Source organism: Anopheles marshallii, chromosome X, assembly GCF_943734725.1.
Source record: "Anopheles marshallii chromosome X, idAnoMarsDA_429_01, whole genome shotgun sequence".
Taxonomy (NCBI): domain Eukaryota; kingdom Metazoa; phylum Arthropoda; class Insecta; order Diptera; family Culicidae; genus Anopheles; species Anopheles marshallii.
Window position 1 is genome coordinate 1,363,226 of NC_071325.1, and position 71,326 is coordinate 1,434,551.

A 71,326-nucleotide genomic window follows, 5' to 3' on the forward strand; every position below is an offset into this window, starting at 1 on the left:
TTCAAGCGCTGAGCGCATTGTTATAAACCCACCACGTATTGTCAAATTGCGATTGTTTACCAAAGTCCTAGCAGGCTGCAAACGTTAGTACGAATAATAATGTGCGAATAGCTAGTCAAGGTTGCGTGGAATGTGCATAAACTACCGCGCGTGTTGCTAATTCTGCACGAAAAAACGGCAAATATAATGGCCTAAAACTGCCCGGTTCCAGGGTACAGTAAAGTTTGGCAGCAGTTCGTTAGTTAGTAGTTCGGTGCTTTGTGCCAGTAGTTGCGAAGGGTGTGAGGGAACGAGACGGAAAGAAAATTGACTGCCGTGTGGCTCAGAACACCAGAAGGACACAAATCGGGAGTACAAAAAAACCCCAAGGTACAAACGTTGTTCTGTCGCCTGAATGTCGGAAGGTCGAGGGTTGTTTTTCATCTGCCATGGTTGGACACACCAGTGGCAAACGGTTATCACTTGAGTGTAAATTTTCCCGTACGCGCGCCTATATGCGTGTTTGCGTGTGAGTGTGCGTGTGTAAAATTCTAATGGAGGTGCAGGCACTGCAACATTACTCCTAAAAAAACACACACACAAGGTGCAACAGAGTTGAAAACATCGAAGGGACTCACCTTCTTACGGTCCGCAGTGAATTTCTATTAGTCAGATATTGCACTTGTTTTCCATTCCATGGTACGTCACCAGTTTGTATTTACCCGATGCATCATCATCAATCAAACGGCACATCAACCGGCACTCGACAAACGCCATTAGGATGTATTGGGTGAACTTTCCAGTAATACCTATTTCCCCCCCGGATACGGTTCACGAAACGACCCTAACCTAACCTAACACGGAAAGATATGTGATATGCGAGTGGAAGGGCAGCAACAACGGAAGTGGGGTCGAAATTCCCACTTCCTTTCAATGGAACTAACACCAAACTAGGCTGTAGCGGTAGAACGTTCTACCTTACTTCCGGAAAAAAACAGCAAAAAGGGAATGCGAAAAATCGCTTACTTTGCCACGGTATCTTTGGTGTATGTCTTATCGTAATTACACGCGACAGCCCAAACATCAATATTTCGTGCACGATGTTTCATGCCACCCGGTTGCTGGTTGCTTCAGCCTAGGGGATGTAAATTGAAGATTGGTGGTGGTTCTTTTCCACGCATCCAGTGGCAGGCAGGCAACGTTATACCGCTTCGCAAATTAAATTACTCTTGCAAGGTTGTACATTATGATTCAATACAGGCCCGGGCAATAATGTGTATAAGCTAATCAATATTTTCTTCTTATCCCCGATTAAATGCATTGCATACTCCTTCGATAAACCCTCCCAACTCCCAATCAACCTTCTAATTATGGTTTAATTTTATTCGTTTTAGGATACAACATTATGCCACATTCGGACACGCAACAGAACTGATCAAAACACTCGGCTAAGGCACTTGCGCCACTCGCCAGAAGACGTTAAGACGCATCTTACGGAAACGATCTCAAAGGTAAACGGATGTACGTAGGCGCAAATCACGGCCACCGAACCGCCCATTTATAGCGCGCAGTGTTTAAAGACTTGTTATATTTCTTAACTTTTTTTTGTTGAATTTACACCTCTGGTTCAACCTTCGCAACAGATTGAACGTGGGTGTGTACGGCCGGTATGGTTGCTTAGATTACGATTGTGTCACGATGAAGTTCGGTCCAAAGGTGCGCCATGCTATGCTCGTGGTGGATTTGCATAAAACAGCAAACGAGATCAGTGAAAAGGAAAGGGAACTGTGCATTAAGCCATTTCGTTTTGTGTCTATACGTGATACAGTTTCGTTGAACAGTCTTTTATAGATAGTTTGAGATTGGATTGTCGATTTTACAGCCGCATTGCTACTTGTTATGTGCCGAGTAATTGATTGAGAAACGATTGTGGTTGTTTTCCTTAATCTTAATCTTATTTCCCTTAGTTTATTTTCATTCAGTAAAAGCGTTCATAAATCACAGTAATAATCTCTCCAGGAAACTCCAAGTAAAGGTGTAGAAAATAGCAATTTTAACTATTTCAAAAACTTAGTTTTGAATTTTAACCATGAAAAGTAACGTGCTTTAATATCGTTTTGTTTTCTTTTAGGTGCTAACTGTTACCCTCATAGTACGGATGTGTGCAACGGAATCACGGTACTATTAGCTAGAAGCTAAAGAAAATCGAAGACTAAAGTTGAATTCCTTGATCTTATATCCGTTTGCAACGCATCAGGGCCTAGAGACACGCCACTGTGTCTAGTGGGCCCCCGTTGTTCTAGCCAATGTGGTTTCGGTTCGACCGCACGTTGTGATCCTGCTGCAGCGTAACCGGTTCCGCGCAATTCGGTGTTAAATAGCTCCGACAGGACTGTCCAAATCGACCGCACCGACACCAGGCCAGTGCGGTCTGGTGTGCTTTGGCCACCAAGCTGGATCTATTGTGTTGGCTAACTTGCTTGGTGGGCGCGCTGGCGCTCGTGCCGATCGAAGCGATCGCATTGCAACACCAGCACGATGCGTCCGACGAAACCGGCCACGGTGGGCAACCGGTCGAACAGGGGAATGGCAAGACGGCAATTACCAATAACGGCCACACCGGTGGTGGGCACCATCATCACCGGCAACAATCTGAAACCGTCGGTGAAGCGAACGGGGAAAAGGAACAAACGGATGTGCCGTATGCATCGCAAAGCATCGGACGGAATTACGAACGGCCCAATGGTGGCGGTAATGGGCATAGTGCATCCGGTCGCAACGTTAGCGGCAATGGTAACACATCGGGCAGCGGAGGCAGTAACGGCGAATCAACTTCGTACCGTGCACCGAAAAAAGCATCACAGGAAGGGAATGGTGTGCATCACGACAATGAACACACGATCCGGATGCTGATCGACTGGAACTTTCCGAAGTGCTTTAGCTTCGAGCCGAAGGAGCATCTGTACTACCATATCGGGCATGCTCTGTTTCTGGTGGCCTTCCTTGCACCGAATATCCCGTGCGGGTTCCTGTGGTTGCGCTGTGCAGCCATCGCCGGCTGTATACTGATGGTGCTGTGGGGCTGGTTCGTCGCCTGCAGCTTGGACGCAGTCGTATGGTTCAGCCTGTTCCTGCTGGTGAATGCCGTTTACGTGGTGGTGCTACTCTGCAAGTTGCGTCCGGTTAAGTTCGAGAAGGAGATTGAATCGGTAAGTGCAATGGGGTCGTGACGCGTACTGCTGGAATGTGGGATATGGAATACGAGTGAAAGCGAATAGATAAGAATATCGTAATCGATGATATTCGATCGCCTTAGCAGATTGTGTACATTTGGAAATGGAACCTCCTGTGTACGGGAGAGGAAAACAATCGGAATTGGACGGAATGATTCCAATTTCTGTAGTGAAGTCGAAAAGAATCCTTGTGGACTAGTAATCATTCTGATCCAGAATCACTTGTATCGACACATTATCGGGTTTTTTTAGTGACACTCGAATTTTTAAAAGAAATCTTGTTGTTTGATTGCATACATGAACTTCACGAACTCATCCTAAATCCACATTCTCTGCCAACGAGCCTTCCATAGCTGATATGGGGAAAACTCATGAGTACAAATCGATTTTTTTTCAAAAGCTACCCTTATTACTACCCCCAATTCTCTTGCCTGTTTTCGAAGAGCATTCGTAGGTCTCCCAAGCTATCGTGTAAAATGAAGCGCAAATTAACAAAGCCAGTAAAAAGGCAGTATAGGTGTCGTGTGAGGGCTTGTCTATTCTCTATTTATTAAAACGATTACAGTTTAATTACGTCCACGTGTTCAGGATAGTATAATCGCCCATCATTAAGGGCGCTAATAGTGAAAATCTTAAACCCTATATTAACTACACCCTAAACAACTAACAGAACACAGAAAATTAGCAGATGATCTTACATAGCAGGAACCGACAGATGGTAGTAACTGTCACTGTCTATTTGTACGTAATTTTGAGCGATAGAATCACACTTGCCCGTATTGCTTTTCCGTCACGATGATTTATTAGCGTTAGATTTAGCTTCTTTTCTTATCGCTCGCTTTGAACACTTTCCAAAACAAAACGTTGAACATCGCTGTTTCGGTTGCTTCGCTTTCCCTATGGCACTGTTGCTGAGCGATCACAGTATCGGCTGGAAGTAGTTTTAGGCTGACCGTTACATGAAAAAATACTGTTTTTTCTCGTCACTTATTCTTTCTTTTTATCTCTCTCGTGCGCTCTTTACGAGCATCTGAGTTCTTGAAGGGCCCTGCATTTTGCGGTCCCGGGAACTTCGACTATTCACTTGACTATAACCTATAATGCTAGTAATGTGATAAGCTGCATAGAAAACAAAATTGATTGTCCTCTCCGACGTTTTCCTATTCTGAGATTAAACTTTCGCAGAGTGGAGATCAGCAGGAGGAGAGGGTCATATGCCCTGTTTTAGTATGGGAATGCCGTCCAGATGCGGTGCAGACTTACATTCCCCATCTGCGCTAGTGTTGTTTCTACCATAAACTAAACCGTCAAATAAATAGCCTTACATACTATAGTAGGGTTGGTTGAATGTTGATTGAAGGTAAGGAGACCGACTCATTTTAAACGGTCACGCGCGTTGCGAGGTAAAGCAGATGCACACAGGTGCACGTCAGTGAGACCATGTTGAGGATGGCGGTGGCCATGTGTATCTTGCGAAACTTTTTGTGCGTCGCCTTGTAGTGTAGCGAACGCTCCAGGCGACCGTTACCGGTGCCATCGAACTGGCCCACTTCCTGACCGATGCTGGCTCGTGCCTCGATGCGATGCTTTTCGTGCATCAGGCGCAACATTGGCGGTGCTAGGTAGAGGCGCACAAACAGCTCGAGCGAGGCCGTTACTGCCAACGCGGCTATCTGCAGCAGATCAACCGGATCCCAGTGCGCTAGGTTACGGTCGGCCAACTCTGGCCGAGTACTGCGACGAAGTTCTACGAAGCTTACCAAGCTGATAGTGCTTAGCCCGGTACCGAGCGTAAAATACTTCGGGAACAGTACTTCCTGGATCAGTCCGAATGTGTGGCGTGGTAAAGAAAAGTACAAGGCGAGTCCTGTAGTAACAAAGCAATGAAAAGGAAATTGTATTAAACCGTACGTGCGAGAATGTGATGCACGAGAGAAACCTACCGGAAACGAACGTCATCCATATTTGTGCACCGAAGTGGATGGTGAAGGAACTAAGGTAGGCAATCTGTGTCAGCGGACTGCCACGACTGTGACCCGCTTCCGGCTGGCCATGTTCACATTGCTGTTGCGCGTCACCATTTCCACTGATCAGGTTGGGCCAAAGGGCCACCAGCACCAGGGACACCACGATTGCCGATATTGCGTGACTCGGTTGCGTCGTGTTCGTCAAAATTCTATCGTGAAGATGGTAAGGAAATGTTCCGTTTAACTTACGGCTCAACATGCGCCCGCGCGGTGATTGAAGGTGATTGGTGGAGACACTTACTTGTACAGCTGGCATCGTTGAAGGCGATGAGTTTGATCACGTAGACTGTGAAAGATGGCACGGGTTGCACGCGTTGCTGCACCGAGCACATCCTGATGGATCTGCTCACTCACCGGTTTCTCGTGGTGACTCGTTATAGGAGTCGGTTCACGTTTCGGCTTACGGCCATCCAGCAACTCCACATTCGGCCGACCGGTCGACGACTTTTGGAGCAACGGGCTCGTGTCCATCAGACGCTGGAGGTAGCACATTGTTTAAATACTTTGCGATTGACTAGATTGTACGAAAGCTCAGGATTCTTGCCCGAGCCGATTATATCACGCACAGCGAAGACACCGAAAACCGTACTTTCTAACGCACCGTATGTCACTAATAAACACGCTGTCGCTAAGGGTAGAGGCAACTGGCGCTGTTGACTTTTGGGGAGCAGTTGCTACTGCTGCTGCTAGCTCGCTGCAAGGCACACCGTACAATGGCTTGGCTGTGTTCGCACACCGATCGTATATATAAGACTTTATTTTCGTGTGCACCTCCGCGCACATCCCGCCTGCACACTAGTCCAACTCCACCGGTCCGAACCGATGCAGGGAACATGACGCGAGTGTTGGTTTCGCACGCGCACGCCGTGAGTTTGCGAATACACACGCACCCAAAAACCGCTCGGTGCAAAGCGTCGTGAGACCGTGGCCCTGTTGTGTGCGTGTATGACGTCTGGCTAAATGGATCGGATAATACTTACGTTTCCACACCAACACAAGCGTTTGCAGCGTGCGCTTGATGCAGAGATGCAACGAAGGGTGAAGGTGGATTAAGCCTTATCATGTGTATGTTTCGCGCGGCAAACTCCCCGCTGGGGACCTGATTGGACTCATTGCGGTTGGGAAAGCGGCGAGCGTGAAGAAGAAACGCGAAAAGTAATGCAAAATTTTAAATCCTCACCCTATTGCGAAGCGAGGGTAGTCAGCGTTGTATGCGTCGTAAATAATACCATAACCAAGCTGTCAAAAACACCCATCGAACCCGCATCGTGGGAAGGCACAAGTCACGAGATTAGCGCGTCGCGTTTCGTCATGCGTTGTACGACATCTCGTGCTGCGGTGGAGGATGATGCATGCGCATCGAGGGGAGCAGTAAAACGGACGATAGCGTTGCTTTTTACATGACCCGATGTATACATATACGTCCATAAATGGTAACGACTTTTGGAGGGTACGCGTGGTTGCTACAGAAAGTCCCCGCCGGCGACGTCGCTGGTCGAGGTTCAGAATTGATAAATCATCGAATGACCGGGCGGGAGATACTCTGGCGCTACTCGGTGTTTGGTTACGGTCAAAGTCGTCTACACTGTCTGGCAGACGCGTTCACGCCATGACTCGGCGGAAGGTGTGCCAGAACGCTTCGTAACGGGGGTATTGTAATAATCGATTTTTAATCCAGCGCACTCACCGGGAAGATCGGGCGCCTTTCACGGGGTTTAATAATATCGTCGACACGCGTGCGAAGATCTTTAATGCTCGAGAGAGGAGGCATTCCCAGCTTGAGAAACAGATAGGAGGCATTGCAGAAAGATCACCATAGCAGTGTTGTGCTCAATGAGTCTTTTGAGAAGAGTCATTCATATGCACATTTGGCAAGGAGTCATGGAGGATGGACTCTCAAAAGATTAATGAACCCTCTGAGCAATGGCGGATTAAGTTCTTTGCAGGCTCTAAGCGAGGGAGCACGGAGTCCGTAGCAGACAAGCTTCTTGGAGATCATTATTCTTCGATAATATAAGAACCTTCTAAGTTTTATGAATCTTTGGAATAGAGATCCAGATTCATTCGTTCAGATTCTTGAATATCATTCAGATTAACCCTACACTACACCAAAGGATGCATCTTTTGCGAGCTTCTAAGAGGTTCAACTTTAAGTAGAACTTACTATATCGGAAACCGGCTAAAAGCGTTGTGCATACTTCTTCTGGTAAAGTAGTGCTGAGGCTGAGGGATGAGGGATTTTCCAAAAGAAAATTCTCATCATTCTATTCTGGTTTTGAGGAGAAATTCCGAACACCCGTACTGGGAAATTCCAAAACCCACCGAACGTTCCAAAAATCCCATCCACATTTACCCGAAAACGGGAAGTATTGGTTCCTCTTCCCAAAGCTGGTGGGGAAACCCGTGGAAAGGTGCGAAACCCAACCATCATGGATGGGGCGGCAGTGCGTGTGGGTAGTCGCTGAGTCGCTGGGGATCAGTTGGTGCGCGCGCGAAACATAACATTTCGCGTATGCTTGGAGCCGTCCATGCTAAATATACAACGCGACCGGCAAGGTGTCTACGTGACTAACCGCAAGTATGCACTTTGCGCATTGCGAATTGAACCACCTCGCGCATGCTGCTGTTTGTGTGTATGCGTTTGACCGCACCGGGACTGGGGTGGTTGGCGAAACTCCACGTGGGGAACGGCTGGGTGTTTCGAGTGCGCGTGGCAAGCAGGAAACATTCGCGTGCTCGCTTGGACACACCATCAAAACTATGCTGTAGTGACATTGGCGTGCAATTATTTTGCATATGCGGTTGTTCCAGTTGTATGGGGGGTTACCCATACGCGGCCACATCCCACGCACATTATTGTGATGTGCGTGTACGGTGTGGGGTTCCCCCCTGTATCAAAGCGCCTTCGGTTTAATTCGGGTTATCCAATGAGCCATAATTCCAGGAATCCTTTGCAAACTGTCTGCTGTCATCTTTATTTCTTCCTTTCTTCGCAACGCTTCGTACGCGCTTCCCTAACGATAAGATCAAACAATTAAAAAAACACCGTACAGCTCTGCTAGAGACTCTTTTGCCCGTTATCACCAGACGCCATTGGTGTGTGACACCTGTCAGTTGAGGGATTGATTTACATGCGATGCGATCGTATCGTTGTGGTTCATCATCTTTTCTCTCGCACCCATACCGATGCACGCGTCGCGTTCTAAAGCTTTTGGAGCAAAAAAAAGGTCCAGTTAGCAACGGATACAAAACAACAAGCCTGAACCATATTTCTCCATCACGCAGCCAACCTTCACTAGTTAGATGGATCGCTTCCTCAGGTTTATTTTCCATAGAATTCCCATCAACCAGACACCTCCGACATAGAATCGAGGTCGTCATACTGGCGATCCCGCCTCCCTGCTCCCGTTTTCATGGGCAGAAAGTGTTTGGTGGGGCTTTTATGTGGGTATGTGTTTGCACACCTTGCAAGAGATGCGAATTTGGTGCCGTAGGTCGGGTGAGCAAATTTTATTTGCTAGGTCATTGGTTTGCTGCAGTGTTATGATACGTGTTATTGCTTTGACTCCTTTTTATTAGTATCCCTTTGCCACCCTTCTACAAGTCCAACACTTTTTCCCCAACCATTTGCACGTGATAGTCCGTGACGTGCTGATGCGTTTTTTTTGTGTCGCGTTGTTGCCACCGTGCTCTAACCGTACTAGCGATATGGTGCGAATAATCGCATTGAGATGTGCTAGGATCAGCATATGCCCTGGATAGAGTGTGGCCAACTGCTGCTCTTTTGTATGACAAACGTTTTCAAGACCTGTTACGGCTTTGTTCAGCTAACAGGTTGATTGGCGTTTAGATTGTGTATTCTTCAACCGAGCATTTATGGTCGTTAAAACGCACCATATAAACCATATATCAGGTGTATTGCACATAACGCAATAGAAATAGTCCATAAAGTACCTAGGCTTGCGTCTCAATTCTTCCAATACTTCTTATTGTTACTTTAAAAAGAACCTTCAAAACCTGCAATAGTTTACAGCTCTATCAAAGAATATATATAATATTAACATGTTAATGTTATATGTCATTTTAGATTTGTTGGAATATTAATTCTAGTTGTTTGAGAATTGTGGAATCAGGAGGATTCTGAAGAGTTCAGAAGAGAAGGGTCAACGATGCACTTCAACCACTGCTAATGCTACAATTCCACATCTTTTCCGCAGGTGTACGTTGCCTTGTTTAAGCCGTTGCGCGTGTCGCGCCACCAGTTCAAGAAGGTGCTGAACTGCATGAAGATAGTGCGGCCGCTCAAGTACCAGGAAATCTACGTGCAGGAGAAAATAACCAAAGTCGACAGTTTGTCCCTTGTGCTGTCGGGAAAGTAAGTGCGCGATACTCCGGTGCTGTCTGGTTCTGCGTGATAAGCACGCAGCGCATGCGTAGCACACGGGTTGACGTTTTCGAGATACCACGACCTGTAACCATAGTGAGTGGGGTACCGGGAACAGCGGGAATCGAACCTGCCCGTACGTACGTCACCCGAAAACATCACCCGTCGTCCGTGCTTTTGCCGGCCAGTCGCTTCGGAACGCGTCCCCGTTATGTTCAAATTTTAATATCTCATTCTCGTTCTCATTCTCGTGCAGATTAGTAGTTTCACAGAATCAAAAAGCGCTTCATATAGTATTTCCTCATCAGTTTCTCGATTCACCCGAATGGTTCGGTGTCTCTACCGATGACTATTTTCAGGTATACATAAAAACCAAGCTAAACAAAAAAAAATCCGCAAACCCCAAATCACCTTTACTTGCCTACCATTGTCCCGAAGCGCATCCCGTACGAATCCTTTTACTAATCGTCGGTATTCTTTTTAACAGGTGTCGATCATGGCGATGGAGGAGTCGCGCGTACTCATCTGGCACCGGGATAAGCTGAAGCTATCCATCATGGCCGAACCGTTCCTACAGGCAGTGTTTGATCACATTCTCGGACGAGACGTGGTGAAAAAGCTGATGCAGGTTACGCAGGTACGCGTTATTAGACGTCCGTAAATTTATTCTTCTTTTGAATGCTACTAATCTATCCCTTTCGTTATCTCTCCGTAGGTCAGCGAAACGATGGCGCAAAGCAATGGTTGCATTGCATCAGGTTATGGCGATGATTCGGAAGATAAACCAATGCTGGTGATGAAGAGCAAACCTTCCGATAATGGTGGGCATGGCCTAACGGCCTTGATCAATCGTCAGCTGCAAGGTGAGTCGGTCACGGTCCGCCCTTCTTTTTGTTCGTTACCATTCCTCCCCCCTCACCAGATCCCCTTCACCGGTTTCAACCGGTATAAGATATCACACACCAGTCTCGCCACAAATCCATCCCGTACATCCAACATTGCTTAACTGCGTAGATTGAAGGTACATTGCACTATCGTTGGTAATACACAAATCCCACACGTTTTAATACATCTCACCATAAGTTTTCCAGTCAATGCACTTTATGATTCATATAATATATATATATGTGTGTGGTTATCGTTCGCTGTTGAGTTAAGATTTTGTGTTATCGCTTGCCTTTGAATAATGAATGGTGTCCTGCACGATTATGTCTAACTATGTGTTTACCTGTCTATTTGTGTGATTCGAACGCAGACAAAGCACATCAGCTTGATCACGTTTGGTTATGCTTCGATATTACGTTTACGCAAACTACATCCTTTTATGAATTCTACTTCTTCTCTTTTCATCCCATCTGTGCGCGCGCGCGTCGTAGTTGTAAAAAGCCTGTAAACAAAACTCACCTGAACAACAAGTACAGTTCGATTTGCCGGTAAAAGGGCGTCGTTAGGAAATCGGCCTCCAGTGTAGTAGTTCGCTCCGAACCCTTCCCGTCATGGTGATGAATCGTCTTGTCCTGTTTCGTAGCCACGCTAAAGACTTGTTAGGATGGAAACTTAATTCGTAACACTGTTTAAAAACTGCCAACCCTTTATGTTTGCATCTATCGCCGTGCTATTATGCTGACAATTAGGAAGACACGCGCCGTTAAATGGTCACGAATTAAGTTAAATGCCTAATACAGGGGTTACCACATTTCACATTCCTTTCATTCCGTTTTTCGTTTCCTCCCCCTCCACCGGGTTGCTACCCATCCAAAATCTGTCTCATGTTGGATTACTGAAGCTTATCGGTTTTGTTTCCGTTTTGTACTGTTAGTTTCATTTCTTACTTTTTTTTTAATTGTAGATGAAAATGTCCCCCTTCTGCCGGTCGCATCACTAAACTCTGGCAGTGCACTACTCCAAAAGGTGTACCACGAGTAGGAGCCGGTCTTGTGCATGCCCACATATTTCTGCCCCACTCTTCGTCTCTTCAATCACCCTTCCACGCTTACGTCTCCCTTCTACCCGCGCAAGAAAAAGGGACCCTTTTTTAATATGTTTCGGACACACACGGAGACGGAGAGGGGGCAGTACCAGCGCCCGGCTAGAGGAAGGAACAAAAAAAGCAGTACTCCTTCCCGCCCCACTAATCTATCCTAACCCATAGTTAAGGGGAAAGTCATCGAGGCATCGATTGAAGCCTTCGCAAAACCATGTTTGATAGTCATATATGATGCGCTCCGCACCAACTCATGCAAGCATGATCCATGGTAGGGGTGCGTCCATTGTCCAAATATTACGATTAGGTTCACGGAACAGCAGTGAAGCACTGACAAAGATGCGACCCACGGAGTAGTCGCACCGCAACAACGCCTACCATCCCCAAATCGCCCCTTATAAACTTTGCCAATCGTCCCGTACCTTGCTTTACAGCGACACGATCCGTACTCGTTTGCTGGAAGCGCGGGAAATTGCATGCCATTTTACGTCTAGTACACTGTTATATGTTATTATACTACGTAATGTTTAGTGTCTTTTTCCCCGTTTTTTTTTTACTTTTAACCACCAGTTAACCATTAAACGCGTATATTGTAGGGAGATTGTGACGAGAGTGACCCACTCACAACACGTACGACTGTAAACGACTAACTTAGCGCAGCTTAAGCGAGCGGCGAGTAACAACGAGTCCGGGGCAAAAGGATTATTTTTAGACCATAGCATTTACAACTGTATAGGGAATCAATGTTTGGATTCCTCATTTCCAGTGTTTCAATCATCGCAAATCACTTTACGTTTTACTCTTTTTTTAAGATTCCATTTCTACCTAAAAAGGGTGTTATGTGACGTTTTCTAATAGAAATAGTGTGCATTTAGTTACTGCTTTCGTTGCTTATTGATGCAGTAGCATATATACTATACATATTCTCATTTTGTTTTGATGCCTTTTATCCTAATGCAATCTAGCGCAAATACAATTGCCTGACCTGTTTTGCATTTCATTTTCTCTCCCAACGTTTCTAACGAACGATTTTATCACACTGTTCTAACTATTCTCTACACACTTTTTTGCACACATTTCTCCCTCCTCACTGTTCTTTCTACCTTCCTTGCCCCATCGCCCGTACGTCTATTGCTGCAATCGATTTGCTCTTATCACCTACTATTATTTTCTACAATTACTATTACTACCCATTTGTTACTACGAATACCACTTCCGCCACAAAAGCTCTCCCACGGATCTCGAAGTATTATTACTGTGGTAAGTTTTCACACTGTATCGATTGTTTTTGGTTTTGATTTTCGGTATTTTTTTGTTGTTGGTCCGTGCATTTTAATTTTGCTCTGCCGCCTTCTTGTTTAGTGCCGCGCGGCTTTGATAGATAACGATGGTTTATTCTTTTAGATACAGTATTGTGCTATAAATAGTTTGCAAACTGTGCAGTTTATGTACTTTCCTGTTTGAAAGCATATGCGAAACATAAAACCTGGGACGGCTTTCCCCCAGGCAGCGCATCTTTAACCGGCTGTCATTAGTATGCTGGTGCTCGGTAAACAGTTTTTTTGTTGCTGTTGCAAATAATAGTACAACAAACCTTTCGTTGCGTAGATTGGTACATTAAAGCTGTTTATATCTCGAATATATGCGTATGTTGTTGAAGATCAACCCTTTATGATGGAATTGTTTAAAATATATTATATACGTCAACAAATCATGGTCATAATCAGAATGTTTTTAATTCCCGATTACTTTAAAATGCACCACTGTAAAGCTTAACATGATCTCCTTTTTTGTGTTGTCGCACACGATATTTCCATCCGTGTTGTATAAAATGATATATAAAGTGACAGACTTTACCAAACTGAGGGTAGTGTGCGGAGCTCCAAAGGCGCTGGGAAGAAGAGAAATTACCATTCTTTTTTGTTTGTGTTTTTGTTTTTAGTTTTTTCATTTGTTTTTTTTTTAGTGGATAAGATATTGTTTTCTTTACTACTCAAACGGAACATCTACCATTCGTTTTGCGGTGTAAACTTCCAAACGGTGATAATCTGTTCTTATTTTTCAACACACAACGAAAACGCAAGACTTTACGAGAAACACTATTGAAATGTTACTCTAAATTAAGATAAAAATGAAACAAAAAAAAACAAATTTGTATAATTACTAGCGATTTGGCAAAAGAGAATGATATTAAAAACGTATACCGCCCCCTTTACTGCAGTGTGCATTTAACTGCAGCAAGACGATGCGAAAATTTAATAAAACAAACTAAAAACGAAACACTTGGGAAAAATTGTCCCAAAATGCAACATCAACATAAATTGAGCTGCTAACCCACCCCACCCCATCTTGTTATGTGGAATGCTTCATGAAACTAGGTTTAATAATTATGTGTTATTTAATTTCCAATATGTCATTAATATGTAACGTTATGATGTATATGTATGTACGCGTGTGTCTATCTGTGTGTATGTGTATTTTGTTTCTTTTTTTAAAAGCAACTTGTGACGAAGCGTGTCACAATCAGATAGAAAAATGGAAAAGTAACAAAAGAAGCAACAAAGAAAAAAAAACAAAGGAATGAAATAAAATTAAATGTGTAACAAAGTAGTAAAGTGTTTTTGTTTCGTTTGTTTTTTTTATGTGTCTAATTTTGTATTTGATTTAAGTTTTATTTTCGTTTCATATGTACTTTCAAGTTAATGCGTATAAGGCATCGTTACATTTATTTGTCTATTTTATTGAATGTTTCTTGGTAGCATTTTTTGTTCGTTTGTTCATGCTTGAATGTGTGAAAAATAATCTATAGTTTAAACAAATTGGCACCGCCCTGTGTAACGTTTTGTTCTTTTTTAAAAGTAATAAATTCTATTCATAAAACGTTCCTGCTTGTCCCTTTTTGCCATGAACTTCCGTTTGAATGTTGTTACGGAGTACGAATTGTGTCCGATATGTTTACTTTCCGTGCACAGGTAATGGTTCCATTTGGTGTGTTCTATCTGTTTGGAAAGTGTGTGCAGTTTAATTTTTTTGGTTCTGTTTCTGTGTACTTTTTTCTCGTGTTGATGGTTCCACTGTCCACTACTCCCGACGTTATTGGGGCAAATTATTTAAAATGGTTGCAAACATTTTTTGTTTTCATTAAAATGTTTTTTTTTTCAATAACAAAATAAATCATTTATAAGTTCCAATCCAATCCCTCGTGAGCATAGTACGCGACAAGGTTCCAAACGGGACCTCCAGTTGTTGTCTAGTAGCTATTCGCACAGCACAGTTTTAGATGACGTTACTATCTTCTGTCTTGTGCCCTCTTTTAGTAGCAACTGATCATAACGCCTGGCGGCTGGGCCGAATCGACGAAACCGACCATGAGACGGCCGTATAGGAGTCGGACCATCTCATCACAACTACCACCATCCGCGCGGTAACATACGTGGATAAGACCGGCGGTACTGCTGGCAGCAGAACAACACTTTCAACACAACCAATTTTGTGATACTATAAATGTTATTATCTGTAAGACGTCGTGGCCATGTTAAAAAGAAAATAGAGAGAACAAGAGATTATGATAGAAAGAGAGAGAGAGAGAGAGAGAGAGAGAGAGAGAGAGAGAGAGAGAAGAATTGTTGGATATGTGAATGTGTTAGGATTTGACATTGTTGATGGATGAGACTTAGTAGCATTTAAGGCTTCAAGTTCAAAACCATGTGCGAGAGGTATAGGAGTTGTGGCAAAGATAGGATAGGCATCGTATGTAGGATCCAAATTTCATCCCGTGCTGTTCGATCCAAACTTAAAAAATGCCTCATTTGCACGGCAGTACCGTACACTTTAGGTCCTTCCGTTAAGTTCCCATACAATCGCCCACTGGTTCATTCCGTATGTGTTTTTGTCTGCACACTATAGTTTGAACAAACCTCAAACAAAACAACCATTGTTTTACTTATTAAAAACGTTTTCCCGCAAATCAAAAAAAGTTACAAACAAACATGATAAAATCAACCCCGATTACTACAATCTATATTACGTAAACTTAATACAATTTTAAATGACAATACTATTAACGACGAGTTCGTCTTGTGATTGTTTTCCAACTCTATCTTGATTAAACGTATATTTAAACAATGAAAACTAAGCAAATCAGAAACGTCTATACACGTTATGAGGTGCGTTGGTGCGAGGCACGCAGCAAGGTGAAGAGTAGATAGCAACGAGCAGAGCGGGAAGGCAGGGTCCGCCAGATATCTGTCTGCATCTAAATGGGATCGGTCAGCAGTGTGTGTACTGATAGGAAATAATTTTCAATTTTTGCAATCGCTTGCCTTACGAATACTATCGAATAATAAGAGAAAATACTCATTCACTAGTCTTCTGCTACGTTAGGGCTCGTCCTTCTTTAGTTATAGCGGGGTTCAATGTTGAGAGCACCTCCGATGACAGCTGATGATATCTGAACCATAGATGCTGCTGTTAGCGAATGTTGTTTTGAAAGAGGATAGTTTTGTTGTGCAAATTCCATGCATTGAGGCGCATGTGAGCACTACAGCAAAGTATGCAAACCGCACGACACCACAGCCAGATCTGATGCTGTCATCCGGGTGGGCAGTAACAGCTCACCTGTATTGACCGCTTGGACCGTAACAAAGGTCCTGCACCAAAGCCCCAAGTACAAAGCCTTCGCTTGCCCATCTCAGTCTGTCCTCTGTGGGTTAAGAACGGGGGATGTGCGATGTGCTGTGTGCTTTAGACGCTGTCGTAGACTCACTCCGTTTACCCCTTATTTGCCTGTCTGCTGCCTGCAACACGGTGCAACGATTTGCTGCTGGTCAAATCGGTGAGCTCTAAGTGGTGAGCTGTAGTGGTGGATAGGTCGTGCTTAGCGTATCACCAGGTGACATTTACGCACACCAGTGGGCCAGTGTAGTAGACGTAATCAATCGAACGTAATGGCGTACCAAATGTGTGACATTCAATGTGTATGTTTTATTCGAAACCCCGTTGTATTGTGAAGGTAAAGCAGGTTATCGTACGGTGCGCACTGTTCTGCGGAATAGTTGTTTTAAAACAAAAACCAAAACCCCATATGAATAGATATACAATAATTATAGATATATACATATGATATATTATATTTTCCCCCCTCCTTAAGCCGACGTTAAACAGTTGGACGCGTGAAGCGTTACGTTGCCCTGTTTGTTTTTAAATCGGCAAATGACAGTGAATTGGTGTTTGTGTTAGTGAATACGATACTGCAGGTGTACTACTTAACGCAGTAACGTCATCTTGTGCCGTCAGAGGGCATATATGTACACGATGCGGAAAGCTCGACCAGTTCGATCGCATTTGTTTGTGGTTCCCGATCACTTTGATCCTTCCTTCTCCTATCTCCTTTTCTTTTCTAACCCTTTCCCTCCTTGTTATCGTGTTAATGCAGATAATTAGCTGATCGTATAGTTATACAAATTTAGGCAAAATAGAAAGAAGCGAGACAAGAGTAAAAATTTTCAAACAAACATGTGATGTCCTTGAAAGTGTGAAGGGTTCTCGACCAGAAAGTTTCTCCGAGTTCTTTCTTTCCGTTTAGATAGGACAAAATAATCATCTTGAGATCTATCCTGCTCACTTCGAGTCAAGGAACCGACCATGAAGGCAAAACAATAGCAAACGTTCAGAAGGCAAAAAAGAAACATGACAAAAAACGGAAATTCGGAATCGATTCTGAGCGAAAAAATAGATAATAAAACCCCTCACACCGACCCGTATGGTAACGATCTGTCTGATGTGTTAATGAGTTTGACAGTGTGGAAGATATCTAGCCCAGTTGTGGAGATCACACCGCCCAACGGTGGCAAAATGGAAATTGGAAATGGACAAAAATTAACAAAACAAACAAAAAACAAAAAAAAAAATACGTTGCATTTACACATACCGAACACATAAACACAATTTAGCTCGAAGGTGTATGATACAACTAGAAAATTTTAAATGCCACTTACCGGTTCCGGGTGGGCAGATACCGGCGAGTAGACAAGTATTTGGTAAAGCAGAATAAAACAACCACTCACACATACAGAGACCCATGGAACAGAATGGAGAAATAGACAACAACAAAAAAAAAACAGTAACTATTGGGATATATCGTAGTTTATTTTCTATAAATTGTTTTGGAAATGTTAAGCGCTGGAAAGAACAATGCAGATTGGATTGTAAACGATATTTTGTTTAGCGGATTGCATAGTTTCAGTCGAGCTCATCATTGCCGTACAAAGTTAACATACCCACGATGGAACCCCAAACACAATAAAAAGCGATCTTGTTTAATCAGTCTAAACTGTGTTACCGCCTACATCTCGATGGCCTTTGATGCATCGCTTTCCTTGTGGACAAACAAAATGAAGCAAGGAAACAAATTCAAACAGCAACCCTTTTTGGGTAAGGGAAGCAAACAAACATTGAGTTGCATGCCAGATTAAGGTGGATTTGATCCTAACCAAACAATTTATCGAACCGGACAAGGGAAACGAATTTCTAAATTCCTTAATAAACTGTCTGGTAATTACATTATATTAAGCAGGTATAAATGATCCTTTCTCTCTACTTCTTTGCTGTAATTCTTCGTAGGAAAGTGTCACTTAAAGTGACTAAAAAAGAGTCTGTTTTATTTCTTCCGGGCCGGTTTGCACGTTCCTCAATCGAATCCTTTCGTCAACAGGCGGTTTCCGATCTTGCTCGCGGAAAGGTTAAAAGCGGTACAAAAGGTCGGGATGAAATCAATACTCAAACGGATGGCTCCTTGCCTTGGTAATACGATACCGATGGGCGAGCAGGAAATCTGGCATGTGCTAAATAGTGTTCATTTCAGAGGACATGGAAGAAAAAGAGACAATGTGAAAGCAACAAAACGCAAAAAAAACACCATTTACACACGACACATGCCGCAACTGGGTGTCACACGAATGTGACCAGGAGCGAAGCAACTGTTCCCGTTTCGTTACGTACGGTGCTGCCATCTGTTGGGCGGTAGCGGAAACTGGCAAGTAATCGTGGTTTACCGCGCATCGGAACCAAATGCGCAGTACGGTAAACAATGCAATCGTTTGTTATGCATTCGGATTTGTTGTCGCATTCTCGCTTGAGCACACATCCGCCGGGTGGGGAAGACCAAATGTACGCACGGTGGCAAGCGAAACGAATACATGAAAAGGGGGAAAAGGAAGGAATGGAATTCACCCGATGTGGCGATGAACGGCTAGAATGCAGGGGTTTTCAGTCTTGCTAGCTGATCGTTTTAATTTGAACCCTTCCTCGACCTATCCACGAAAGGCATGCTTACCCAGGAAGTTGTTTACAGCGCATCTGTGCACTATTTAGTTTCTGTTATAACGTTACGTTAAGCGTTATTCCTTAACTATTCTAAAGAATTATACAACAAAATCTGCAGTTGCCCCTTCTGAAAGAATGCTTACTGGTCTGAAACGACTGATCACGACTGATACAAATAAAGTCTATTTTGTCCAAACTCTTCTGGCATTTATGGCTTGCTAGACATATTTTACCAATCAGTCAGTCCTTGCTGAGGGGGACCGGACCCATCGGTCCTGTCCTGTTGGTGAAGCGATGCCATGTCACCGGATTACCAAGTCATCATAGCCCACACGGCCAGAGGAGACATGGTGGGCTCAGAAAGGCCGGAATAATTGACTGACTGATGACGGAGATCGATAGTGAGCGGTCTAAAGGACTCCTACAACTGGTCAAGACGACAGATAAGAAGGTAAGTAAATTCGAGATAAGTTTGGTTGTGTAATACAATATCTTACTCGAAGAAAAAATTGTAGGGTAGTATCAAGGTACCTTCAAAATAAAAAAAAACCAAAAATGGTGGGTCTTCCGTCTCATTCCTTCATCCTCATCATATTAAAGGGGTAAAGATATATAATAAATAATTGAAAACTGAATGAAAGACCTGAATGGATTAATTTTTGCTTCGTTTTACTATTTTGCGTCCACTTGTACGGCACAAATGCGGCTTTCCTTGTGTAGAACGCTCCACGCTCCAGATCTGGACGCAGTGTTTGGTAGTACGAATGCTAAAACACCCCTGCATCGGCGAAGCCCTTGCCGGGATGAACCATTTGCATGCCATTCGCCTGGCGATCGTTTCATTCATAAAGCGTCCGTGAGAAAGAGCGAGAACAAATTGGGATTCTCCGGGTGAGCGATCGATTCGAGCAGTGTTCGTTCGTGTTCATTTCCTTTCCAGCGGGAAAGTGAAAAGCCCGCTGGAACGATCGAGCGGGAGAGCGAAAGAGAAAGAGAGCGAGTGTGGATCGTGCACCGAACGGGAATGAACATCGCTAATGTTCGGGAACGCATTTCGAATGGGAACAATTCATTCGAGCAGTTGTAACTGATCGTGACGGACGCGAGCGCAGTTTGCTTCGTGCTCTTGGTGTGATCGTGTCGTTTTCTGATAGCGCAAAACACGCATTACAATTTCGGACAAACATTGGCGCGTGTTGCGGTTGATCTTGTGTAGTATTCTGCTTGGTGAGTTGGTTACTCCCTGGAACATAACATTTAACCGGTGTTGATAATAGATGGAAAGCACAAATACTTAATGTTTTATGTGTGTGTTTACTTGCGGTGGAAAGAGTAATTATAAATATTATCGGTATGAAACGTTCATGATCAAATACTATAGAGGTATAAAAACATTCTAACCGACCCCGTGTGTGAGAATTACGTTTGAGCAGTTGTTGGTAGTGATAGCTGTGTAACGATCGTTACCAGGAGCTGTGTGATTTTGTGGGTGATGGTTTAACATCGTTGCATTGATTTGTACTGAAATATAGTTCGCTAATAGTGTTCGAGTAGAACAAACTGTGCTTCGCAAGTGTTTTCTAGCGCAATGTCTAACGCGTGGCCCCCGGGGCCAACCGGAACCGGAAGGGTCCGGTACCGTGGCGGTACGGCACCGCCCATCAATCAATCCCACCGTCCGCTATCAACGGTGACCGTGCAGTTGCTGGTGGTGGTAACACTTGCAGTGACAACTGCCCTCCTATCAACTGGCGCGGATGGATCGACCGTACCGGCGACAAAGGCCGGAGAGCACGATTATTCCGGGGCCATACAGGACCTTGAAATGGGCTGCATCAACCGTTGCCCCGATCAGGTAATAGATCCTTACTCACATCCTTACATACGCATGCTACTAAGCTGTTAAAAGAAAACTACTTCTAATGTCGTCATAACTTAGCAACAACTGCAATAGCCAACGCCTGTTTTATTATAAGGCATATAAGCTTACTGAAACAGCAGCTAGTAGCTTGTTCACACAGTTTGCTCCATCTAATGTTTCGACTATTTTGTTAATAATTAGTATATTATTAGTGTTCGTGCGCATTACTATAGCCATCCAAAAGTGCTAAAGTCATCGTTATGTCTATTACTGGATCAATCGTTTTATTTTTATTTATACAACTCGTCATGATGACGACATTGGCCGTTTTGTTATATAAATTGTTTTACCAAGCTTTGCAATTGTTCAATATTGCATTGATTACCCTGTTCTTACAAACTATCTTCTTCTTCAAGGTCAACTCTTAATTGAGTTTATCACAGCTGTTATGACTCAGAGCAATGGAACGATTTGCCACACTGCCAATATTCCGCCATACTAATTACATCCCCTAATCTTCGCATTCCTCATCGGGCAATATCTTTAGCGTATATGCTTGACTAATCTGACCAGCTAGCTCGCCCTCAACACAGTTTGCTCCGGAGCAATGAAAAAAAGGGCACAGTTCTCAGCTCCATATTTTCCTGGTGGTTTGAAGAATTTTACCAAATTCCTTCTCGAAATCGTCATCACCAACTGGATGCTCTCATTTCAAGCTCCGTTACGGTCAAATGTTCAAATCGCGCGTAGAAAAAAAACACGATCCAGGCGACATTTACACCCAGCACAAGTGTGTTGTTGAGAAGCGCACAAGACCCAAACACCCGGAGTCGGAAAGAATTCTAAACAGCTCTGGCGCTTTGGCACAAACAGCCCTTACGGTTCAAGGTGACTTAAAACTTGCAATAACAATAAAAATGCTTGTCCCCCGGCTTGGGGTTTCGAAACGGACACGGGCACGTTCATTTTGTTCGCGACGTACACACGTTTGCACACGCGCCAAGCAGGCCGCCAGTAAGATTTTAATGAGCGTCCAAGCGAGTAAAGATTTGAGCTATAAAACTGAATTGCCTGTTGCGATTGATTTTCGATTGCACGGCGCAGATGGCACCTACCGGCAGGTGACAACGATTCGGCGATTCGTGGGGATGGATGCACCTGGAAGGTTAATTGCGTCACGTCTGCGTTCGCAAAGTTCACTCGAAGCTGCCCAATGTGACTAATCGCTGGAAAATGATTCTTTTCCTCGCAGTTATGCAACGTTTGCCAAACGTTACGACGACATCTAAGCGTACGAGTGCTTGAATTCTGTCGTATTTTTGGCATAAACAATCCTACAGTTAGCTTGGCTTACGATTGGATTGATTCGGTTTTTTTAACCCATAGAGAATTTTCCATTCGCGCTGTGATGTTTGTTTCTTATATAGTTATATTTTAGTTAAAAAACATCCCAGCCACCATCATGGTGGAGTTTGCGAACTCTCCACAGCCACTTTAGCAGCCCTTTGTGTTGGTTACAGCTGAACTGTATCACGATATTATACATCTCCTGAGCGTTCTTGTCTGCGCTCATGTACATATTTCGCTCAGAATACGGACACAGCCCTGCTTGTGCGGAAGATGGCAGTAAAGCGAAGTAAAAATCTACTTCTAGGCCTGTCAAACTAATGCGTCCTGTCTCCACAAACGAAAGTGTGCTATATCTGCACTGTGGCACAAGGTGTAACACTTCTTATTAGACGTACATGTCTGCCTTTTATCACACCTCCCTGCGACATTTTGATTATGTTAACTGCGTAGGTAGATAATTAATGCATGCTGCTAGAGAAAATACAAATCTAAGCTCATGTTGTCGCTGGGATCCTCTCGGATCGATCCATGGTCGTCGCGTCTTGAGCTGCAGAGCCCTTCTAGAACCCTCAGCTACACCTGTTGCAATAAAATTGTCACTCACCTGCAGATGATGGAAAACATTGAGCATTACCTCCCATGATGGACCAGTGAAAACAATCGGCGCCGGTTGCACTTGACAGGTGATCACATATCTAATTCCAGCTTCATTGGTGGGCAGCCACTGAGAGCCTCCAACAGTCAAAGGCTATGAACCATTTCTTTTACGATCGATGCGTCATTTTTTACAACGACGCCTTTTGCATTCCTGTTGAGGGTTCATCTTTTTTATCGGCACAAGTAGAACCTCAAGAGGTCTGCGCCATTTCTGGCTTTTTCTTTGACTTTGTTTACCCGTAGCTGGGAAGTCAGTCACAGCGCACCGGTTGGTCCGGATGGGATTGGTCCGGATGGGATTTTGGTCCGTTCGTGTGAAGACCGGGGCGCCGCTACAAATACACCACAGAGCCGCCCCAACGTTGATCCATCACTACTCCACTGCTCTGCTCCTTCCCGGTCTCTTCTTTAACCGACGGTTTATGTTTCTGCACGTACTCCACCTTCCCCCTCACCCATCCCCTTCACAACCGCATATCTGCACGCGGTTCCATCCGTTTCGCTCAGTGTAGCTCACTATCAGCGTATAACACACATCCAGGTGCAATCGCTCGCAAGACCTTCGGTAGCATTTCCAATTACCGATGCGTTGTTGAGGGCTCTTCTTTCCTAATTATTTATATCACTCTCAATAGTTGACTATGTTCTTTCGCTCTTTACTCTCTCTCCGGTTCTCTTCTCTCGCTCTCGTGATGTATCTCATTAGTGATAAGAAAATTAGTATTAAGAATTTTATCATTCTGTCATTTCAGGATTCGAACTCAAGGTTGCTGTTCTTTTCTCACTCTCTCGAGAGGGGGCGTTCTACCAATGAGGTTGTCGAGCGAACAGGGCAGTGATACGTTAATTGTGAACCAGTATTATCTCTTTATGACTGTGTCATACTGATTTGTTCCACAATTTCTATTGCATTGCGATTTCCATTCCATTCTTGCACAGTAAAAATGAACAGCAATAATTTTGTGCTGTAAAAAGGAGATGAGCATTAAGCATGCATTCCTGCCAGTGTATACATCTGTGCTAATTACTTAGGATGCAGCGCAAACCCAGTCAACAGGTACCCTTAAAGCGTTACTCTTAAATAGTTCCCTGTTGCAATCTCACTAACGCTAACAGATAGAAGCGATGGTTGCGATGAATTGGAGTTGGAAGCTGCGACGTAGGGTCGTAGCGACGCATACCCATAGCATAACGTTCGTTTTATGGATGCGCCGTTGGCTTAGCCGCTGCTAATACACTCATAATGGAGGCAAAATTATAATACCAACCCCACTCCCATTCGTGCTGTGTTCCACCATCCCTTCCACCCACCCTTGTTGTTGACCTTATCTGTGACAATTTGTGGTGTTGCGTTGCCACTACCGTTGCGCAGGTTGCGCCTCCGCAATCGGTAAGCGAACAATGATGTACCTCTGCTCCTTTACCATCAACACCCGTACACCTCTCGGCCATCCGCCACACATACACAGGCAAGCGCCCGTATAAGGGGGGGTTGTTAGGATACGGGAGGCAGGAATTTAACGCTCGCGCTTACCGGAACCTGGTGCTGACCTGGAAAAATGATTGGTCACCATGCTCTGGTGCATGCGGCGGACCGTAATATGGTTTTCGTGTTATTTTCTATTCCACACCCGCTTACCCCATCAACCTATCTCTAGCCAACCCCTTTGCGTACCGATTTTTTCGCATGTGTTCTACCGTCAGGTTCTGGCGCGGTGCGAGCCCTTCGCACACACACCATTCATTCTTACACGTCTGTAGAAATGTGGCACGCACTTGTTGCTCATATCCGAAGGCAAATGTTTGGTGCAGAATGAATGGATTCGTTGCTTCTTCATGGTTGTATTTCTGGGTTTAATCCGCAAATCGCTCGCAACCAATGAGTATTTTTGTTGATGTGCGTAAACTGACAGCGTTCTCAGGACTATGTGGGGCTAACTGGAGTTATGGACTGTATGGCGTTGGAGATACCCAAGACATACTTTCATATCCCGAACTGCCCTGTTGTTTGTGTGTTTGGATCATCAATATTTACAGCTCTCTCCTCCAACCGCTATCAGTACAGAAAATCCATCTCGTCTGGTGCCGTAGTTGATTGACTAGCAAGCCGGTTGAAGCGTTACACGAAGCTGGTCCATGCTATTTCGGTGCCCAATACTTAGTTTGTTCTAATTACGTACGTGTACGGAATGTCGTTCAGCGTACCCATAGTTACACAGTCAATTGAACGAAAAGCCAATTTTATTTCTTCCTTATCGCGAACATGGCCGTTAGTTCTGCCTCGCCACAGCGCGATCGGTGGAACCGTGGGGATGCCGGATGGTCCGGGAAGTCGCAAACAGAAACAGAAGAAAAAAATCCTTTTACGCTACGAATGTCGAAAAACAACTACCAGCGCGTTTCTTGTTATTCCCTTCCAACATCTTTTTCCTTTCGTCCGGGGGCCTTAAGCGAAGCCTAATCGTCTTCCCTGTGGTGATTAGATAGTGCGCTCTTATTTAATACGGTCCCTTAGTGCCCGCTGCACGTCGCTAATCAGTCGAAAACCCGTGAAGGAAGAAAGCGAGAAACAAAAAGTGTCTATAAAATGGATCGATTCAAGTAAAATGAGGCAAAACATTTTGGAGGACGATTAAAGTAAAAAGTAAAACGCCCGGAGGATTTGCATGATGCGGGATGGCGGAAAGCGAAGGAAATGTGCAATTAAATGCGAGCAATTGCTACAGCCAAAAGTCGTTTGATGTGCTAGATTCGATAGATAAGAATGGCCAGAAAGGGACACGGACAGAATTCGGCTTCGGGAACCATTCATTTTGCCAAAAACCGAAACCTTCGCCGGGTCGAATCGAAGCACCAAGAATCGATTTTTGTCGTAGCGAAAAGCACATCACCGAGACCTCGCGGTCTCTATCTGGTTGTTTTGTACGGTGACGGCGATTATGACTAACAGGCTTCTTTTCTTGCTGGCGTTTTTCTTCTCCTGCATCTCCTGCCGCCACAATCGCAACCGTGCGATCGATAGCTCCGGACCCGCGTTGCGCAACAATGCCATCGGCACATGATCAGCATCTCGGTGCTCTTGCGGTGTTTGTGACCGCTAGTCGCCCGGGTCCTCCTACCAGCTTTGTTTTCTCCGCCCCTATTCACATGTTCTCTACATGGTTTAACGCCCTCGCGGTCGGGATCGATTTTAAAGAACTTTCACCCGAAGTGCGAGAAGTGCAAACACATGTTGCGTGTCAAATTTTGAAAGAATTGTCACTTGCGGGATTGTGCGACAGCCAAACCAGTAGCGCTCCGATTAGACACGCGGCATGAAGGCTAGAAGAGTTTCGGCATTAAATGCCGCATCCTCGAACACTTGAACTTGCTTCCAAACCGTTTTATTACCATCCCTTGCGACGGAACTAATTTCTTACCAACTTCCCGATATTATGCTAGAACTGGGTTTCGGCTGGTGTGGTTTCTGGTCGCCAAGGCATTGATGCGGCTAACCGTTACATAGGCTCCGAAAGGACCCACACTGCTGGAATATTCGAAAGGCTATTAACAAAGCACTGCCGATAATGGTGAAAACGTGATACTAGTAGGTTATGACCCGTTACCAAGCAAATCGCTCCGAATCAATGATGTCGATTGAGTGCGCAACTCGGGGTTGCCGAAGTTCAGCCTTCGGTCGTAAAAAGAAAGCTATAAAACGCAACTCTCTTAATTAAATTTAGTGATGTAGGTAATAATTAACGGAAAATTTTTCTCCAGAGCGATGGCTGTTTGGTTGGGACACAAAAAAACACTCCAAAACAAGTTCCAAACATTGAAAACATGTGTCCATCCAACAGAACGTCTAAAGGCGAGAACTCAACACGGGAGGTCGACGATAACCTCTTATCACTACCTAATCCGTACCCCGTTTTGGCCACCGCGTTTCAACTACCTTGCAAATGTGGAGATTCGCACCGATACTTGTTTTGGGGTTTGCGACCAGCACCGGTGATCTGATGCGCGGGAACAACAAGCAGAACCCCCGAACCATTCGTTTCGATTGAGACAGCGTGCGGGCTATTACCATCGCTCTGATTCACTCTGGCGAGTAATTTGCGTGCAGCATCGAAACGCTACATCTACCATCGGTTTGTCGCAGCATTTCGCGTGTCGCAATGCTCGTCAATGGCCAATTACTGGACCCCGCGTCCCGCGTGTACCTACCAAACAAAGCCAAACAAACAACAACAACAGCAAACAACTACACTTCTACAGCAACAATAAAACAAATAATAAAGTAACCGCAAACACTGGAGGGAAAACTGTGGAAGCGCATCAAAACCGTGGACGCTCCTGGTGGAGTTTGGTCCGTTGGGCAAATCTCGAACGGGAGCGGAGTTGTTTGGGATCTTCAGCGCATTCTCTCCACCGCCTGAGCTATCCTCCCCCACCACACCTAAACCCACGCCCCCCGCTCCCCCTCTTTTCCCCACCATCCCCAAAAACAGGAAACCTACATCCGGCAGTTATTTAATCATTATTGTTGCCGTATTTTTTTTTGACATTCGTTTTTTGTTACTGCTGGTGCGGTTTTCGCTACTGCTGCCATATTACCGCCGTTGTAGTGCGTCCGAAGGGTTGGCGCAGTGCAAACGTGTGCGACGTTAACGTGCACCATTTGAATGGACAGTTGGGAAAGGATTCAATCTCCAGACGACACTATCCCGATGCATCACGAATGCGACATAGCAGGGAAAGGATTGAAGTGAACCGTCCCTGGGCAGGCTAATGTTTGATGCCGCAGCGTCTATGGATAGTTGCGTGCAGAAGTATATGATTATAGGGTGGGAGACGAGTTGGTTCGGTCTTAATATAAAGTTCGTCTGGACCCCGATCAGTCCTTCGCAGGAAGCAGCCGGACGGAGTTCTGGAGATGTCAGCTCTCCAAAACGCCATGAAGCGCATTAAAGCATCATCGAAGACTTCCTTACATTGCCTCGAAACCCTTACATTTCTCCGACGTTGCGCAGAAAGAAAGTCCGTCCCATAAGAACCTTCATCGGCGGTCTTGAAAGCTGATGTCTAACGTACGGCGTGGTATGTCAGTTATTTTCTCCCATCCGCAAAAACAACGTTGTCAGTAAACCTTGAACGGCTATAATAATAAAAAAAATTATATACACATACGTACACTCCAGAATTCGAGAAGCCCTATCGCGGACTACCCTGCAGGGATTTGCATGTTCTGCCTTCGTACAACCGCTCCAGCAAGCGATAGAGCCACTGATCGTAATTGGTTGCTTAGTTCGATGCGTCCGACGCCTGATCGACGCGTGGTTTGAAAATATCTCGCCCGCTCGGCAAGTCGAAGCAGACGCACCGGACCGTCTTCGGGTTCGGACAACCGACCCGCTATCTCGGTGACTCGCGATGACCTGTGCAACCCCTTCAAGTTGTCAAGTCAGGGAGCGCGTCGTGATTCCGGTACTGGTCCGGAGGTATTGCTGCTGCCTAAGATTTATGCTCTTCGCTACACGCTCTCCGTCAGTGGTTTGAGCAGTTGTTTATATGCGCTCTCGTTCCGGTGCATTACCGGCGGGGAGTAGCTGTTTGCTGGCGTTTTCTGTCTGCCGTCGCGCAAACTGCGGCAGATTGCTGCTGCCGATTACTCCAGCACCAAACAGCGCTGGCAGCGAACAACGAAAGGCCCGGCTAGGTGAACCTCCTCGCGAAGGTAAACCCCGGACGGTGGCTGAAGCGCCAGAAGCCGGTAACTATCAGCAGGACTGCCCCCGGGTATCAGTACGGTTCAGCTAAGCTTGTCAGCTTGACTGTCAGTGATTGCGTTACTTCAAAACCATCACCAAACCGCTGATCGCTGCCGGGAGTGAATTCGCCTCACGCCGTGTTCGGTCGATGCTTTAGTGCATCAACACCTTCATGGGTGGGATGCGTTACTTTTGCGGTGATTGTTTATTGTACTGCCAAAAAGGAGCTGTTGTAGAGCGCATTAGAAACTTTACAATGTTCTCACCATCACTGGTGTGTGAGTGTGGGTGTGTGGGTGCATAGTTGGGGACATCGCTATCCATCACCTCCCGCCAAGGTGGAGCGTGACAGCGAAACAATAGTCGAAACAAACCGCACTCCACAACCACAACCAACCTCGAGTCTCGCCTTGTCATAGACCTATGTTCAGAAGAACGCAAAACGAGGGCTTAGAACCCGCACCGTCCGCACCGCATCCGCAGAACCGTTTGTTATTATAATGCGACCAGCAATTGGGTAAGATCACACGAGATCATGGCACCGAATCTGTCGTTCCGGTGCGCTACACATAACGCGTGTGTGTCGAGCCCTCGATATAACGCTGTTCCAGCATCGGAAACGGCTGTGACAGGCTCGGAGTCGGCACACTAACAATCGACCAACACACTGTTCGCGTGCTGGAGCGGGTGGTGTCGACGCAACAGATCACTAGCCGATTGGACGATGATCTCTGCGTTTGTCTGCGATTGTGACAAAGAAATGGACATCACGAGAGAGATAGAGAGAGAGAGCTAACGATAGGATAAGAGAGAGTGAGAGAGATAAAAGAGAGATAGAGAGAGAGAGAGAGAGAGAGAGAACAGAGCCAAATGCCTGTACGCTGGTAGATTTAAAAGGTTAGATGGGAAGCGGCTTTTGCTGGCGCTGTGAGGCTGGCAAAAATCATGCACGCCGTACGCGGATTTTTGAACGAGCCGAAGAGATTAGTCGTTTGCGGCACTGAAGAAGGCAACGAATATGCACGGTCAACTGAAAACGTGAAGCGACAGTGGACGCGGTTCTCGCCCAGAAGGACCACAACAGCGCGAACAGCTACGGCGTTGTGGCGGCACACGAGAAGAAAAGTTGCAAATTGAGTTCACGGAAATCTCAATCAAACACTGTTGTCAGAAACGGCACATCCAGCTGGTTGGCTATTTGGCCGGGCAACTATATTGCACACAGATACAGGCACGCCACGCTGGAAGCTAGTGCACGTTCGGGCACCGCTCGCTCCGACTTGAATTAATAGCATTGAAATAGATGTCTCTCCGTAGTCAGCTGAACGCGACTGCCTGGGAAGGTAAGGTCTGACGCACTGGCCAGAAGCGGATGGCAAGGTACGTTCTGTCTCGCATGCGGTTACAATGCTACCACACCTGATCTTTTCACGTGACGTTTCGGACGTAAACGTTTGGCATGTCATCGATACCCGAATGGTATCGGACGTTTGCTAACCGCAAAGCCGGAATTTGGCGTGTAGCGTGTTCGATGCACCACCGCATTCCCAGGGGTATCGCCCAGCTAGCAATCGCCCCTCCCTCCGTTCATTCTTCGCAGGCAACTCCAAGGATTGTTCCGCACTTGTCCTTGAGAGTTATCAGTGCTATCTGTCCGCCGCCATGCACCCCAAGCTACAGATGACAGATTGGAATGCACTGCAATCGAACGAAGGCGCTAAAAATAATATCTTTCATATCGGATCGAGCCGGGCACGGGTGAGCAGATTTTATTCACCTTGCGGGTCCTATTTCAATTTTCCCTCCGGCCAACACCGCCAACGCCTCGCCCGCAACGGCTCGAGTCGGTTGCGGCTGAGTGAGACGAGAGCAAGAAGTTCAATAAAGCGTCAAGAAAGCTATCCAACACATCGCGCGATTAGAAGCCAATGACACTCCTCGCCAGCTGCCCCTCCACCTTGGTTCCAACTCCGGATCCTGCCGCAAGAACAAGAGCGTCAAGATGGTGTTGTTGTCAGCAAGGCATCGACACGCGGCAAAAATGTTTGCAAATATTTCCCCTGCTCTCGGCCTGTGTATTCGCGCATCCGCACACCCAGCCCTATAACCAGGCCGCGTGGTAAAGCATTATTAAAAAAGGGAATAACGCGAACCATCAGTGGGCGGGGGGGAGGGGGGGGGGGGGTCGTCTACTTTGCGCCCACTGGTTTGCCTCTGTCAAGTATGTTATCTTTTTTTTTTTTGGGACTTATTGCACGCCATATTTGTTTTTTTTTTGCTCATCTTTCTCGTTTTTTTTTCGCTGCGCGTACTTTAATCTATAAATAATGGGGCTACCGGTAGGTTTGGATGCGAATTTCGGGAGAGAGCCTGTCTTCCATCCATCTCATACTATGCTGAAGAACAAAAGCAATAGAACGAAGTTGAAACAATCAACCATGGGAGAATAAAAAAAAACCCCCCGCAGCACGATTTGGCGGAAGAGTGAAGCAGCAACCAAAAAAAAAACGAATGGCGCAAAATTCGCGTAAAAATGCATAAACTGTGTCGGTTAGCGTTTGCGAGCTCTCAGCCCCCGTCCCAGTTTACACCCCAAGTCCCGCTGATGCTCCTAATTACTGCAAGTGACGCAAGATCGGTAGCGGTGCAAAAATGTCACCGAAACGCAAAGAAAGAGCACCACACGCAACAAGCAAACAACATTTAACACAAAACACAACAAAAAAACGATGCGAATCGAGTGGCAGAGGCAGAACAATAATAATTCGCGAAAAATTTCACACTATGAAATGGCGCAGGGGTTATAGCCTAGTGACAGATTTGCGCGGATCCTTCGTTTGTGCTTTGTGGAATTGTTTGCACATTCTTCGCTATTTCTAAATACAGGTCAAAACCGGCATCCGCTACCGCGTGGCGTGGTTTGGAATGTTCAACCGAGGGCCCCGGAATGCCAACGGGCAACAATCCCGTCAACCCGGCCGCCTTCGGGCCAGAAACGACTGAACCGCAACCAGCTGGGGTACTGACAGACAGCGCGTCGGGAGAAGATCTACCGCCTGCTGGAATACATATCGAATCGGGTCACATGCAAAAAACCCAAAACCAAGAAAAAACACCTTGCGCTTTTTGTGACTTGTTTTATGCGTTGCGCTTCTCCGGTTTGTTTCGTGCACTGCCCATTGCATTGGATCGCACGAAAGAGAGTGCAATATCCGACGCTGGACAGTGGTTCCCCCCGGGTGTGTACTAGCCCCAGACCGGAAGGTTTAGTTTAGGGCCTCAATTAGAATTTATAACGCATGGGCGCGCTCCAGCAAACGCCAACTCGTCAATCCCCACCAGTTATGAGTGAGGGAGGAAGAGAGAAAAAGAGCGAAAGGGAGAGAGAGACGGTACGTGAGAGAACGAAAAGAGATGCAGATGATAATGCAAACGATCGTCCGTGTGCGTTGACTGTGTGCTGGAAGCTTTTTTTTTACTTGAAATTTTTATTTTTTTTTTCATTCGTTCTCCCCCATTTTTCTTGCTGTTGCTGTTATTATTACTCAGCTCAATGTCCACTCTCATTACGTGCGCTTTCTGTGTATGTGTGTTGTCTTTTTCATCATTTTACAAGTTTTTGCTTAGCTGCTTTACTCTCCCTTTCACGGACGTTCTATAACCTCTGGGAAAATATTATGCCAGCAACAGTAAATTTTAAACACTTTCACAACAGTTACGCAAAGATTTACTTAAAACAGTAGTCGACTCAAGCTGGCAATATGTTTTGTTTGTTTACATGTTGTCAACGCAGTGATGCTGTGTAGAACATTCATAAACCAGTTTGCCCAAAATCCCAAATCAATTGGCAAATAGTTTTGCTCAACATATTGTAGACGTCAAGTTCAAATCACAACTACCTTTGGCTAATTGACATTCTGAGCTATAGCTCAATTGGTTGGTCTTTTTTTTCGGAACAGTGCGGCCTTCTAATTGCCATTGACATAGTCAATTTGGCTAGCTTCCGGTTTCCGGGTATCTGCCCAGCCAAGGCTCGCCTCCACCAGGAACCGAAATCAGCCACGAAACCCTAGCACCGTGCCGTGTCCCGGAATTGGGATGAATTGGTTCGCTCGGACAATCATAATAAATTGAAAGCCAGGACGAGTTCTGGTACGAGAGAAACAGAACCATAGCGCGGGTAACGAAGCAGCAAGTAATATACAAATATAATCGCGCAGAACCGTATAGTGAAGCCAGAGTCGCAGGGAATTATGCTGTTGTTTTATGTTTTCCGAGGCTTCTCACCGTGTGTCCGCCAGCTACTTCCATTAATCTCCCTGTGTGCTTTGCTTTAGTCCCCGCGTCTGTGATGACGTTTTTTTTTATTTTGGTTGGGATTATTTCATCCTTCCTTTTCTTTTGTTCGCCTGACGCGCGCCGTCTTAATCCCTTTGGAATGTTCGGGCCATGCTACTTTTGTTTGCATTGTTTCTATGGATTCTAGTTGACAGGATTCGAGCGGTTAGTTCGGTTTGGTTTGGCCCTCGCTGGAGTACTTGGTATTGATTGTTACTTTTTTTACGTTCGTATCGTATTTCACTACTTGACTGCACAGTGCACGAATAACAAGAGAGAAGTAGAGAAGAGTTACATGGTCAACTTTTTGAAACCCCCCACCCTGTACCCTTGGCCTCTCTCTCTCTTTCTCTCTTCATCTGTTTTTGGACGTGAAGGGAGATTTTCCCTCAATTTGTATTAATGATGTGCACTGGACGTTAAGATCGCAAGGGAAATAATGTAGAATATAGGAGGATAGAGGAACAGAACAAAAAAAACACACACACAGAATGAAGAGGTAATAATGAAAAGATGACAATTGTTGGGATGGCATGGGGAGAGGGTACCTCATCTCCGGAAGCCGGCACATTTCCGGTGCTTTAATGAATGTGGACGCTGCTTACAAGTGCAGCTAACGCCACCAGCATTGCCACCTAATGAATGATCAAGTTTTTTTTTTTTGTACACGAATTTGCCCCGTCACTTGGGGTTCCTGCATGAAAGAGTGCACTTTTACCATTAACTGCACTAGATCCATGCGAACCGTTCACGGACTATGTTGGGATTCATTCATTTACGCCAATAGCGCATACAATGTGTGCCGAAAAGCAAGGAAAATAAAAATGAGAACTGTTAGCGATAACTCAACAAGATATATTTGCATATATTCATTGAACAATAATGACTAAAACTAGTTGTAGTTGATTCTGGCATCCACTTGAATTTTCCATTTTGCCTCTAACGTTATCCTTGCCTCTGCATGCATGAGCCTGGAAAAAATAAATAAATATATTTAATACCTTCACAACAATATTTACATACTTACTTATCTGGCGCTTCAAACGCTTTGCTCGTGGTCTAACGCCATCGTCAGCCAGGCCTAATATTGGCCAAACTGCGGTAACTCTATTCCGCACATACAGGACTAAAAATCCTTTTGAGCATTCCTTTCCAAATAATAATAATGTTCCTCATTAAATTCCCGGTAAATATTGCGCATAATAATTCCGCAAATACCACTGCATGCCAAATCGAAAATTAGCCATAGATCATAAAAAGAGAACGATAAACAAACAACCAAAATATCATAAACTACAATTGCGTCAAAAATGCACAAAGCCAAAAGAGCACAACCATAACCTACCTGATCGCAAATGGGGCAAAATAATTCGGCGCCTGGCGGAATCCGTGCACAGCGGGAGATTACGGGCAACGAAACGCAGTAGAACGTTCCCAAAAAAAAAAAAACCTCGGCACACTTGATGCACTTGTCCTGTAGCGTAAACAATGTACGCTCAACGCAAAAGGAACCTAGGGCGACACACTTCAGTAACGCCAAGCAGCTACACAAACCAGACCTTTTCACTGCAATTCCAGGGCCCTCGCACACCGAAAATGATGTTTGCGTTGGGATCGGTTGCGTGTTTGTAAACAATGCAGCGCGGGGCCATTTTGTACGCTGCACAATTTTATGCAGAAATTCCTACGCTCTTTTCGATTAGGGGTTGTTTGTTGTCTTTTAACGACTGTTACACGTGGCTTAGCGTGTATGTGTGTACTGTGGGACGGGCGCCAGAGCAAAAACAAAACCGTGCACAAGTGCTGCTCGATGGGTACTGATTCGACCGCACTGATAAGTTATGTCACATCAGGTGCTTCGCACTTGTTCTAATCATTTTCTCTTTTAACTCTTTACTTTCTCTCTTTCTTTCGTTGTCCAGAATCAAACGAGCTTTACCGAACACATCGACGCTAGCTGTGGAAACGATTGCTACATTAAGCAGGTAAGTAGACAACAGGTGTCCGTGTGCGCTGTCCTTTACGTTCTCTGTGTTCGTTCGTGTTGTGCGTTGTCATTCCATTACTCATTTCATCAGCCGGTGTGAAGTTGGAGATAAGAAGAACAAAATTTAAACGAAGCAATGTAATGGACGCATCCTGATCGGAGCCAGTTTCATCGGTTGCAAGTGTGGCGTACCAAAAAGAGAAAACACACACACATTTAAAGCTCCTCGTCACACCGGTTGCGTACTAACGATTTTGCTCGAGGTGAGAAGTCAAGCGTACTTCCGCACTAGGGGGAAAGCAGCAGGAAGATTTGAGATTCTTGCTGACATGTGAGTTCACTCGTACCAGACCTGGTACGGTGTGGAATTAAAAGCGACTTTATAGAAAGTTTTCATCAATGTGATATATGTATGCTGTAGAGAAGTATCAAGGGGTCGTCTATGTGTATTTTGTTGTTTGTCTACTAATTATAGTATTAAGCTGCTGCTTCGCTTTGATTATTGAATGGTACAGCTTCAATGCTGCTTTATGATCGCAGGTCAACAACTATACTAAAATTCAATTTTACAGGGTTACTCATTCAGTGTCAGGATACCAAACCAAGGCATGATACGCCACTGCTTTGGAAATTTATGAATCTTTTGATTATCGACTCCTGATTTAAATGACCGAGTCATTTGAAAGACTCTTGTCAAAAGATTCTTTAAGCACAGCATTAACCATAACGCGACGTGGATTTCCTAGAGATCTCATATGCAGTTAGTATTTAAAAGGGATATCATTAAACAGCTGGTCAAGGATACGAAATTCTTGCAATCTAATATTAGAGCAACCGGCAGACGTGACATGTTCAAATGCCAACAGCATGCAAGTGATTTCCGCCTTAATCTGCCGTAGCTTTGGAACCCTAGCAATGAGGATGTTTTTGTAATGTAATACCACACTTTACACCCAATTGCAACAGTTACAGCAGGGCTACGACGCCAATACCGCACACGTTGTGCAAGAGTTCTTCGACGATTCGGGCCAAGACAAATATTTAGATTTATTGTTGGTGATTAAATTGGTGAAGAATTCTTGATAAATCCTTCCATCCTTGCCAACCAGACGCTATAAAAGAAAATATTATAGGCAGCAAATCTGTGTACACAAAATCCCCTTCCCCGAATCGTGCTGCGGCCAGCTGTGTGGCTTACCGAATTACCCAACTGCACTTTACACACGACTATTTGTTGGCTGCGTTTGCGTTTGACCGTTGCGGAAAAGCGTTTCAATTTCCTGCCGCACTGCCGAAACTGCATCGGATGAGATGCACACGCGTGTTTTGTTTATGCCACTGACGCTCGTAATCTTTGATGGCTTTTTAATTACGCTCAATTATCGTCGCCTCCGAACGACCGAAGCTGTGGCCGTTTGGTGTTTATGAGTGCGATGCATTTTTATTTTGCTTTTTGTTTTTAGCAGTGGCTTTCATGCTAAGAATGAGCATGTGATGTGCTTTAATGCCAGCGCTGGATTTAAGGATTGTCTTTGTTTTGCTCTATGTATGTTCTACCGGGTTTCACTTACGAGCAGCATGACATCAACATGGTAAGCTGTACGTTGCCTTTTCCAATCCTCTTTGCCAACCCATCCTAAGGCCTTCCTTTATTGTCTAGTTTAAAGAATTCTCGTAGGGTATTGGTCTCTAATAAGGTCAACGATGGTAAGACGCCTGCAAGACGCGACGATACGCACAAACGATTCTTGAACAGAGCGATAAACTTCTTCCGAATATTCAATTTTGCACGTCCCAGTAAAGTTAATGCGTCTATGAGCTAATCAGTTTCCTGCCTTGAAGAAATCACAAATGCGATTCTGTCACACAGTGGGCTCAGCTTTTTTTATGAAAACAGCTTTTTTTGTTTTTTTTAGATATCGCTACTCGCAGTATTTTGGCTTTAAATTAGATAGTTAACCATTAACAACAGTCATAAAACGAGGTCTAACATGCTGTTTCTATTCCGATGCTTGTATGGACTGGCGAGGCCCTGTGTAATGATCTCATGCTAAGAAAACATTCTAGAATATAATTTTTCTTTTTGCTTTTCGATAGAATAATTTTGTTTTTACTCAAATGTGAAGTTTTTGTACTTAACAGAGAAAAACATCTGGTTGTCCTAGTACTCAAAATTGACCAAAAAGCATGAAATATATTTTTTGATTCAAGCCGCTCTGCACAAAAGAACATTAATTCATGTGAACGATAGTTGCAGCAATAGCAATAGATGTATAAAGCGATTGCGCCATCGCACAAGGAGAGTAAATAAACTAATGAAATAACAAGAATAATTTAGAAAACGCAAACCAATGTCCAAAATCTCCCTCATCTGTAGGACAGTTTAATCTGATCAGTTCAATTAATGAAATAGCTGACGGACGATTTCATCCAAATATTTGTCCAACTGTGCACTATTGACCCCTAATGCGAACTACCAAAATCCATCTGGTACTAGTTTTTTTTTCGTCCCTCTTCACCCAAATTTCCACTTTATGTGTTTGAAAAATGTTTTGTATCGTTACGGAACACGAATTCCCATAACGTACGCATTGTGATGTAATTGTTGGGATGTGTCACCGCAAACCAGCAATGCTGCCACGCTTAGCCAGTAGGGAGTGAAGCGTGTGTGTGTGTGTGCGTGTTGAAGTTCTGATCGTCTGAACCCCTTTGCATCGTCCACAAACCACGTGCCGGACAGATGAGGCACAAACTAGGCAGCAGGTTAGTGTTTCGCGCTAGGGTTAGAACCAAACGATCGCGATGTGCCTTCCCGATCGTTCCAGCAGGCCTGCCCAGTGGAATGGCTGGGCGGAGAATGACGCGAATTTTTCGGCCAGCTGAAGTAGCACAATGTGTTACCATGAGATGCCATGTTTGGGGCAGATATGCTGAATATTTTCAACATACCTGAGGAAGAATGTCTATGCTATTGATTAGCTGGTTCGGGTCCGATGTTGAAAGTACCCTCGCGATATAGTCTTCACGCTCTAGAAGCTTCTTCTAGTAAGTAGCTGGTGGTTATAACCCTCAAATGATGCATATAATATTGATCTGCTTTAGAGCAAGCTACATCATCGCAAGTGTTCAAGCTACATTAAATGTTTCTTGATACCTCTGAGGCGCTGAACACTTCTTCCAACGATCTCTAACATAGTCTAATAGATACAGCTAAAGCACAAAACGCTAGCAACTTGCAAGACGCAGTGCCACAACAACTCAAACGCAGTTGACGTGTTGTTGATCGACCGGCAGCGATACTACGTATCTTGATCTATACCATTCTATCCGCACGCGGTTATGTGTTCTGGTTCCCACAACACCCATGACGGATGAGGTTTGGAGACGCCACCTCCCCCCGGTGAATTTGTGACAAATGTTTCGCTACGGTTTACCCTTTGACTCTGCCCGAACTCGGCAACTCTGCGAACGTGTTTGTGTGAGTGTGCATCAACAAGAAACGTATGAAAATCCTATATTGCAGGGTTTCGCCAACGTGTAAAACTACACTAAACTCAAAAAAAAAATAAAAATTCATCATTATTGTTGTCAAATTCATTACTTTTAATACCGTGCGTTGTAAGCAAAGGCACAATCCCGCTGTACACTTCGGCGCAAAATTATTATCGCTTGCGCATGAACCGGAAACAGCCCCATGGAAGCACAAACCTGGGTGACGTGTGTTTTATGAAGTTTAAAGTGCAATAAAATTTCGCAGTGCCCATGACCTTAGCCGAGGGTCGATTGGTACGCGCACGTGTACCGATCGGGCCTAATGAGCGGTGAGCATTGTACCAACACCGTTGTGCTGAATGAAATCAAATGCCTCAAAATAGAAGACCTTGAAACCGTCGGCGATGAATGATGGTGGGTGACATCCCGTCCCTTCCAGTAAGCACAGGAAAAGCTTTACTGAGGATGAAACTTAAATGTGAGTTTGGTATTGGAATTTAATATTGAACCGCAACTGCATACGGCGGTGGAAAAAGCTATAGTATAGTAGCCTTCTTTGTTCCACTACAACCCCGGAGATCTTGGTCTGCCTTCTCTGTATCACCAGCAAGTATCAAATATATAGAATATAGAGTCAATATTACTTAGAGCACCAAACACAATCCCAAATGGCAAATGGCGAACCCTGCATTCTGCGACGAACATGTGGCCCGATTAGAAGAATATCGATTTCATTCGTCGTCAACGAACTAGCGTAGAATTCGTTGGTTCCCACGTGGTACCCGGCTGGCGAATATACCGCCTCGACGCGCCACCAACATCGCACGCGAAACCTGACCGCGACACACGGCAGATGCACCCACCGATGATCGATTGAGACCTTGACTGCGAACCCGTATTGCTATCGCCCTGCCGGCTGCCGTGTTGCGTGCCGTACCATCGCCGTCACCGTTCGATTAGCGCCCCATATCTCGGTGGTCCCGGCGAAGCTTATGCGATTACGCGCATCTTAAGCACCCACCCTCGACGTGACGGTTTGTTTTGTTTGGCTGCGAAAGATTTCGTTCGCTCCCGCTCGCCCCCAATCGGACACACATACAAATCAATTGAAAACGAAAATATTACCGCAGAAATGAAGCGGCAAACACCAAAACACGCAGCACACCACTCGGATCGGCCACTTTACGGAACGCGCGCATATTCTTCACGCAGGCTAACGATGCACTTCCTGCGATTGTGGCGTGTATGTATTGTACGTTTTCGCGCACATTTATGCGTTTCGCGAATGCGTTTGCAGTCGGTGGTGGTTGTGGGCATTTGTTCGGTTTCGATTATTGCAGATTTCTGCTACCGCTTTGTTGTTTTGGTTTTCTGCTTGCCGTTTCAAAACAACGAGCAACTCTGCACGGGATGCCACAATCCCCGTGACCTTCCGAACGCAGCCTTAATCGCACCGATCCGATGTTGCATGGGGAACGAAGCAAGAAAAAAAAAACGAGACAGAATGTTTTAATGTTTTACAATTATTGCCTTTATTAACGGCGCGCTTTATGAGCGAACATTAAAGAGCCAGCATTACGCACGCATGCACCATAACAGGCAGATAGCAGCGTGTGGATGGAGTGGGGCAAGGGGCGGGTGAGGCGGCAGAAAACATCAACACCGGACGCTGCCAGGATGGTGCCAAAGGCTGGCCGCCACCCGGCCAGCAGCTGGGTAGGGTTGAAAATCTCGCCTGACGTATTGGTTCGTCCGGGTCAAAGATCGCCCACTCTGCTGCATCCGGACGCGGGTGGCGTTGGATCGTTGCTTCCACCCCGGCTGGGGAGGATCTCTTTTCGTCATTGAACTGCACCAGAGCCCACTGCGGGGTGTAATATCACACTGCTCCAATCGTATGTTGGGGAGCATGCCCTCCACAAGTCACTTAAGACAGGACGACATTTGACAGTTTACCGGATCACTTATCCGCTCATACAGATCCGAGCAAAACCTTGAAACTCTAGAGTGAAGATCTAGATTAGGGACCATGAAAATTAATCAAGAAGTGAAAGATCTCTCCAAACCGGGCACGTAAATCTCTCTGCTCATACACTTCGACAACTCTGCCCATCAAACGCCGCACAAATCTCCGATATCCAGCAAAGAGAGTCTGAAGAAGATGCGGTTTTGCTCCCTCGCGCCTAGCCCTGCATAACCGCGAACGAGTCGTCGGCGCATCTTCATACGCGGTGCGCCTCCCAAATCGCCCTTTTCCCCCCGTCCAACGTTGCGCAGCAAATCAAAATGCTGGACAAATTCAAAAACCCACAAATACGCCGAGGTCGTGTTGGACGTCCACACATTGGCTAGTCCGCCCGCGCTTTCCGGCTTGAATTAAGCACGCGCGGGACGTATGCGGCAGTGCCAGGGATGGTGGTGACGGTGACCCATTAAATCTATTAACGTTTTTTTTTTTCTGCCGGGATGTTTTGTGGCCGGTTGCGCGTCCACTCTTTGACGCTTTCGATATTTCCCATTTCTTCGTCTTTCAGTGTACGATTGGCTGCCGGCAGTGGGAGCTTGCGCTCGAGTCCAGCTGTCAGCGTGCGTGTGTAAGTATCACCTTATCTATTATACCGCAGCGGCACTAGTTGACTTACGGGAACATAATACTTGTAATCTTCGAACCACCTCACGCGCACATGCAGAACGTCAGCGATCAGGAGCTGTTGGAGGCACGGGAATGGTCCTGCATTGCGGGATGCAACGACGGATTGAGCCGGTACTTTCGGTGGCTAAAGGCGGAGATCGGTACACCGCATGCGCCGGCCCTTGTCGCCGACAGTCTTACCGCGACGGCACTCGCCCTGGAATGGGAAATCCCGGAGCGTCTGGTACGGCTGGCACGGCATCGCAACCGGGGCCCACGCAGCTATCTCGTCCAGTGGCGTTACGAGGAGGTGGCCGGTGACTGGAAGTACTACCGGAATCAGAGCATGGGTGACAGTTCGACCGTGCGCGTGGACAACCTGCAGCCGTACACCAAGTACCGGGTAAGGGAATTCTTCCAAACCTCCAGAAATCTTCCAAAGGATATCGCTGGTGACGTGACAGAGGTCGTTTTGGTATACTTCACTTCACAGTTTCGCGTAGCGTTGTTGCTGTCGCCCCACCACGACCAGGTCCTGACGTCTGAGCAGAGCGTCATTATCAGCACGCTACCGTCCGGTGTGCCAACCTCCGAACCCACCATCGTCCGTGCGGTTGCAGTAGATCACTCGCGCATATCCATCTCCTGGGAACCGGGCCCATTCCCGAACGGTCCCGTACTGTCATACGTACTGCAAATTAAGGACCTGCACCCGATCGGCTACAGTGCCCTCAAGGTTCTACCATCTCTTCAAAAATTGATTTATTTTTTTTCTTTTCTTTTCAACTTTCTGCGCTCCGACCCATCTGTGATCAAGGGCGGGTGTGCTTTTATTGCTATTGCTTTAAGCTATATTAGTTAACAGCCTGAGTTTGGTGTTGTCGTCAGGTGTTGGCTTGTTCTCTTCGGACACTACTTGCACGGCCATTATGCACCTTGTTTGCCGTGTGTACCTCTCTATGCTTTTGTCGACACTGCTTTTTTCCTCACTGCTTTTACAACTCACACCTTCCACTCTCAGCACATCTATACAACTAATCTCTTCACAGTGTCCTTACTAATACATCTTCTTTGTTGTGTGTTGTTCTATGTGTGTTTGATTGTCTGGCATCTTTTGATGAATGTCACTAGTAGCATGTCTAGAGACATTCGGCACACTCCCACCCGGATGTATTATTGATTGATCTTCTCTCTTCGTTTGTCCGTTGTGGCTCTGATGCGTAGGAAATCCCGGAATCGAATACGTCTCGCCATTACATGTTCGAGAAGCTGGAACCGGAGCGTAACTATTCGGTTTCGGTTGCGATGAGCAATCCCGCTGGTGAAGGTCCGGCATCGGTGACACTCGTTGCCACACCACCCAAACCTACCGGCCACGAGGAGGCGCCACTGCCAACGCTCATTCTCGGTGCGGAACGTTCCATCCTGGCGCAGAGCTCACTGACCCTGTTCTCCGATCCCCCGACCAACGTGTACGCCAGCGTCGACCACAAGATTCGTGGCACAGCAACACACATCCGGCGCGGGTTACTGTTCGTGTCGGACGACGCCGGTTACATCTATCGGGCTCCATCGCGTCCTGGTGCCGAGAAGGCGCGGGTCGCCATACTGGTTCCCGGTGCCGCCAACAACTTCCGCCCGACGCTGCTGTCTGTCGATTGGCTGAACGAGCATCTGTATGTGCTGGGACAGGCGCGCCCGACGAAGCTGTGGCAGATTGCGTACTGTGATTTCAGCGGTGGCCACCTAACAGTGGCGATCGCGGGTCTTCAACGTCGGCCGGACCATTTCGCAGTCGATCCGTTCAATGGGTACCTCTTCTGGGTTGTTGGTGGTACCGGACCCGACACAGGACTGTTTCGGCTCGATCTGGGTGACATCTCGAACGGTGTGCGTCACGAAATCCGACCCCTGCAGATGGTGAGCGGGCGCAATCTCGGTGCGTTTACGCTAGATCATGCCAACTTTCGAGTGTTGCTCGCTGATCAAGGCAATAACACGGTGTTGGCGGTATCGTTCGATGGTAGCAAGCAGGAAGACATCCGCAACAACACACAACAGCCACGGTTCGAGCGCGTCAAATCGTTGGCGCGTGCGAATGGGCTGTTTTACTGGACGAACGGTACCGAGGTGTTTGCCGAGGACTATCATCGGCTGCACAACAGCTACTACCATAACGCATTCCCAATAGCGGCCAACAATACGTACTTCAGCATCAGTGTTAACCTGACAGCGGAACAGCCAATCCCGGTGCCCGTGAATCCACCGCGCAACCTGCAAGCCCTTGCCTCGCCGGATAAGCTTAAGGTGTCCTGGGACGTGCCGTATCTGCTCGGGGTGAAAGGGCGAGGTGCGTGGCAGAGCTGGAGCTACCTGGTGGAGATTAGTGACGAGCAGCTGGACAGCGTTCTGCACGTCGCTACGGTCAATGGTACGAGCTACGCCTGCGACATCGCCGGCCGGCTACTCCCGAACCGGGTGTATACAGTGCGAGCGGCCGCCTTTACCGCGGCAGGCCGTGGACCGTGGAGTCGGGAGTTCCGCGTACGGACGCTGCGCCCGGAAAGTCAGCACCATCTGGTGTGGGCCAGCACGGACGGTATCGTGCGCAGCGACGTGATCGGTGAGCACGTGTCCACGCTCATACCACGCTCAGCCGAGCTGGACGGTGCGGCCGTAACGAGCCTCGCTTGGCACGCCCGCACACTGTACGTGGTGAGCAACTCCACGCTACGATTATACCGCGAGCCGAGCGCTCCCGGCGGCGAGTGGACAAAGCTGCGCGAGCTCGAATCGGTCGAGTGTGTGGCGATCGATTGGATCGGCGAACGACTGTACTACTCGAATCCGGCCCAGCAGCTGATCGTACGGTCAGGATTGCTCGGTGAACAGCCCGAACCAATACACAGCGTGATGAACGTGCGTGAGATACGATTCGATGCGTACCGCGGCTACATCTACTGCTCGTCCGGACTCATACTAGAGGCGTTCCGTCTGAACGGCAAAAGCCGTGTGCAGTACTTCAGCGAGAAACTCTTCACCGGCAAACAGATCATCGGCATGACCCTGGACCACGATGGGCAACGGTTGTTCTGGATCGTGCGCAGCTACTCACACTCCCATCTCTACTGGGCACCGCTCGCTGGGAGTCCAGCCGCTGCCAGTGGCGGTGGGACCGGATCCGGCACGCTTCCTTCGCTGCCACTCACCGACCAGACGCCTCAAGGCCCACTGCTGCACTTCAGCGATCGGTTGCTGTGGCTGAAGGAAAGCCAGGTTGTAGTCGGTGATGTGAAGGGTGAAAATTTGGCTTACATTCGCAACCACCATCTGAACGGTACGCGGGCACTAGCACTAATCGATCCGACACCGAAAGCGCCCTCGATCAACGTGCTGCCTGCGAGTGTGAATGCGAGTACGATTCGCGTCACCGGTGACTGGCGACGTTTTAACATCAGCTGGACACCGGTCGAGAACGTCAACTACAGCACCGTATTTTACAAGCTCACGCTTAAGCTACCGGACGCACGGGACATTGTGCAGGAGCTAACTGTCCCGTTCTTCACGTACGGTGCCGCTGGTGATGATGATGGTGGTGACGATAATGAAGCAGCTGGTGTGGAGCATGGGCCGATCGCACCGTATACACCGATTGATATTACGCTGCACGCCTTCACCTACTGGCGATCGTCGGGTTTTTCAAGTGTGCGACGACACACACCGGCAGGCAAACCATCGGTACCGGTTGCACCTCGTGCGTACATTCAACATCACTACCTACCCGGCACACACGAGCTGAGCACCGGCATTGTCTACCGCTGGTCACCACCGGCCGAGCCGAATGGACCAATCGTAGCCTATCGTGTCGATTGTTGGTCTAGCTACGACGAGACGAAACGACGGGTGTTGCTGGACGGTGTGGAGGTGCGCAACAGACGCACAGAGCTACTAATACCCGAAGCGGTACACCCGAACATGACCTACTACCTGCAGGTGCGTGTGTGCAATGTCGACCACAACGGGGATCCGAGCGAGATACGTTCGATTGGGTTGCGCGACGGTCGTCCACTGCCGCTACTGTACGTTGCTACCCATGAGCAGATACTGCTGCTGGATCTCGATCTGCGCGAAAGTACTCCGATCGTAGCGACACCCATACCAGCCAAACACATCGCCGAACTACGCCACGAGCGTAAGCTATTCTGGGTGAACGATAGGAATGAGCTGTTCATGCACGACGACGCGGATGGTAAGCGTAAGCTGGCGCAGGTTCTGGGTAATGTTACCGCACTCACCGTCGACTGGGTCTCACGTACCGTGTACGCTCGTACGCACACATCTTCCGGCAATGGCAGCACACTGCACGCGTACGATCTGAACCGATACGAGAGCGGTGGCTCGGAGCCGCACCAACGCACGTTCAGTCTACCCGCAGAACCGATCACGATCGATCTGTTGCAGTTCTTGCCGGATGTGGCGGAGCTACTGGCTATGTCACGCACGTCCCGTACCGGTTACCTTATCTCGCTCGATGAGCCGGACCGAGAACCGGTCGCCTTCAACTGTGCCGCAGCGACCGTAGACGAACGGATACAACGGGTCTGTGATGAGCATGGGCACGAAATGAACGACAACAGACCGCGCGACACCGTGCAGGACGAGGGCTATCTGTATTGGATCGGTGCGAATGGGGCAGTGAATGTGCGAGCCCGCGTTGATCCACCAACCACGGCTGCGGAAGAGTTTCCGATAGCAGGAGCTGTCGCCTTGCTGCCAGTGCAGCAACAGCAGCGCTATCCTCCCGAGCGCTGTCTCGTCCCGGTCGTACACCACATCCAGTATCTGCCTGAGCTGTATAACAGCACCGAGAACTCGATCACGTTGCGCCTGCCCGAACCGGAACGGCACGCCGACTGTAGCCGACGACCACCGGCAGTACGGTATCGCATTATGTACCAGCTGGAGCATGAACCAACAGCCGACATATACGTGGACTACTCGTACGAGATGAGCCGGACGATAGGGAACCTGCGGCCGTACACTAGCTACCGGTTTGGCATCTCCCTCAGCAACCACTATCTCGCAGCGAGCGGTACGCTCACCGAACGGTTGCTCGTCATTGCGGCGACGACCGAAACGCCGAAGCATCACATGCCGGCCGTGTTTAGAACGGCTGACGGACCACCGTCGCGCCCCGAAGACATCAAGGCCTTCCCGATCAGCCCAACCGAGGCGTTCGTCAGCTGGTTGCCATCGCGCCAGAAGTACAGCCACAATGTGTCGTACGAGATATGGCGTGCGGAGCTGGACGAGCACAAAACCCGACAACAGCAGCGTGTTTCCGGTTTGTATGAGCACTTTCTGCCGACGGTGTGCAGGAACCGTATGCACTGATGGCCTGTCCACTCATTGTTTTTCTTTTTCGGCAGATTTTAAAATGCACGACGCATTCATGACGGCGGAGATTTTGAAACTGCAGCCGAACCAGACGTACATTATATGGGTGCGGGCGTTCTCCACGTTTCACGCGTTTAGCGATAGCGAGAAGGTCCAGATACAGACGTTCCCGGAGCCAACCGACGTAAAGCAGCTAGGACTGAACTCGACATTTATTCGGCTGCACTGGACTCCTCCTGCCAACTGTTCCAAGTACGTAACATCCGGATGTTCGGCTCGTACGCAGTAACTAACTGCGGCACGCAATCTTTTTTGTTCAACAGCTACCAGATTCAGTACTCCGTCGCTGGACAGAACGTCTGGACTACGATGTACGATTCGACAGCGCAGTCAACCATTTCGAACCACTGTGAATACAAGCTGAATGAGCTGTTGCCGAAGACTAAATATCGGTTCAAGATGCTGCTGTACTATCAACACCGAAGGGAACCGTACCAGTGGCCGAACGGTCGTGAGATACTGTTCGAGACGAAGGCAGACAAACCGTCCGCTCCCGGTCGGCCAACGGTGACGAAGCTGCGGCAGGATGTGTACAAGGTTAGCTGGGAGCCGGCAAAGGATAATGGTGCCACCATAGAGGAGTACGCCCTGCAGGCACTCGTAACCCAGTCGAAGCGGGCCGCGCGTTTGGTGATGCCACCGGCGGAAGTGAACGCACTGGTGGTTGGCACAAACGGTACCAGCGATACCGAATCGTTTACCGAGGTAGAAACGTATGACGAACATTGGAGCCAGGTGTACAACGGTACGGACGTGTACTGGATCATCCCGGAACGGCATGCCATCCAGGGTAGCCTGTTTCGGGTGCGGGCACGTAACTCGTACGGTTGGGGCCCGTTCAGCGATGAAAGCCGGGCAACCAGCGGAAAACTGCTAGTGCAGCGCACCTTCATCTACATCGGAACCTTCGTCTTCACCGTTACCGGGATCATACTGTTCGTCTCAGTGCTGGTAGTACTGGGTGAGTATAGAGAGCTATCATGGACCCGCAATCGAACTTTTTTTCTTAATTCGCTGACTTCCTACGTTCTACGGTGAGTCTAGTGTTACGTGCAATACATCGCATGAAGAAGATGAACCAGGCTAATGCACGACTTTCCGATGTTGAGCTGGCCAACTTGCGAGAGCTTCCACGGCGTGGTAACTTCGTTCAAACCACCAACATCCTGTACAGTTCGGGCTCGATGACAGACTCGGAAATAGCGCTGTTGCCCCGTATACGTCTCGACCAGGTACTTGCGGACAGAAGATCTCTAACAGTTGGCACATCTACAACACCTGGTCTTTCCCCTTCCAGATCTTTATGGCAAGTTCCTCGCTGCTGGGCAGTGGAGCATTCGGAGAAGTATATGAGGGTGTTGTGAAGGGCGTCGACGGCGAGGCGGAAACACGGGTGGCAATAAAGGTAAGATATCCTGCTCGGATCTATTTGATACAGACATTCAATCATTTCTCCTTCTCTCCCGCATGTATTGCATCGAAAGACTCTCAAAAAAGGTGCAAAAATGCACGAGAAGCAAGAGTTCCTGCAAGAAGCACAGCTGATGAGTAACTTCAAGCACAAGCACATTACGCGCCTGCTCGGTGTGTGCCTCGAGGCGGACGCGCTACTCATCATCATGGAGCTGATGCAAGGGGGCGATCTGTTGAGCTATCTGCGCCGCAGCAGGTCCCTCCCGGGTCAGGCCGCCCGGTTGACGATGCTCGATCTGATCTCGATGTGCCAGGACGTGGCGTCCGGTTGCCGGTATCTGGAGGAGATGCACTTCGTGCACCGCGATTTGGCGTGCCGCAACTGTCTGGTGTCGTCGACGGATCCGCGCGATCGCGTGGTAAAGATTGGAGACTTTGGGTTGGCGCGAGATATCTACAAGAACGACTACTACCGGAAGGAGGGTGAAGGTTTGCTGCCGGTACGGTGGATGTCGCCGGAAAGTCTGGTAGACGGTGTGTTCACATCACAGTCGGACATCTGGGCTTTCGGGGTGCTTCTGTGGGAAATTATGACGCTGGGTGAGCAACCGTATCAGGCGAAGAATAACGTCGAGGTGCTGAACCATGTGCGCGAGGGTGGCCATCTCGATCGACCGAAGGTGTGCCCGAACGAGATGTAAGATATAGGAGTTGGAGGGTTCTTTTAGACTCTGAGCAACTTTGTGATTGACTCTTTCCCAGGTACGAGCTCATGCAGTACTGCTGGAGATTCTCGCCGGATGAACGACCCACGTTCCGATACTGTTTGGAGGTGTTGAGAACACTGCGTGAAAATACTAGCGAGGATACGCAGATCATCGCACCGTTCCCGGCAAAACTGCAGCAAGGTAGGCAAGAACGCTTTAACGAGCTTTGCTCGAGAAGAAAAACAAACGCACACGCATTCTTTTAAGCACTGCACGCCAATCAAGCAAACTCATCCATTTCGTTGCAGAGGCCGTATCCAACCCGGCATACCTGGGGTCCGAAAGTGGCCAGATCTCCCCACTGTCAGGTAGATAGCGACAGCGTTGCACCTCACACCTTCACAGTTCTTTCACTCGAAAACAGAGTTTTCATTTAGGACACGCTTTATTATGTCTGCTCGTTGTCATTACCATCATCAGGCGTTCCAAACATGTCTTCTGCATGGCTTTCTAATCGTCTCTGGAAGTTAGAATCTTCATTTACAATCCATATGGAGTGTAAGAGCATACTTAAGTTACAATATCAAGAAGTAGATCTTAGACGTTCAATAATATTTTTGAGTAATTTCAACTCCACCTGCTTGAGATTAATACTGCTTGCCATGCTTTAAAGCTTATACAACAGCAATACGTTTCTCGGAGGTGATGTCTGTGACACGTAACGCTCATCCACACATTCTGCTTACAGGCTCATTGCGCTACGGTGGAAACGATGTCGGAATGATCGCCACACCGCCGACATCCAGCAGCGGTAGCAGCGGTGCAACTGGATGTCCCGGACCAAACACCCCGAAGTACTTGGAGCTGGTTTACGAGAACAGTGGCGACCAGGACCAGCCGGACGGTTTCAGCGTACCGCCGGACCGTGCCAGCCCGATACCAGCGATGCCCACCGACAATGGCTATGAGATACCGATCACCGACACCCGTGGACAGTTCGTCGAGGCAAGCAGCAGCAACAGCCTGCCACGCCAAGCGAACCTCGGCCTACCGAACCTGCCGATGCTCATACCGAACCTCTCGGTCCTGCTGCCGGATAGTGCGGACGCCAGCCGAGACTGCCATCCGCAGATGGAATCGGACACGCCGGATTCTGCTACCAGCAGTATTATTATCGAACGCGAGGAACGACAGGCAAAGAGCTGAGCTTGGAAAGACGCTGGCTGCGAGGATAGAGAGCGGTGCGGTGTATAGCAGGGAGCGGTACGACTGGTTAATAGATAGCTTAGTGAACAGTCATATGAGTTAAGATATGGAATAGAGTGAGCGGTACAGTGTAGCAGACAGATGCAAAGCAGATATAACGATAACGTAGCGAAGGTACATTGCTCATGCAAAAAAAAAAACCCAATACGAATGCTCTAATGCCACCCGTGATAGTGTGACAATGTTACAGTGCCTTCTAGTGCTTGCCGAACCAAACAACAATCGCGGGTTTTTTGGGGGTTACGTTTAGTGAGTCAATTATAACAGCTAGTCGCTTGCTAGGTGCCCGTCTATCTGTCGACCTATCGAGTTAACGGAAGAATGCATATTTGGTTGAGAACCCCTGAGATGCACTGACATCGCCTGTCCATAAGCAAACACGCCAGACAGAGTTATCGCACGGGTCTGCTAATTGTACTTTTAGTGTGAAGCCACTACGCCACTATGTAAATACTCATTATAGAGCAAACGTTTAGCTTGAGCACATGTGAAGGGTGGATAGGGCGCGAGGCAGAAGTAGCTATAAAAACAAACGCTTCGCTCGATGGTGCATTCAAAAACGGTACGAACGTACGGACAACTATCTAGCCGCGTCCAAATGCGCCACTATACTATAATGCGTGCCAAACAACAACAACAAAATTGTGAGAGATATTGACAGAGCCTCCAGTAGGTAAGGGTCGGTTCGGTTATTTGTAGTGCTGGGTGAATCTACTTCAGGAATCTGAATCTGAACGAATGGCTCCGAAGCATTATGCTGAAGATGCATAACTTCCCAAGGATTTACGAAACCCTGAAGATTCGGAAAATCGGAAAGATTCTTAAATCGCTAAGAAATCACGTTTTAAGCAACTTGTTTTTACCTAAATTCTTGCTCGGAAGCTAACAATATAACGAATTGTAATGCATGTCAAAACAGGATATCTTAGCGATTCACCTGGACAGGATTCAGGGACGTGTGTCATGGGAGTGGAGTTGGAGGACTAATGATTCGTCATGGAATTCACAGAATCTCAAGAATTCATCATTCTTGGAGGATTCGTAAATTTATGCGAACTCATGACTATTTCGAGAGTCATCTCATGCTTTGAATGACTCTTTGCTGGAGATTCTTACGAATGAATCGTTTCAGAAGATGCACCAACCACAATAGCTTATTGTTTGGTTCTAGAAGGGCAGCTTTCTGATGAACGGTTCCCCGTTGTTTTTTTTTTACGTGTATTTGATTTTAATTATATTCTGCATATAGAACCTAGTTTTACTATTATTTTGTCGCTCCTATCGATTTTAATATATTACTCGACTATTATTTACACCTGACAACGCAAGTATTATGTTAAGGCGACGCACGCCGGTGCGCGCTCGGAAGGTATCGGAGAGACGAACACGAACCCAGTGTAGATGAAGTCAATGTTAGGGATTAAACAGCGATTGCCAATAATGTCGAAATGCTGCATTAGCATTATGCGATTTCCTACGCTTGTCGACAAACGTATGGCTTCCGCCGTGAAGACGTACGATAATTTATATGCTAGATAAAACCACACGCAAAACATCATAACCAATCAGCTTGCCAATTATCAGGCTTCCCCAAACTGCTGCGCCCTTAAGAGATGGCGAATTTCACGTGTGTATCCTACGAAATGAACGCCGCAGAGCATTAACTCACTGCGAGAAAAAAAAACCCCCCCGATCAGCAGTACTGATTTCCCCCACTCCAAATAAATACTGTTCTTCAATTGATTATCTGCCTGTTGCCCGTGTGTTTGTATGCTTTTTTTATGTCTTACTGATAAAGAAGTAAAAGTTGTTCCTACGAAAGGTTTGATAATGCATGGAATTGTGTTCTGTTCCCTTTACCGGCGGGTTTTGGATTGGAATATCGGAGCTTTGCTTTCGTTTTGTTTGCGTTGACCTCCGGCTTGGTGTTGCGTTGATAATGTGTTATACGGTTAGTGAAACACTTGCGTTACGAAACCCCCCCCCAAAGCAGGCTGGAGGGTGGATGAGATGGGTGATAGAGCAAGCGATTATTTAGAAGCAATCATTTAGGAAAAAAAAGACCCCTTTAAATGATCTATTAACTGCCAACGGACGCGAAAACAAAAAACAACCAAACACAACAATCGATGATAAGCGACGGGGAAACCGGCACTGGGTAAGCCTGACGAAAATGAGCTCCAATTTCCCTTTTTTAGCCGCCGCGCATCGGGCAGCCGGTTGCGAGAGTGAATAATTATAAGCTGCACAACCACAGCCGCACCACCGAAGAGCGAAGCGAAGCAGGGGTCACCGTGTTGGTGAGAACGGTGACAAGGTCTGCAGGATCTCGTACGCCAGCTGCACGGTAGCGCTTGTGGTTGGAGCGAAGAAATAAAATGGCTGAAAAGAGAACAGAGCGCCCATCTCGCTGTGTGCGAGTTCGATAATCACCGACACACTTGCAGCGGCGCAGCACTAGATCAAGGTTCACCTTCCGTTCGGCACCGCTTCCGGGGCGTTAGAAACGAGAACCTGAAGAGGGGCCCCTCTGTTAAGATGTTCCCCTACGGTTCCGATATTGGACAGCATGGAAGGGCATAGGAATTCTTGCACACATCGCTGACAGTTCGGTCGTCCGCCACGTGCTCCAATCCCAATGCAACGTCAACGGTAATTGTACTCGATATATGACGCACATTACGGAGCAGCACGTACAGGTGGACCGGGTGGGGATGAAACAAAAACGCCACTCAGCCTTGCACGCTGAGGTGCATCGGCGCGTCACCCGGTTAAGATCGAAAGTTGCACCGCTGCTAGCGGCACCTCTTCGCTAGGCGAATCATTCGGCTGTGTGGTATCGATGAGCGAGCGTCTCGTATCGGTTCGGTCGGTCGGCAACTTGTGCGCAACCAGGGCTAGACGCAACACGCTCATCTCGATCGTTCGATTGGCCGCGATCCATCAAACGTAACGCCGTTACGGCACGTTATCCTGCTGGAAGTTGCACGCGTTACCGTCGGCGTGCCGGACAACGATGGGCTGCTGCCGGTGGTATTTGGTGGTGGGTTTGGGCTTAGGCACTGCTGCAACGGGATTGATATTCATGCTGGCCTGGCCGGACATCTTTGACATCCTCGTGTCCGAGGTAAGTGATGATATCGATTTGTGATAGAGTGTCTACCCTTCAAGTCTAATGGTCCACGGACAAGGTTCCAAGCCGTCTATTAGAGAGCGTTAGCAGTTGGAAGTGGAGTTCACGGTGGTCAACAGGTTTGGCCACCTTGAATCGGCAAGCGAATAACGCGACGACACTGCGGCGACAGGAAGTCATTGATACTCCCTCCTCTATTGATGTTGTTGCGCAAGTGTGTGTTTTCGATTCTACTGGAAATCTAAACAAACACTTGCTACAAAAAGTTTGCATATTTTGCATTCCTCGCAAGTGGATGTCCTAAGGGCGCTAGTTTGATCGACCGCTTCCCGAACAATGCGGTTCATCCGGTCCGGTGTGATTCACAAGCGATAAATTATTCCCGCGGTATGCGCGCAATACATCTTTCAAACCAGATCAAAATGACGGCAACTGAGCTTCATTCCGTATGCAGCAGTAATGGCGCCCGGTTGTCACATCAGCATCACACAAAACCGCACTGACACCTGCGCAGCACCTGGGGTCAACTCGTGTACGGCGTTGAGGTTTGTTTTTTTTCCTCTCTCTCGCTTGTCAGTTCCGGTATCGCTTACAAATGGGCAGGTAGGCGGTGTTTACGGTGCAATGCAAACATCCGTACAATGGGTCAAACCTTATTGGCGCGTGGCGTGGCCACGGTCGGTCATTAAATTCTTCCAATTAACTGCCTGCAAATGAGCAATGTTCCTCTCTCCTCCGCAGGAGAAGTCGCTGCTGCCGGGCTCGGCGCTCTACAAGGAATGGCGGCGACCCACGATGCACCCGAGCTGGCAGTTTTACCTGTACAACTGGAGTAACGCACAGGCTTTTCTGAGCCTTCCACAGGCGGCACCGACGGCTAGCTTTCAGGAGCTGGGACCGTACACGTATGATGGTGTGTTGTAGCGCCCGCGAGCTCTCCCGCTCCATACTGACAACCGGATTTGCCATTTACAGAATACACCGAGGTGGTAGACGTCAAGTTTCACCAAGGAAATGGCACACTGTCGTACCGCAAGCGAACCGTCTTCCGGCGTAACGCCTTCGGCGCACAGCCGGAGATGATCACCAGCGTTAACTTTGTCGCCTTGCTGACGTCCCATCTTGCCCGCAACGTGGACTACTCCCTGCAGCGGGAGATGTCCTTTCTGCTGCACAACCACCATCAGCCGGTGACGGTAACTAGACCGATCGGGCAACTGCTGTTTACCGGCCAGCGGGAACCGATGCTGGAGCAGATGCGCCGGCTACTCTGCACCGGCAAGCACCACGGTGTACCGTGTCAGGACGAGCGGTTGGCGTACCTCCGTACGTTCAACGTCAGCAGACGACCGAGCGAAATCTACAGCATGGACGTCGGAATGTCGGATCGCTCGACGTACGGCGTGGTGCGCTCCGGCGGCTCGACGGCGCGTCGTGCGGCGGGTAGCGCATTCCAGCCCTGCGACGGTTTTGAAGCGCTGACCGGCGAGCTATTTCCGTCCCGCGTCGAGCGCGATAAACCGATCACGATCGTACTGCCGGAACTGTGCCGAAGACTAACGCTGGAGTTTGACCAGGAGCTGCTACTGGGTGGTATCATGGGCTACCGCTACACGGCCCGCTTGGTTCGACCGTTCAGCACCCAAATGATGGAAGCAAACGGCATGGCCAGTTGTCCGGATGTGTCCATTCGGTTGGGCAGGTACGGCATGCTGAACTCGAACGAATGTAACGGCCTGCCGTTGTACGAATCGGAGCCAACGCCTTACTCAAACCAGTCCGATGGTGATAGACGTCAGCTGTACTACGTCCTGGAGCCTACAACAGGGACGGTGCTCGAGTCATACATCGGTCTCGCGTATCACACGGTTCTTCGCCCAAACGAACATATCGCGCTGTTTCAGAACGTACCGGAACTTCGCGTACCGCTGTTTCGCTTCGACCGCTACTACCGACTGGGAGAGCCGAAAGCTGCCAAGCTTAGGCAGCTGCTACATCTGCTGGAGGTTGGCCATCAGGCAGCGCTCGCCGGATGCACTGTTGGTATCAGTATAGTATTGCTCACGGCGATATACGCATGCTGGAAGTCACGCACACCCAGCAAAAATCGCAACGACGAGTACAGCATCATGGGACTGCAGCTACGCAATGGTGGACGGAATGATCAATTGATGAAATAAACAGCAACAAAAATCCGTTACCGATTTCAACCCTTAAAATCGACGCGAATGTCGACAAAAGCTCGTCAGAAAAGCTTTGAAAAACTTTTAACCAAAACAAAGCTTTCAGAATTCCAGCAGCGTTGAAAGCTTTTCGGTGTTCGAGCAGTAAAGGGGAAATGTATTCAGCAAACTCGCAACTTTGTCAACGGGTACGTATGTGGACATCATTTCTGAAAATGTATTGACTCTATAATAAAACGGCTTTTTACACAACAACACCTTATCAAGTCTTTTCAACTGAGGGACTTTGCTTTGTAATGCAAAAATAAAACTCTATTTTTAACCGCCATGTTGGGAATGGCTTTGACAGCGACCTTTTCGAGCATGTTTGATTGAATTGGTGTGGTGATACAAAATTACAGGGCTCGAAGCAAGCTTTTCCAAGATATTCACTCGTCGCCCAAAAATTGGTTGAAATGTATTTTTGTGTATTTTTGGTTGTTTTTCAATTCTTGTATGGTAGGAACTATAGAATTCTCATTCAGTGGTCTCATTTTGAAGTGTTCGTTCTGCGAAAATAACATTGATTTACACGGTATGATTTAATTTCAAAGGGAAAGTGACTTCTCGAGCCCTGTAATTTGATATTGCTTTCAGCTCACTCACACATTCGTTACGTGTACGTACACGGGCGCTGATCTGTCAACCCTTCTTGTTCGCCCTGCTCGCTTTTCTCCTGCGTGGTCCGGTATAGGGAACCTTGGGTACAGGTTGGCAGTGGCTTCGGGAAAAAAAACTAGTTTGACAGGTGCTGTCAACGAGACGCGATAGCTTTTTTTCATAAATCTCGACCTTTAATTAGGGAAGGTAATAGCGTCAAGTGTGTCGGAAAGTTTTACATGTTGGCTAACCCAGTGGCCACAGCTGTGCACCAGTGGGTCGATCAGAAGGGAAACAGGGCACGGCGGGTCGCCCACCACATCGGCTAGACCAGGTAAAGGGGATTTTTGGTCGTGTCGTCTGCTATCCAACCCAGTAGCAACCCGTAGGAACGGAATACAAAAAACCCCCTCGTCAGCAGAACTACCAACGAGGGAGAGGAGCAAGAAGAAGAAGCATTGTGAAAAAGTGAATATCGATCATCTTCCCGAGCCCCCAGCTCCTGGAGGGCAAAATGGTAACCGAACCGTTCCGTTGGCTTGTGTTGTCCCGAACAACAATGTGTAGAGTGTTACGGATAAAACGGAAAAAACGTACCAACCATACTTGCACATGCACAACGTAAACGTTTGGTGCGAACCGGAAACAAGGTGGTGCAATCTTTTTACAGTTTCAACGAAAAGAGGTCTTGCAGCTGGAAAAAAACGGTTCTTCCGGTAGAACGAGAAGAAAGTGTCTTCTCAAATTGGCTCAAACCTCCTAACCGTTCTAGTAAGACGGAAGGCCCCCCTTATATGTTCCCAGTTCAACCTGGGAGCTTGTAGAAAACCCGTAATCTATCCCTCTCTAGGCTCTCCGGTCAAATCTAAATTTCGTCCACTGGACTTACTGCGTGGCCTGTGGTTTTACTTTTTATCAAAAACCTATTATCTAAATGATACTTTGACGGCTTCCACGTCGCGGAAAAGCGAGTGAAAATCTCTCATACCGGCCGCTAAGAATTGAGCCCTCTTTTTCTTTTGTGCCCCCCTTCCCTCATACATCCGCACACACCGACTGGCGCACACACAGTTGCAACACATCCGCCCTAATGGGTCTAATGTTTTTTTTTTTGTTTAATAGTTTCCCTATACAAGCTTTCCCTGTCCTCCATCCACCCCTCTGATAACACAGAACTGTCATTGAAAAGTGCGTGACTAGGAATAAGTAAAAGTGGCGAATGGAAAAGAATAATGAATGAAACGACACAGAGGAAAAAAGGATCGAATAACTTGTATGTGTGCGCCCGTGACATAAGTGTGTTGTAAGTGTAAGTGTGCGCGTGCGCCTGTGTGTATGTACGATGTACGTGTGCTATCCTGCCTGTATATATGTGTGTGTGTTCGTGTGTATTAGCGCACGTGTGCATGAGAAATTTTCTTTCCCATCCCCTGTACTGACCCCCCTACCTCTTACTACCTTACCGTTCCTAAGCGAAAAATTCCTGGAAAAGGATCCTTTTACAGCACGTCATCCCTTCAAATGCATTATCGCCCAAAAACCATCCCTCCCACAGGAAGTGGGTGGGATGGTTATGGACGTGTACCTATGTCGAGAATAAGATTGCGTACAACAAAAATTATCCGAGAGCGAAAAGAAAATGGGGGAAAAGAAGAAGCAAGAAAAACCTCATCCCAGCACCGTCATCGTCGGGATGGGCTGGTGTGCGCCTGAGCGTTGGTGTGTATCGCACACAAACATTCACACACATGCACACATTGGCACACGCACTCATTCTCATCCAGTCATCCATCGTTTCGCCACAATCAGCCAAACCCCGCACGCATGCACCCCGTTTCCTGGTTCTGCTGTGTGCGTGTGTGTGTTAAAGTGCTTCTTGAGAAGGCGCCTCTGTTTACGAAACAGCCGCCACCGGGCGACTGCACACGTTAGTACTCTCCAGGCCCTTTGTTTGATGTATGCGAAAACACCTTAAGCGCACACTAGAAGGCAGCGTTGCTACTAGCCTACCCAACAACTACAATCAACACTATCAACAACCAACTATTTCGGACCATTTCCGATAGCATTCAATCCTTTCGGGCTGTGGTGACGTAAGGGTTCTCCGTGTGACACCCGTGCGCCCCCTGTACCGGTGTATGTGCGTGTGTGATAATAACTTAACCCCGCACCATCCCCAACCGGCCCAATACTTTCAGTGGGGTGGTGATTTTTATCTCAGGGTTGTATGGTGACTTGGGGGGTTGTTTGTACATGTGTGTGATGGTGTGCATGAGAATGTAGGGAATGGGGAGGGGAATGTGTTTGCTTTATCATTTGTCGTGTGTACGATATATGTTGCACAGACATATATCTACCTGTCGCGGTGACGGAAACGACACATTTGCAAAAAAACATCAATATTAAAGCCGCAAGGTGCACCTGAAAAACGTTTCGGCGATAGTAGTGGTAAAAACGTTCAACGCAAACAATCGCGTATCCGGGAGAATAATACCACTAGTACACGTAGGAAAACACTTATCATCCATTGATCACTCCATGCATCGCGTACATGACAACCCCCCATTCGGATAAGTTGAAACTCTCTGGATACAATATTCTGCTTCTTCTTCTTCCTCTTGTTGTAATGTTTCTCTGCGAGGGTAAAAAATCTGGATTTCCAACACTACTGTAACCTGTTTGTTCTTGTACCTTTTTAGAACACGCCACCCACCATGGCGGATCTAACGAGGCCGCCTCTGTGTGACATCAAGCGACCCGAGGAAGTGGTGAAAATGTCGATGACGGACAACCTCAAGTTCGCGGTCCTGATCGGGCTGATTGAGGTTGGCCAGGTGTCAAACCGGGAGGTGGTCAACACGGTGCTGCATCTGGTAAGAAGAAACACAGCAATTTGTTGTACGACAGCGAGTTCATCGTACATATAGTAGCGCTTCTCATTGTAGCGGCTCCTCTATTGCCCTTAAAAAATCAGTATCCTAGCGCGTATCTTATGCTTCATGCTGTTCTCGGTCATAGTAACATTTTGGACAGATTCAATGGTGCGATCACCTATTTGAACGTCAGAGCCACTAGTGGCGCCAGCATCAATTTAAGAGCTGTGAATCAATGATGTCTGTGTCATCAGCGTAATCCAGGATCTTGGTTGACTTAAAAAATTAGTTGTCATTAAGTAGACCTTAACAGTATACACATCTGGAATTCTGGTCTTGCTGGTTACATCTGGTTAGACTCAATACCCTTATGTTTTGATAGGAGGTTATCGTAGTTGTACTTCTTGCATTCATATGAACATGCATGAATATGCAAAGAAACACATAGAGCGACGATCACGTTGCGATTGCAATGGAAATGTTTTTCTTATTATGTAAATAATTGAAATTTTCATGCTGCCATGAATATGCTACATATTTAGAAGCGATATAACATCAGACACGAAATAACAACGATAATAGTGCTAACAAGAATCGTCACACCAAAACACTTTGCGGCGTCGAACCCCAATACCGATATATGTAATTCAGTAAATAATGTGTTGAAGTGCCAGATTAAATTAGAAACAATTAGAATGAACTCGATAACGAAACATTCTCAACATAGAGAAGGAGTGGCAGTCGACTAGCAACGATAAAGCCATGAAAGCGATAGCTTTATCACCATACACTGAAAAAAACTCGTTTGAAACAAAATATCTGGATAACATAATGTTCTTGGTGTAACGACCTATTTAATCATGCTTCAGGGGGTTAATTGGTTCAGTTTTAACACGCAGCCGAATATTCAATTTCTTACTACAGGAGAAAAGTTCGCATAGAACTTGGTACCGGCACTGTCGTATGAGGCAGTGGGGTCTTTTAATCTTTAAAACAAAAGTAACTAGTTATATTCATCACTTAAACGATTAAATTACTAAACCTCAATAATAACAGTAATTTCCTAAATTCCACTTCTAGCATTAAAACGTACCATAAAAAGTAGATCTGTGTCTTGAACCTCAGCATTCGAACCCGCCTCCTTTCTGTTCGTAAGATTACGTGGTAAAAATGTGTCTTACACACAGTAAACGTGATCTATTAGTTCGTTAACAACAGTTATTGGTTCAGTTGGCATGAACCTACGGTACGCGTTTTAGTACACTGCTTGCTTAATTCCAAAACCTGTATGAGGTTGTCCACATACGAACATAATTATCCACGAGCAGGCGTTTTAATTTCCACATCGCTTTATTCTCGATTGATATCTCTCAATCGAGGAAACGAAGTCAAGTGTCGTTAGTGGTTACTCTCTCGCCTAATATTGTGACACCTTATCGTCCCACTTTGCCTGTTTATCGGTAGTTGTCAGACTTTTGTGAGCGTTGTTATCTCTAACCTATTCAAAGACGGTATGCCTTTGAGACGCGGTTGTCAAGTGAAAAGAAATTGAGTTTCGTATTATTTTTCTCGATTCCCTGACTATTTTTCTTCCCGCAGAGCAATCTGCGAGAATGTCTGAATTAAACTTTGGCACCCATGATTACTATTAGGTCTATACAAACACTCAAAACACATGCAAATATAGTAAAGATATCATTTCCATACGAGTTACCTGTGCGGTATGCATAAAGTTTAAATGAAACTACCGTGACTGATCGTACGACAAACAATTGCAGAGGATAAACAGTTGAATGGTACATATCGTTGCAAATTGTATGCAGTTTGCAATGTTCAACAACGTTACGGTTGGAACCTTACTGATAAGTCGTCCACAAGCGCAATGTAAATAGGGTGAAAACCCTGCGTTAGGGGCTATGCGCTTTTGCCGTGACGTTGCTACAATGTCATTGCGGGAGTATTCACCTTCAACAGCAGATATGGAACGTTGCCATTCCGTACTAATTGAATATCCAACTCATTAACGAACTTTCTTCTTATCCGCGTTACAGCTTGTTGGTGGCGAATTCGACATGGAGCTGAACTTCGTTGTGCAGGACGCACAAAACGTGAAACACATGCTCGAGCTGTTGGATCACTGCCCGGCAAACCTGCAGGCGGAGGTGTGGAGCGTGTTTATCGCGATCCTGAAAAAGAGCGTACGCAACCTGCAGGCGTGTACCGAGATCGGGCTGATCGAGCATGTGCTGGCACGGCTGCAGCAGGCCGAACCGATTGTGGCCGGTACGTGTGCGATGATTTTCAACACATGGCAGGACGCAAACGCTAATCAAAGTTATCTCTCTCTTCCTTTATACTATTTCAGATCTCTTAATCGAGATGCTCGGTGTGCTCGCTAGCTACAGTATTACGGTGAAGGAGCTAAAGCTACTGTTCGGCGCTATGAAAGCAGTCAACGGCAAATGGCCTCGTCATTCGGCCAAACTGCTTAACGTATTAAAACAGATGCCCCACCGAAACGGGCCGGATGTGTTTTTCAGCTTTCCCGGGCGCAAGGGTTCGGTAGGTTAACAGTTTCCTACCCAAAAGGCCTCTGTCGCTCAAATAGTCTAAATTTCTAACACAAACATGCAGTCGTAAAGTTTTTTTTATTAATTTGCATAATATGTTAGACGAAACAAACTGAATAAGCTTTCGTGTGACTTACAAATAGTTATGCCCTTATAAATTATCCTAGTATATTCTTCTATTTGTATAGCTTTTGGTTCCAACATGTACATTTTCGTCTAATCTTTTTTTATCTTACTTTTACGTAGGCTGTTGTACTGCCTCCGCTAGCAAAATGGCCGTACGAGAACGGATTTACCTTCAGCACTTGGTTTCGGTTGGATCCGATCAATTCGGTTAACATTGAGCGTGAAAAACCCTACTTATACTGGTATGTAGTTTTACAGATTTTGGAATTTCAATAATCCTTCAAACAAATGGTTTTAATTATTAATTGTTTTTGTTTTCCTTTTACACACTCGGTCATCGCAGTTTTAAAACGTCCAAAGGAGTCGGGTACACGGCACACTTCGTGGGTAACTGCCTGGTACTAACGTCCATGAAGGTGAAGGGCAAGGGTTTCCAGCACTGCGTGAAGTACGAGTTTCAACCGCGCAAGTGGTACATGATTGCCATTGTATATATCTACAACCGGTGGACGAAGAGTGAGATCAAGTGCCTGGTGAATGGCCAGCTAGCGTCGAGCACGGAAATGGCCTGGCTAGTGTCAACGAATGATGTAAGAAATTGCAACTGGGCAATTCAACCATCCAACCGCATCCTGCTCATTTGCTCTATTCTGTTCCGCAGCCGTTCGACAAGTGCTACGTCGGTGCCACGCCGGAACTGGATGAGGAGCGTGTGTTCTGCGGGCAGATGGCCGCAATCTATCTCTTCTCGGAGGCGCTCACCACGCAACAAATCTGTGCTATGCATCGACTCGGCCCGGGTTACAAGGTATGAATGAAACTACCGCACAGCGTAAATGGTAGCAACTTTGCATCCAATGCGAAATATGTCTGATCTGCTTGTCAATTTTTACAGTCCCAGTTCCGCTTCGACAACGAGTGCTATCTGAATCTGCCGGACAACCACAAGCGGGTGAGTGAGGCGAAAGCCATCATTTCGTCGCTTTCTCCAACGCCACTGGCTCCGACCGAGTCAACTATCCATAGAAATCTAGTTAGTGGTAGCACTGCTGCTGCTACTGCCGCTGCTGCTGCTGCTACCGGTGCCGCCGCTGCCGACCACCACCACCCGTCCTCGTTTTCCTCATCCTCGACCGCGGCTTCGGCCAGTTCCGGTGTTGCGCTTGCTTCCGCTGCCCCGGGCTCCGGTGGCGAACCGTTTGATTTAGTATCCGTAAGCATGCTTTTATTGTTTTTTATGTTCTGTATATGGTTGATTCTGTTTTTCCGTCTCTCCCCTTCTTTCTCTCTCTCTCTTTCTCTAGTGTTTAGTTTGTAAGTGCAGACGCGATATACTGTTTGAAAGTTTATTTTCCAAAACTTTTTTACGTATGTGTATTCATAATTCCTTTTCCCCTTCGTGTTTTTCCCGCTTTAGCGCTCCGCTTGTCTACTGTGTTGTGCGTATCGATCGAATTGATTTGTTTGATGGCGACCCTTTTTTTTTGCTTTTTTCAATATCCGACCCACCATGTTAACAAAGTTGTAGGTGTATGAAAAATTAATTACGATACTCGCTAGCGTCGCTCGTGGAACGCATGAATTTAGTTTGCGTTTTCCTTTTGCCCAGCCATGCCGTTCCGGGTTGTAATTCCTTTCCATGCTCGCAAACATTGCTCGTGCCCGTGTCCTCTCCTTTGTTTGTTATTATTTTGGGTTGATTCCTAAGCTTATCGCTTGAAATAATTCCCCAGAATTCATAAGCGGTGCCGAAGCTGATTGGCAAGAGAATCTTCATCCGTTTCCTCCCTAAACAACATGCGTCAATTTGCCTTAATTACGACAAGGAATTTCAATATTTTAATACATGTTTCTGTTTTATCCTCTTGCTTCCATTGACTGCCAATAACCAATAAAACCACCCTAGGTGCTGTACGATGGTAAACTTTCGAGTGCCATCGTCTTCATGTACAATCCGGTCGCAACGGACGGTCAACTGTGTTTACAATCGGCTCCCAAGGGCAATCTATCGTACTTCGTGCACACGCCGCACTCGCTTATGCTGCAGGTAAGAATTGTGTAACCGTAACATCACTCTGCTAGAGTTATGGAGCTATATTCGTGCATGATATATTACTTCCATCGTTTTCCTCGCTCAATAGGACGTAAAGGCTGTTGTTACCCATTCCATCCACTGTACGCTGAACTCGATCGGCGGTATACAGGTGCTGTTTCCACTGTTTTCGCAACTTGATATGCCTTACGAAGGCACGGACGTGCGAAAGGACCCAACACTTTGGTAAGAATTAATATTTCTAGATATATTTAACAAGCAAACTAACCTCAATTTCATATTCCGTCTTCCTACTAGCGCGAAGCTGCTTGGATTCATCTGTGAGCTCGTCGAAAGCTCACAAACGGTACAGCAGCACATGATACAGGTAAGGAAGGCGTACAAAGGACCCCATCCATCACGCTCATGCATTTCCGACTCTCACCGACAGAATCGAGGATTTCTGGTGATATCCTTCATGCTGCAACGTTCCTCCCGCGATCACCTATCGTTAGACGTGCTGGGATCGTTTCTGAGTCTTACCAAGTATCTGGTGACTTGCCTGTCCGCCAACTCGGATCTCTTGCTCAAACAGGTACGTCTGGCCTAGCTTCCGTTAACGGCAACTGGTACGGCTTTCTGCCCGCTCTCGGGGCACCAAAACTTCGGATGACGAGTAGCACGAGATATTGTCAGTAAAGGCATCATCACCACAGGATCCAGAGGAAGAGACAAAAGACAAAAACAAACTCCACTGAATATGCCACTAGCATTTTACCCTACATCGTAGAATGGAGGCGTTACCATGCAATACACAATCGTGTTTTTTTAATCTAAACTTTATGCCAAAAAGTGCATGAGCATTTTAGCTTACATTTATGATTGTATACGACCCGAGCAACTGGCAAGAAATTTGCAATTATTCGTCTATCGACCAAAAAACAAAAAAAAACAAAACAAACATACATAGTTCCAGCAGCAACGGATCGTTCAAATTATGCATGATTCAATATGATTGTTTTTCATAAGTTATACTCATAACAAACATCCACCATTATTCCAGTCGTACTCGTATTCTTTTTTTGTATTTGAATGTTATTGTTGATTGTTGTTTCTTGTGAAGCTCGTATTCACTTTAGAGGCTTCCATGTTAATCAGTTGAAGAATAGGTTCAATTAAAAAGTAAACCAACCAACCCAAACGATACATCGAAAATCTCAAAGAAAACATAAAGCGGAACAAGAAAAATTTGAACTTTCCAATGTGAACAACATCCCTTTTTTCGTTTTATGCATGCATGCTTCTACTTGTGTTGGTCGATTCTGTGTAATCTTTTTCTTACTTAAATATCGGGTTTCTTTAAAGTTTTCATGTGTATTCCAATACACTGTACGTTTTGTATGGAATATTGTTGTATGATTGTGGAGTTTCTCGGCGGTAACCGATTGAAATGACTTTTACTTTGGTGTTTCATCGCTCTACAAGTGCTTTAATTTAGTGCCGGTTAATATATTATGTAGCACAACTGTATGTTTTCGGCTTGGTGCCTTGGTTGTGATTCGTTCGTCTTGTTAGAGAATGTTTGTTCGTCGTTTTGCTCTCGTTATTTATTTTATTTAGTTTGGTAACCCTCTTTGAGTTTTGTATTTTTGGAACGTTGATGTTTATCTTATAAATCTTGCTGCATGCCTAAATTGAATCGGCTTGTGGCAGGGCAGATGAAATTCAAAGTTAAAATGAAGCTCTTCTGTTTCTCTTTCCTCACCTGGCAGCTGCTAGATCACGTGCTGTTCAATCCTTCACTGTGGATTTATACCCCGGCGACAGTACAGGCACGCCTGTACGCGTACTTGGCGACGGAGTTTCTTAGCGATACACAAATCTACAGTAACGTACGCCGCGTCAGCACTGTCCTTCAGACGGTGCACACGCTCAAATTCTACTACTGGGTGGTGAATCCGCGCGCGAAGAGCGGCATCACGCCGAAAGGGCTCGATGGTCCCCGACCGGCCCAGAAGGACATACTGGCAATCCGTGCTTACATACTGCTGTTCCTCAAGCAGCTCATCATGATCGGTAATGGCGTCAAGGACGACGAGCTGCAGAGCATCCTTAACTACCTGATGACGATGCACGAGGATGAAAATTTGCACGACGTGCTGCAGATGCTCATCTCGCTGATGTCCGAACATCCGAGCTCGATGGTGCCGGCGTTTGATGTGAAGCACGGTGTGCGCACGATCTTCAAACTGCTCGCCGCCGAAAGTCAGCTGATACGGCTGCAGGCATTGAAGCTTCTCGGCTTCTTCCTGTCACGCAGCACGCACAAGTATGGGTGATGTTATTCCCGCACCATGCCCAACTACATTTACAGTAATATGTCTTTCTTTCTTTCTTTCTTTCTTTTTTTATACTCGACTCTCCGTTGTCTTTTCTGCAAAAAACACATAGGCGAAAGTATGATGTAATGTCGCCGCACAATCTGTATACGCTGCTCGCTGAACGATTGCTGCTGTATGAAGAGTCCGTCTCACTACCGACCTACAACGTGCTGTACGAGATCATGACCGAGCACATCTCGCAGCAGATCCTGTACGCGAAACACCCCGAGCCGGAAAGTCACTACCGGTTGGAGAATCCTATGATACTGAAGGTGGTCGCAACGCTCATCCGCCAGTCAAAACAGTCCGAGCAGCTGATCGAGGTAAAGAAGCTGTTTCTCTCCGATATGACACTGCTGTGCAACAACAATCGCGAAAACCGGCGAACCGTCCTGCAGATGAGCGTATGGCAGGAGTGGCTAATCGCGATGGCGTACATACACCCGAAAAACTCGGAGGAACAGAAGCTGTCCGATATGGTGTACTCGCTGTTCCGCATGTTGCTGCATCATGCCATCAAGTACGAGTACGGCGGGTGGCGCGTGTGGGTCGATACGCTCGCAATCGTACACTCGAAGGTGTCGTACGAGGAGTTTAAGCTACAGTTCGCCCAGATGTACGAACACTACGAGAAGCATCGGACGGATAACATAACCGATCCGGCACTTCGTCAGCAACGTCCAATCAGCACAATCAGTGGCTGGGAGCACGGTGCTAACGGTAGCAATGGAACCGGTGCCGGAAAGGACGGTGAGCTGGACATGCACGGCAAATGCGTAAAGCAGATAGTGCCGGGTTCGACCGGTGCTGGCGTTACGGTAACGCCCGGTTGTGTTTGCGAACCGGAAACGGGTGAAACGATGATCGATACGAGTGTGATGACGAAGCAGCAAGCGATCGGGTTTGCAAACTGTGCACCGGACGCACCAACCGGCAATGGGTACATGCGGGGCGGTGAGGCGGATCTAACAGAGGAGGACGAGCTGCCGGCGCACGCCGAAGTGGACGAAGATGCGGACGGCGTAGATGAAGAAGAGGAAGAGGATGAAGACGAAGAACAGGATGAGGACGAAGGTGATGAGGATGGTGAGTTTGGTGCAACCGTGCAGCATCAGCCACGCAACGAAACCGTAACCATTGCAAGCCAAACAACTGCTACCACCACCGAAAGTGTGGTGAAAACAATTGTCGATGAAATTATCGATAAATCGGCCAACATGTTGGTGGAGCACAGTGAAGCATCCATGAACGACGACGACGACGAGGACGAGGACGATGACGAACGACATGGCAAGGAGGCACCGGCCGAACCGACATCCTCGCCAGTGATTAAGGACGAAGAGATCGAACTAGCGGTTAACGAAGTGGTCAAGATGAACCAGAACGCATTGAAACCTGCGGAGGGTGAAGATGTCGGATTGGATGGTGGCTCGCCTGTTGACAGCGTGAACAACAACCAGAAATTAGGGGACGATCCGTCGACCCGGGGTAGCGTGGAAACAGTCGGCAGTACGTCGGAGTCATCCACCGTTAGTAGCTCACCCTCGGTTGCCTGTGTCAGTGATAAATCAAATGATAGACCCACGCCGATGTCACCGGTACTGCAAAACGAACCGGATCCGAAGAAGGTGTTCGATGCTGTTGGCAGCATAGTGGACGAACTGATTGATCGGTGCTTCCCGGTAGAGGAGAGTAGCGCAGATATTCCAGCCTCACGTGAACTAGCCGCTGAAATGCAGGAAGTCGTCGAGTCAATCATAACCGATGCGGTCGAAAAGGTGGAAAAAGCAGGCACGCCTGGCACGACGGTAGGTGAAAGTGGGGAAGGAAACGAGCAGCAGATTGGACAGCAGGAAGGTGGTAGTATGCATCACCACCATCATCACCATCGTCACCATCCGCATCACCATCATCATCATCATCACCATGTGCATGAGGGTGAGGAACATCAGCGGATTTCCGTTGTGTCCGATGCGATGGAAGGTATGGCAATCAATGACAAGCAGCGCACCGGTGGCAGTTTGATCGAGGAGGAGGAAGATGAAGTTGATGAGGAAGAGGAAGAGGAGGAGGAAGAGGAGGAAGAGGACGATGATGGAGAAGTGTTGGTGGCGGAAACAGAGGAACGGTTCGAACCGACCGATGAGAGTGAGGAACGCACGAACAGTAACGATACCGACAAGGAAGGTATCACTGGCACAGCGGTCGGTGTGAAGCCGGCCAGCAATAGTACGATCGGTTCCGGATCGAAGCGTGCCGTCAGTGTGTCAACCAACACGCAACAGTATCTCGATGCACAATCGCACCCGAAACAAAGCCAATCGGTACAACAACACCAGCAGCAACAATCGACCGCCTCACAAGCGCCCGTACAATCGATGAGTTATGAGGGCAGTAGTGGTGCCGGTGGTGGTAGCAAGCGCTCCAAATCTGCCTCGACACGTCCAATGTTTTCGCCCGGTCCCACCCGGCCCCCGTTTCGCATACCGGAGTTTAAATGGTCCTACATTCACCAGCGCCTGCTGTCCGATGTGTTGTTTTCGCTGGAAACGGATATCCAGGTGTGGCGCAGTCACTCCACCAAAAGCGTACTGGACTTTGTCAACTCGGCGGAAAATGCCATCTTTGTGGTAAACACCGTACATCTGATCTCGCAGCTCGCCGACAATCTGATCATTGCGTGTGGTGGGCTGCTGCCGTTGCTTGCTAGTGCCACTTCGCCTAACTCCGAGCTGGACGTACTCGAACCGACCCAGGGCATGCCGCTCGACGTGGCCGTTTCCTTCCTGCAGCGGCTCGTTAATATGGCGGATGTGTTGATATTTGCCAGTTCGCTAAACTTTAGCGAACTCGAGGCGGAGAAGAACATGTCGTCCGGTGGCATATTGCGGCAGTGTTTGAGGCTGGTGTGTACTTGTGCGGTGCGCAACTGTCTCGAGTGCAAGGAACGGACGCGCGGTCTCTACAACGGCATGTCGCTCAAGGACATCCCGGGTGGCGTCCATCTGCAGGCGCTCATCCGCGGTGCACAGTCCACCTCGAAGACGATCATCGAATCACTGTCCGGACCGATGAGCCCGGTAAAGGATCCGGAGAAGCTGCTACAGGATATGGACATTAACCGGCTTCGGGCGGTCATCTACCGCGATGTGGTAAGTGTACGACACCACCGGGACACCCGATAGCCCGCCTACCACGGGCTGGCTAGTCGACTGGCGTCAAGTGCGACTAATTATAATCTCAAGAAACGACTCTTTCAGGAGGAAACAAAGCAGGCACAGTTCCTTTCCCTCGCGATCGTCTACTTCATCTCGGTGCTGATGGTGTCGAAGTATCGCGACATACTGGAACCGCCGGTTGAGCTGCAGATACACCGTAACTCGTCGCCCGTCATCCATCGGTCTACGCCCACACAGGGTAGGTACACGGATTATTAGGAGTAAAAAAGAAGGGGAATTGTTGTTTTTATTGTGGGTTATCGTTTTTTTTCGGTTATAATCTTTTCTTTGATTCTGTTTTCAAATTCAACCTTCGTTATGTAGCGGATTGGTCAAGCGAAATAACGAACATCGTTCGCTGTTGCCTTTTGTGATAAGTTTTTTTTTCTAAATATCACCGTGTACATCGGGAACCATCCGTCCCTGGCGGCAGTTCCATCAAACCTGGAAGTTTTAGACGAAATCGATACTCACACATGCAGAATAATAGAATAACGTATGCGAAAAAAACGACAAACCTTAACGACCGAGCTTCAAACTTTTTTATACGAGCCACCTAGAGAAGAACCCAGCACTGTTTTGTATTTTGTAGCTATTCCACTATGCACTGCCAAAATTTGACAACGTTATCATTTAATTTGTAACGACACAGAAGTTTTACACACCAAAATCTATTCGTATTCGCCCATCATAATGCCAAGTAGTAGTCTTGTCCTGGCCATTTGGCGTACGCTCGCCCGATAGGGCTTAGCAGCATTTTTCCGGAATGCTTTTTAAATATAAGATTCAAGCGAACGTTACTGCCTTCAATTATCTTTAATGGTTTTTTTTCATCGCCGTTTACAATTTGTCGTTTTTTATGAATACGTTAGTATCGACTTAAGCTAAAATTTTCCTTGTATGGATAAAACTCCCACCTGGGAATACCAGTTCTCGATGTAGATAGTAGCAGTATGAGTTTTATGAATCACTTAGGACATTGGATAGGCGCTTCCCGCTAAAACTCACCGTCTCCGACCTGCACCAATTGCAGACGAGTGCGCGCGTGTGTCTGTGTGTGTTTGCATGTATGGAAAGCTTTCTTCATGTTCAGCTTTTCTGTTATTGCTTCCAACAGTGTTTTTCTTTTGCTGGCCAATTTGCCAAGTGGCCTCTTTGTCTCCTCTGTCAAATGAACCCCTGAAGGAGACAAGAAGAATAATTTTCCTCAGGAGCGTTCTAGCAAAAAGCTTTTAGAAATTGAAAAGAAATTAACAACGTCAACAAAAGCTTCTTTTAACCTGCGTAGATATATTTGAATAGATTAGACATCTTCTTCCTTTACAAGCCACGTTCGACCATACTCCTTCGTAGCCAGAGGACACATTACTGAAACGAATAAAAAAAAACCAAGCTTGTCGAATAGAGAGGCAATCATTTTTCCGATTTATGCAATTTGAAAGTATCTTTGCTTCAGCATTACTATATTACAGTTTTAGCTTTATTGTTTTGTAACCTTTTTAGCCAATAAGCATTCAACCTCCATCCGCGCTGCTAGCAATCAAACAAATTTCTCTAGCTTTTCTACATGCCAACCTAAATCAAGAAAATATTCTTTCTCCCCTTGTGTTTTTTTCTCTTCTGTCTCTTCCCTCTTTTTCTCTCATGCTGCTTTGATAAAAATATATATAAATAAATATATATAAACCAAACCTGGGTGACCGTGTAACCGTCCATCGTTACCGCGAACGATTTACAATTCACCATTGTTCGAAACCGATCATAACGAAACATGCGGTCCATTATGTACAATGCTACCATGTATACCATGTCACGCCACTTACAAATGTTATAAAAAAAACCCCTTTTGCTCGATATATAAACGCTAATGTACTTATCCACCATTGCCAACGCTTGCAACATACTAATACTGCTGCTACAAACACTAACCAAACTGTCGCTCCCGGCGGTACGATCGCTGTGCAACGCGCGAAATGAATGGCAATGTATGCAGAGTCGAGCAATCGGCCACTGTTTCCGCAATGGTCGCACCACGTCTACCCACAGTTCCTGCCCGGATCCCATCCGAACCATCAGCCGACGGTAGTGCACGGCAGCAGCAACACCATCACATCCTCCTCGTCGCAAACCATTTCATCCTCGTCCGGTTCGTCGTCTGCCGGCGGGTGTGCCAACCTGCTGAACAACAACAACAACAACAGCAATCTTATCAACAACAACAACCTGGCCGGCCTAAACCATAAAGATGCTGGCGGCGCTAGCGTGAACGGTGGTGCACTGCCAATGTACTACGGGCATGTAGCGGCCGGTGCAGCGACAAATGCCGCCACC

At 46.9% G+C, this 71,326-nt stretch overlaps 5 protein-coding genes across 5 annotated transcripts in view; 4 read left to right on the forward strand and 1 right to left on the reverse strand.

Annotated features, from left to right (window-relative positions):
* Positions 1-2,885: 2,885 nt before the first annotated feature.
* On the forward strand, positions 2,886-14,992 carry LOC128719337 (blood vessel epicardial substance). Its single transcript, XM_053812998.1, has 7 exons — positions 2,886-3,188; positions 9,457-9,614; positions 9,880-9,982; positions 10,111-10,260; positions 10,339-10,486; positions 12,835-12,867; positions 14,925-14,992. Exons 1-7 carry the CDS (start codon positions 2,886-2,888, stop codon positions 14,990-14,992), a joined length of 963 nt encoding a protein of 320 aa, XP_053668973.1.
* LOC128719226 (transmembrane protein 205) lies at positions 4,592-5,731 on the reverse strand. Its single transcript, XM_053812887.1, has 3 exons — positions 5,481-5,731; positions 5,156-5,388; positions 4,592-5,079 (listed from the first exon to the last, which is right to left on the reverse strand). The coding sequence occupies exons 1-3, from the start codon at positions 5,729-5,731 to the stop codon at positions 4,592-4,594; spliced, it is 972 nt and encodes a 323-aa protein (XP_053668862.1).
* Positions 14,993-20,518: 5,526 nt separating the features above from the next.
* On the forward strand, positions 20,519-49,780 carry LOC128718566 (protein sevenless). Its single transcript, XM_053812224.1, is given in 13 exon segments — positions 20,519-20,785; positions 34,809-34,871; positions 40,900-41,400; positions 41,491-41,733; positions 42,222-46,341; positions 46,427-46,646; positions 46,718-47,415; positions 47,499-47,686; positions 47,752-47,859; positions 47,939-48,564; positions 48,630-48,775; positions 48,883-48,942; positions 49,323-49,780. Coding segments are annotated over 13 exon segments (7,698 nt in total).
* Positions 49,781-52,856: 3,076 nt separating this feature from the next.
* Positions 52,857-55,153, forward strand: LOC128712797 (protein peste-like). The gene is made up of 3 exons (XM_053807673.1): positions 52,857-52,967; positions 53,715-53,886; positions 53,949-55,153. Exons 1-3 carry the CDS (start codon positions 52,857-52,859, stop codon positions 55,151-55,153), a joined length of 1,488 nt encoding a protein of 495 aa, XP_053663648.1.
* A 3,347-nt stretch (positions 55,154-58,500) lies between these two features.
* The window catches only part of LOC128710062 (neurobeachin), a 20,854-nt gene continuing 8,028 nt past the window's right edge, over positions 58,501-71,326 (forward strand). Inside the window, exons 1-15 of the mRNA XM_053805104.1 lie at positions 58,501-58,668; positions 60,720-60,951; positions 61,034-61,230; positions 61,485-61,606; positions 61,708-61,954; positions 62,026-62,172; positions 62,260-62,577; positions 63,271-63,411; positions 63,506-63,642; positions 63,715-63,784; positions 63,848-63,991; positions 65,139-65,725; positions 65,848-68,929; positions 69,023-69,194; positions 70,989-71,326. The exon at positions 70,989-71,326 is cut by the window's right edge and continues 406 nt beyond it. Of these exons, the coding sequence (XP_053661079.1) occupies positions 58,510-58,668; positions 60,720-60,951; positions 61,034-61,230; positions 61,485-61,606; positions 61,708-61,954; positions 62,026-62,172; positions 62,260-62,577; positions 63,271-63,411; positions 63,506-63,642; positions 63,715-63,784; positions 63,848-63,991; positions 65,139-65,725; positions 65,848-68,929; positions 69,023-69,194; positions 70,989-71,326 (6,093 nt within the window). The 5' untranslated portion in view covers positions 58,501-58,509. The remainder of the gene's footprint in view (positions 58,669-60,719; positions 60,952-61,033; positions 61,231-61,484; positions 61,607-61,707; positions 61,955-62,025; positions 62,173-62,259; positions 62,578-63,270; positions 63,412-63,505; positions 63,643-63,714; positions 63,785-63,847; positions 63,992-65,138; positions 65,726-65,847; positions 68,930-69,022; positions 69,195-70,988) is intronic.

Coding starts and splice junctions, on each gene's coding strand:
- LOC128719337 (XM_053812998.1), top strand. CDS start 2,886: ATGCTGATCGACTGGAACTTTCCGAAGTGCTTTAGCTTCGAGCCGAAG. Junction 3,189..9,456: donor TCGAGAAGGAGATTGAATCG/GTAAGTGCAATG, acceptor TCTTTTCCGCAG/GTGTACGTTGCCTTGTTTAA. Junction 12,868..14,924: donor CTCGAAGTATTATTACTGTG/GTAAGTTTTCAC, acceptor GCCCTCTTTTAG/TAGCAACTGATCATAACGCC.
- LOC128719226 (XM_053812887.1), bottom strand. CDS start 5,731: ATGTGCTACCTCCAGCGTCTGATGGACACGAGCCCGTTGCTCCAAAAG. Junction 5,389..5,480: donor CAACGATGCCAGCTGTACAA/GTAAGTGTCTCC, acceptor TCTTCACGATAG/AATTTTGACGAACACGACGC. Junction 5,080..5,155: donor ATGGATGACGTTCGTTTCCG/GTAGGTTTCTCT, acceptor TTGTTACTACAG/GACTCGCCTTGTACTTTTCT.
- LOC128712797 (XM_053807673.1), top strand. CDS start 52,857: ATGGGCTGCTGCCGGTGGTATTTGGTGGTGGGTTTGGGCTTAGGCACT. Junction 52,968..53,714: donor TTGACATCCTCGTGTCCGAG/GTAAGTGATGAT, acceptor TCTCCTCCGCAG/GAGAAGTCGCTGCTGCCGGG. Junction 53,887..53,948: donor GGGACCGTACACGTATGATG/GTGTGTTGTAGC, acceptor TGCCATTTACAG/AATACACCGAGGTGGTAGAC.